The sequence below is a fragment of the Erpetoichthys calabaricus genome, chromosome 3 (assembly GCF_900747795.2).
Source record: "Erpetoichthys calabaricus chromosome 3, fErpCal1.3, whole genome shotgun sequence".
NCBI classification, from domain to species: domain Eukaryota; kingdom Metazoa; phylum Chordata; class Cladistia; order Polypteriformes; family Polypteridae; genus Erpetoichthys; species Erpetoichthys calabaricus.
The window spans coordinates 91,971,604-92,035,451 of NC_041396.2; the positions used below are offsets into that span (position 1 = coordinate 91,971,604).

The 63,848-nt window shown below is 37.9% G+C and overlaps 3 protein-coding genes across 3 annotated transcripts in view; all 3 read left to right on the plus strand.

Annotated features, from left to right (window-relative positions):
- Positions 1-248: 248 nt before the first annotated feature.
- LOC114649674 (pepsin A-like) lies at positions 249-11,274 on the plus strand. Its single transcript, XM_028799133.2, has 9 exons — positions 249-304; positions 3,898-4,051; positions 4,146-4,263; positions 6,091-6,209; positions 7,133-7,332; positions 8,521-8,637; positions 9,306-9,450; positions 10,586-10,684; positions 10,994-11,274. Exons 1-9 carry the CDS (start codon positions 249-251, stop codon positions 11,126-11,128), a joined length of 1,143 nt encoding a protein of 380 aa, XP_028654966.1. The 3' UTR covers positions 11,129-11,274.
- A 7,052-nt stretch (positions 11,275-18,326) lies between these two features.
- LOC114648228 (pepsin A-like) lies at positions 18,327-28,446 on the plus strand. Its single transcript, XM_028797126.2, has 9 exons — positions 18,327-18,422; positions 20,829-20,982; positions 21,079-21,196; positions 22,541-22,659; positions 23,097-23,296; positions 24,544-24,660; positions 25,201-25,345; positions 27,323-27,421; positions 27,863-28,446. Exons 1-9 carry the CDS (start codon positions 18,367-18,369, stop codon positions 27,995-27,997), a joined length of 1,143 nt encoding a protein of 380 aa, XP_028652959.1. The 5' UTR covers positions 18,327-18,366; the 3' UTR covers positions 27,998-28,446.
- A 33,758-nt stretch (positions 28,447-62,204) lies between these two features.
- Positions 62,205-63,848, plus strand: part of LOC114648227 (pepsin A-like) — a 14,307-nt gene continuing 12,663 nt past the window's right edge. Inside the window, exons 1-2 of the mRNA XM_028797125.2 lie at positions 62,205-62,343; positions 63,160-63,310. Of these exons, the coding sequence (XP_028652958.1) occupies positions 62,291-62,343; positions 63,160-63,310 (204 nt within the window). The 5' untranslated portion in view covers positions 62,205-62,290. The remainder of the gene's footprint in view (positions 62,344-63,159; positions 63,311-63,848) is intronic.

A 63,848-nucleotide genomic window follows, 5' to 3' on the forward strand; every position in this document is an offset into this window, starting at 1 on the left:
ACAATACTTATCTCAAATGTTCAATAAAATCTGCATCAATAAAGAAAAGGTTTTCCATTGAATAGAGTAAAACATACAGCCACAGTGGAAGTTATCTTATTTTTTTACATTCTGCAGAATCTTTGATATCATAAGGGAAACGTGTACAAGATATCTTTGTGGAGGATATAAAAAAAAATCATAAAATCTACTGGTCACTAACCAGCTTTGAGCTCATTGGAAAAAGATTGCCAAGCTCTGGGACCAAAATGAAGTGGACTATTGTTCTGTTGGCCATCTTTGGGCTTTCAGAATGCTTGCACAAGTAAGTTAAATCATCAACAATATTTTCATTTTACTGCTCTTTTGTTTTTAGGTACAGTGGTGTGAAAAACTATTTGCCCCCTTCCTGATTTCTTATTCTTTTGCATGTTTGTCACACAAAATGTTTCTGATCATCAAACACATTTAACCATTAGTCAAATATAACACAAGTAAACACAAAATGCAGTTTGTAAATGGTGGTTTTTATTATTTAGGGAGAAAAAAAAATCCAAACCTACATGGCCCTGTGTGAAAAGTAATTGCCCCCTGAACCTAATAACTGGTTGGGCCACCCTTAGCAGCAATAACTGCAATCAAGCGTTTGCGATAACTTGCAATGAGTCTTTTACAGCGCTCTGGAGGAATTTTGGCCCACTCATCTTTGCAAAATTGTTGTAATTCAGCTTTATTTGAGGGTTTTCTAGCATGAACCGCCTTTTTAAGGTCATGCCATAGCATCTCAATTGGATTCAGGTCAGGACTTTGACTAGGCCACTCCAAAGTCTTCATTTTGTTTTTCTTCAGCCATTCAGAGGTGGATTTGCTGGTGTGTTTTGGGTCATTGTCCTGTTGCAGCGCCCAAGATCGCTTCAGCTTGAGTTGACGAACAGATGGCCGGACATTCTCCTTCAGGATTTTTTGGTAGACAGTAGAATTCATGGTTCCATCTATCATAGCAAGCCTTCCAGGTCCTGAAGCAGCAAAACAACCCCAGACCATCACACTACCACCACCATATTTTACTGTTGGTATGATGTTCTTTTTCTGAAATGCTGTGTTCCTTTTACGCCAGATGTAACGGGACATTTGCCTTCCAAAAAGTTCAACTTTTGACTCATCAGTCCACAAGGTATTTTCCCAAAAGTCTTGGCAATCATTGAGATGTTTCTTAGCAAAATAGAGATGAGCCCTAATGTTCTTTTTGCTTAACAGTGGTTTGCGTCTTGGAAATCTGCCATGCAGGCCGTTTTTGTCCAGTCTCTTTCTTATGGTGGAGTCGTGAACACTGACCTTAATTGAGGCAAGTGAGGCCTGCAGTTCTTTAGACGTTGTCCTGGGGTCTTTTGTGACCTCTTGGATGAGTCGTCTCTGCGCTCTTGGGGTAATTTTGGTCGGCCGGCCACTCCTGGGAAGGTTCACCACTGTTCCATGTTTTTGCCATTTGTGGATAATGGCTCTCACTGTGGTTCGCTGGAGTCCCAAAGCTTTAGAAATGGCTTTATAACCTTTACCAGACTGATAGATCTCAATTACTTCTGTTCTCATTTGTTCCTGAATTTCTTTGGATCTTGGCATGATGTCTAGCTTTTGAGGTGCTTTTGGTCTACTTCTCTGTGTTAGGCAGCTCCTATTTAAGTGATTTCTTGATTGAAACAGGTGTGGCAGTAATCAGGCCTGGGGGTGGCTACGGAAATTGAACTCAGGTGTGATACACCACAGTTAGGTTATTTTTTAACAAGGGGGCAATTACTTTTTCACACAGGGCCATGTAGGTTTGGATTTTTTTTCTCCCTAAATAATAAACACCATCATTTAAAAACTGCATTTTGTGTTTACTTGTGTTATATTTGACTAATGGTTAAATGTGTTTGATGATCAGAAACATTTTGTGTGACAAACATGCAAAAGAATAAGAAATTAGGAAGGGGGCAAATAGTTTTTCACACCACTGTATGTATGGTTATACTATAAGAAGTACATTCTCTGCCTATAAATATGTAAATCATGTCTTCACTAACCTTCATGTTATACTGTCTCTGTAAGGTGTTTGCCCACATGTAAATTTACTGCTAAGTTTTGAATAAATTGGGAATCATGTGGATTGTCTAGCAAGACAACCTCCAGTATTCAGGTAAGGATGTCATGTAGAAGAGGTGACAAGGTGACAAAGAGATCAGCTGAAAGATGAAAAGGAGAACTCATTGAGTCAAAACATAGAAGATGAAGTGAATCCTTTTTTGCTTAAGCATGATTACAGCTTAGTTATAGACAGTAAGAGAGCAGGAGATTTTCAGTGACATAGTATAAGGCTGGCCTCATTCTAATGTGTTTCCTACTTTCAGTTTGGCACTGCTTGACCATACTCCCTTGTGCAAACATGAAACATATAACCGTGAGAACATGACCAAAAAAAATAGAAACTAGATTGGGTTTTGCAGATGTCTGAAGGCCTCAAGCCATTGTCCTTGTACTTACCCTGCCTACTTGTTAGGTTATGGAATATCAGGTTCTTTAAAAAGTTTATTAATAAAGGTTTATAGGCTCATTATTGTCACACGTAGAGCATACAGTGAAATTCTTATTTATATATGGTAATCAACATTCAAGTTATCACCACCAATACAAATGTCTTCCCTACTAGAAAATTTTCATAACACAGTTCTTAATTCTACAGATAGACCTGCAGTATATTTGGAATAACTGCATGACAACTAAAAACCAAACTGGCATAACAAAAAACAAAAATCGTATAAAAGAAGAATGTAGTGAAAAGAAAAAGAAAGACAATAAACCTGTTTGAATTTCTTGACCTCAGCATCAGCAATTGCCTACTCTCTGATGAAGCTTTGCCCAAAAGAGTCGCTCCACTGCCCACAACTAACTGATACGACAGCTTGGTCTGGACTTAAGCAGTATTTTGGAGAGGCAATCTGTAGTAGTTTTTAATATTATTGTTTTAAAACTTATTAATATTAACTGACTTATTAATAGATAGAGAAATATTTAGAAGATAGACAAACTTTAGGTTACACAACAATTCTTCCTTTTATTTAAAACAAAATGAAAAAACAAAATTCCAGGTCAAAATGCAGAATAACAGAGAATAAGCCCTAAAGAGTAAAACCCAAATTACAAATTTCTTTTTCCACTATTCCTTAGGGTTCACCAATATAAAAAGATGATATGGTGGCTCACTATTTAGTACCCTGGCCCCAATAACTTCAAGGTTCGAACCTTGACTCAGTCATTGCTTCATTGTTTTTACAGTACAGAACCAATTTCACAGATATGTTAAAGTACACCATACTGACTTGGTTATGGTGGGATATCTTATGGGGCGGCATGGTGACGCAGTGGTAGCGATGCTGCCTCACAGTAAGGAGACCTGGGTTCGCTTCCCGGGTCCTCCCTGTGTGGAGTTTGCATGCTCCGGTTTCCTCCCATAGTCCAAAGATGTGCATTGGTGATCCTAAATTATCCCTAATGTGTGCTTGGTGTGTGGGTCTGTGTGTGTGTGTGCCCTGCGGTGGGCTGGTGCCCTGCCCAGGATTTGTTTCTGCCCTGAGCCCTGTGTTGGTTGGGATTGGCTCCAGCAGACCCCTGTGACCCTGTGCTAGGATATAGCAGGTTGGATAATGGGTGGATGGGATTTCTTATAGTTTAATATGCTATTAACTTCTTTATGTCTCCTAATGTGTCAGTATCTTCTGTAGGAATCAACAACAATCCAAACATACATAAAACATTATCAGCACTTACCATAGACTTTGACAAATACCTACATGATTTCTTAATTGTCATTTTCCTTAAAAAGCCTTAATTACAAGAAGGAGGAACATCTGTCAAAAATGGAATCTTACCTTTGTTTTTTAGGATCCACTTGTACAAGGGCAAATCTGCCCGAGAGGCTCTCATGGAGAAAGGCATACTTGAAGAGTTCACGAAGATGAATCCCTACAACCCATCCATCAAGTTCAACTCTGATTTGGCCCAAATTGCTAAAAGGCCTCTCACCAATGACTATGATGTCAGTCTATGTTTTATAATTTAGAAAGCATATGTTTTCCTCCAGATAACATCGCTATTCAGGATTCATTAAAAACTAATTTCTTTCTCCATAGCTCACTTACTATGGGATCATCTCCATTGGAACTCCACCCCAGTTCTTCAAGGTCGTCTTTGACACTGGCTCCTCCAACCTCTGGGTACCTTCTATCTACTGCAAAAGCTTTGCCTGCTGTAAGTCACAGTTCAGTATACCAACACCAAGTATTACATTTACAACAAAGATATTGAAGCATAAAGATGCAGTTGTTTTAATACATTTAAACTTAGGAGTTCTTAGATGGAATGTAAAATCTCAGCTTCTGATACAGTTAAAGTACAGCTGTAAATGACAACATAAGAGAAAACTGCTTTTTTTCTTTTCTTAATATTTATTTAATTATTAATATACAGTTAAGCCAAGCAAAAAGAGTAATATGTGTTGTAGTAAAGACATAGAGATCCAGGTCAGCAGACCTTTGCAGTCATTTCAACTCAACTTACATTTTTTGGGTTTAAACAGAAATCAGTTCACTCAGTACATATCACTAGGTGACTATAATGATCAAACAGCTGTATTAGTTTTCTATGATTTGGCAGTCAGGATAGGCTCCTGCTTCCTATGACATTGTAAAACATCAGTGAGGATCAGAAACTTGATAGACTGATTGGTAAATGCAGTTGCCATTTGTTGGATAATTGATTGTGCTTTTACTAATTTTAACTATCAATTTAACTGACAACGTGAACAAAAATTTACACACACAAATTTTCTTGATTTGTTAATTCCAACATTATCACTCTCTGTTTGATTTTTATACTGTACATTCTCTTCATAACCATGTAAGTTGCGTATAGGTATTGTGATATTCTTTCACATTCTAAAGAGCTGATAGGTGAATTAGTATAGTATATGAATTGGCATAGAGCTGGACGGTTTGACATCTGTAGCAGAGCAACGGGCACTCAGCAGGCTCCTATCAATTATGGAGAATCCACTACATCCATTAAACAGTGTCATCTCCAGACAGAGGAGCAGTTTCAGCGACAGACTGCTCTCACTGTCCTGCTCCACTGACAGACTGAGAAGATCATTCCTCCCCCAAACTATGCGACTCTTCAATTCCACCAGAGGGGGTAAACGTTGAACATTATTCAAGTTATTGTCTGTTTTTTACCTGCATTTTTTATTACTCTTTAATTTAATATTTTTTTGCTGCTGGAGTATGTGAATTTCCCCCTGGGATTAATAAAGTATCTATCTATCTATCTATCTATCTATCTATCTATCTATCTATCTATCTATCTATCTATCTATCTATCTATCTATCTATCTATCTATCTATCTATCTATCTATCTCTAGTGATTCTTAATTGGCCTTGTACAACCATGAACATGCACTATGGCATTTTAATCCTAAACACACCCTATTGCTCACAAAGTAAACACCTCAGCACTGTTTTGGATTAAGACCTTAGATGGAAAGATGGGTTATCCTGTCATTTATATTCCTAAATTTTAAAATATTAAATGATATGTGTTATATGTGAATAAAATATGAGACACACACAGTATGGTTGCTTTATTACACTATAATGATAAGGATGCTATAATGTAAACATTTCTCACTCCTTCCATGACTTTGTGGAATTTTCTATAAGTACAGTACAGCTGTTTTCCTACCACATCCTCAAAGATGCATGTGTTTGTTAGGTTAACTGGTGATCCTAAATTCTCTGAGTGTGCATGTTGGCATATGAGGGACCGAGTGACTTGCATTAAGTGGGTTGGCGGAAGTTTTGTTTTAATGGAAACATTGTTGTAGAGAAACATTGTGAACTTCCCAATGCTGTGCTTGGTTTGTTGACCTTAGAAATTAGAAGTTTTAACATTAATGAAAGATGAAATCTAAATAAATTTGATCTGAGCATTCACAATTTTGGTCCAAATAATGTCTTGATAACCTCTGCAGTAAACCCTTAAATCGTTACTTTTGTTTGATTTATATTTTCTCTCTGCAGCTAACCACAATACATTTAACCCGAATGCGTCATCCACCTACAGGGCCACCTCCCAGACCATCTCTGTTCAGTATGGCACGGGTGCAATGAGTGGAATCCTTGGATACGACACAGTCACTGTGAGTAATTAATCAATGAATTACACTTATATAGTGTGTTTATAACCTGCTCACACCTCTTTACATAGAAATTAGGGAACCACTTCAACTACCACTAATGCGGATGATGCAATGGCAGCCATTCTTATGCCAGTACACTCAAGTACTCTCTCAGTACACCATAGATAGTTAGCCAATAAGGAACAGGGGATTATTAGGGGGGACAGAATGACTAGTCTGTTGTAGGCAATTTAGTCAAGATTTGGAGACGCCCAACTCTTTTCAAACAATACTCAGTGATATAACCATACAGGGTCAGAACCTCAACTTTACATCTCATCTGAAGAAAGGTACCCATTTTTACAACACAGAGTCCCCATCTCTGAACTGGGGCATTGAGATTCACACACAGCCCACAGGGTAAATTCCCCCCGATGTCCTTACCATCATCTCTTTCAGCAACCTATCTTTTCCTAGATGTTCTCCCATCCAAGTACTTGCCGGGCTCAAACATGCTTAGCTACAGATGGATTATCTACTCTGGAGTATAAGACAGCCTTTTGAAAACTTCTGACTACTACCATGTTTTCCTGCTTGACCTCACTACAACTGTTGGAAAGATACACAGACTACTGGAGCCATTCCATGTCTTTGAAGTAATGATGTGATTGTGTGGGTTATGCCTTACACTCAGTACTATCATGATAGACTAAAGCTTCCTTGAACCTTGTAAAAGAGTAGAAAGGATCATACACTTGATGAAGAGATTGCTGAATGCAGCTGCCTCTAGATGCATAGGTGATCATGATTTTACTAATTTTAGATATCTGTCCATTTAAACTGACACTGTGAGCATGAATTAGCAGACATAGATTTTCAGATTTGGTAATGTCACTCCAAAGTATTTCATGTGAGCAAATCATGTCTATCTTGAATATTCACAGGTGGGTAGCATCGTGGACACCAACCAAATCTTTGGCCTTAGTAAGAATGAACCTGGAAACTTCTTTCACTATGTGGGATATGATGGAATCCTTGGACTTGCCTACCCTTCAATCTCTACTTCTGGGGCAACTCCATTCTTTGACAACCTGATGAGAAAGGGTCTTGTCAGTCAGAAGCTTTTCTCTTTCTACTTGAGCAGGTAAAGGATTAAATGAAAATGGGCATGAAAATAGTGGGTGAATCTTGAGGTGGTAGCCTTGAGTCCACATATATTTTGAAAATTATATGTGTAAATCATAACAATAATACAAATATCTACTATGACCATGTGAGTGATACAAACGAGTGTGAGGTCAGGTGAAATAATGCAAATTTTAAGTGTGCAGATTCAAATCTAACTCCTGCCTTTTAGGTGACCCAAGGAATTCTCAGAGCCTACTAGCATACCATTTTAACAAATACTGTACAGTGCAGAGCTTGTTTCTCACAAAATAAAAATCTTATAATTATAATAGAGTATTGTATAATTTCATATTATATGATTTGACTTACTACAATATAATTATAATGCATTTCGAATTATCAAACAATCAAAGAGTCCTGAGTAGTCTTGGCTTTGTAAGATTTATTACCTCCATGTCACAGGAAGGAGCCCTTTACTTACAGGAGCTACTTAATTAAAATTTAGTTAGATTATTTATTTTTCATACCTAACACAATCTATTAAAAATATAGCATACTATGCTGTAATTTTCTCAGATCCAGGAAATCAAAGTACAGGGATTACAAATATATTTAATTTTTAAAATTATTTTAATGAACCTCCCTGTACTACCTCAATTAGTGCTGATGGTTTCCTTTTCCAAAGATCTCATTACTGGGTGTGTGTGTTTGCTTGTTCTTCCCATTGGTTTTCTCCAAATCTGGCCTTCTGTGAAACAGTTTATGTCTGCACACAAGTGTATTCTGTAGTGGAAATCATCTACATATAGCCTAGTATTGGAATTATATTATTAAAAAACACATAGCCAGATTATTTGAATATACCACTTTACCACTGTGCCTGTAATAGATAGATGGATAGATACTTTATTAATCCCCAAGGGGAAATTCACAAATTCACATGTAATACCAGCTACTCTTTGAAAACTGAGAGTTCCTATGTGCTTTATATTGGATAAATGTTAGTGATATTTTTTAGGCAGCATGTTTATTAATATGAAAAGATTTTTTGAATGTGCAGATGTTTGCTCATCCTTTCATAGAGAGTTATGATCCATATTATTTGGTGCTAGTAGCAGAATCAAATGATGAATATATATTTTACCTTAAAGCTTGAAAAATGAATGATTGCAAATAAAAATTTTATGTGATCCCCACACCCTAGGCATGGCCGGGCAGGCAGTGTGTTGACCTTTGGTGGACTTGACCCGGCCTACTACAATGGCAGCATTCAGTGGATTCCTCTGAGTTCAAAGACCTACTGGCAAATCACTGTGGAGAAGTAAGTTCTTCATTTTATTTACTGAAATGTCTATGTAAATAATATCAAAACAGCTAATAATGAAATGTTGGTAATTCAGAAACATACAATTCCATCTGCATAGTTTCTCTCTAAGAAACTGAGTAAATATCTTGCATCATATCTTTTTATATTAAGTAAAAGTATTGTGTAGGCTATTATTGTTATAGCCAAGCCCTGACACCTTACTCGTAATTAATAATAATAATAATTCATTACATTTATACAGCGCTTTTTCTCAGTACTCAAAGCACTATCCACACAGGGAGGAACCGGAAAGCGAACTCACAATCTTCCACAGTCTCCTTACTGCAAAGCAGCAGCACTACCACTGCACCACCTGTGAGGATAATTCTTGATGTTGTTTGCGTAACCCTCAGTATTAGTGTGTTTAACTACTGCCAGCTCCATTCCGTTTATAAACATTTGTGGCACTAAATTGGAGCTGATGGTTTATCATCATTATTTAATTCTTGAGTATATAAAGATTGACACTAGATTTCTGAAGAAGTCGTAAAGAAAAAGTGGTTCAGGGTAATTGACAGATGGCAGCAATAACACTATTTAAATTATAAAAATGTGTCAAATAGACATTCCATTGTTTAAGGAGGTTCTGGCTGCTATATTTCTATATTTTTATTTTTATCTAGTGTCAAGGTTCAAGGACAGGTTGTTGCCTGTGTGCACGGCTGTGAGGCTATTGTGGATACAGGTACCTCGATGATTATTGGAGATTCCAACAATATTAACAACATTCTGGCTTGGGTTGGATTGCACAAGGATCAGAATGGGAAGGTAACAACAATTCTGGTTCTATCAATTGCTTTTTTTAAAACATAAAGTCATTCTTATACTTCTGTTCTCAAACTGAATGCAAGAAATGTAGGTAATTGGAGATTAAGCGGATTAAATAATCTTTAAGTTAAAGTCAGTTAGCCTCAAATGAACAGTCTCCCATAATGTGTTAACTGAGTAATTTCTGTCCTGCTAATAGGGTGTAAAAACAGCTTAATTTATTATATTATATTATATTATATTATATTATATTATATTATATTATATTATATTATATTATATTATATTATATTATATTATATTATATTAGCTGTATAAGGCTGTGCTGTAAAAAGCCCAGGGTCCTAGAAACTATTGAAATCGTCAGAAAAAAAATTGAAATTTAGAGATGTCAGGTAATTGAAAGTAACTACTCTGGCCATCTCTCTCCTAGGAGGTTTCGATTTGTTGACATGCTCACCTCACTTGTGTATTAGTGGCAGGAGGAAAAGTAAAAGGGATACGGTTTTGCCGATGTGCTCGCCTTGTTTATGTATCAGTGGCTAAGCGAGTTTCTGTTTCCTCGGAGGTGGAGCCCTTACCCCGACTCCACCTCTTACTTCCAGGCTGGACAGACAGACACACACACTGCCACACATAGATGTTTATATATTATATTATCGATCCATCCATTTTCCAACCCGCTGAATCAAACACAGGGCCACGGGGGTCTGCTGGAGCCAATCCCAGCCAACACAGGGTACAAGGCAGGAACCAATCCCGGGCAGGGTGCCAACCCACCGTAGGACACACACAAACACACCCACACACCAAGCACAAACTAGGGCCAATTTAGAATCGCCAATCCATCTAACCTGCATGTCTTTGGACTGTGGGAGGAAACCGGAGCACCCGGAGGAAACCCACGCAGACACGTGGAGAACATGCAAACACCACGCATGGAGGACCCGGGAAGCGAACCCAGGTCCCCAGGTCTCCCAACTGTGAGGCAGCAGCGCTATCCACTGCACCACCGTGCCGCCCATATTATATTATATTATATTATATTATATTATATTATATTATATTATATTATATTATATTATATTATATTATATTATATTATATTTGTTTTCTCATGTCTGTGTTTTTTCAGTACTCTGTGAACTGCAAAAACATTGGCTCAATGCCTGATGTCACCTTCGTCATCAATAGAGTTGAATTTGCTCTTCCTGCTTCTGCCTATGTATTGCAGGTAAGGAAAGGTTTCATTAAAATAATAAATTACAATCCCAGTTTTCTAGAAACTTTCTCAGCACGCCTTGCATAGGTACTTTTTAAATATTTGAATGCTGGAATAATATTTAGACTGTACATTTTTGAGCAATATAAATGAATGTATTAGGAGACAGAATAAGCACTTTCATTTAGTTTACCTCATTTCATATAACACATTATCATCCATGTTGTGAATATATTGTGTATACATTTATGCAGTTAGGCACTATGATTTAAAATAATAAATATTCAAAAATAAATTTGTTCTTTATTATTATTTTTTCAGACCAGCTCTGGTTGCTCATCTGGCTTCAGCCCCAGCAATTACCAGCTCTGGATCCTGGGTGATGTCTTCCTCCAGGAATGGTACTCCATCTATGATAGAGCCAACAACATGGTTGGTCTGGTCAAGGCTATTTAAGCCAATCATCTTAATAGCATGCCATCAAAAATATGTGACCATTGACGGCTTCACAAATAGAAACAAATATTTTATCTTTGGATAATTCTTTCAGAATATCAGTGAACATCAAAGGGACTGCATCCTATACCCAACTAAAACAGTGTTAACATTGCTTTCCTCATGAGACCAGTCATGAGCTACTGCAGGTATTCTTTTAGTCAGTAATTGGCTTTCTAGTTTTTACTTTGTTAATAAAATGATTATCTACACGTTTAAGACAAAAGAAGTTTGCAAATTAGTAATACACACATTAGAGTAGAGTAGGTTATCTGTTGATTTGAAGGCTGATTGGTAATGATATACAACTTATTGTAAATAAAGGTGTTCACTACATCACAATGAAAAAAGACAATGTCACTCATTAATAAATTTGTATTTTTGGAAAAAAAATAATAAATTATTTCAAAAGCTGTTTCCTGTTCCTTTCATTCTAATGTTAATACATACCAGTATTGTCACATTTTAAAACATGTTTATATAAGAGATAAATTACATATATGCATATCCTTCCATCCATTGTTGATTGTATTTAATCCAGGCCAGGATAATGGAGCCCATCCCTGTATAATAACAGGAGGAAAAGCAGGACTTACTGCTGGACACACTCTCATACACACACACTCACACACACACATGCACACCCACACACACATGCACACACACACACACACACACACGTACACACACACACACACACTTCAGGCTAATTTAACGACACCAGTCTTTGATCTTTGTTCAGAAATCAGTTGCAGTTTTCATTTTGGCCGCCATACCTTTCTGTCTGTTTCTGTTGTACTGTGGAATTTTTCCCTCTGATTACCAGTAGGTGAATTCATAATAAAGTCAACCTCATCGCGTGTATCTGTGTCACTGGTTATAATAAGTTTTGATATTTAGTTTAAATTGAGAATGATTCACATTTGTCAATCATTGTTTAAATTGTTAATTTTGTTATAAAATTTCTCATGTTTGTTTTATTTGTTTTAAATTACATTTTTTTATTTTATATGCAATGAGTTAATTGAGTATTGCATAAGTTTTTTTCTTTAAGTGTTTTTTTCATTTAAGTGGTTAATTAATGGGTTGATTCTTGATTTCTCCCAGAGGAAGTTAGCTTAATAAATAACAGCTGAGCAGGAGGATGGGAGATGAAAACCAGAAGATAAGACTGTATGAGTGGGAAGCATGCAGAAAGGGAAGTGCTGCTGGGGCGTTTAAGATCTTATTGTGCTACTGGTTATAGTTTTCAATGTAATTTTTAAATTGTTAAGATTTTATGTTTTTGTTCAATTTGAAACCTAGACCATCTTGGGGACCTAAATTGACTTTTTAAACTAAGAAAAGGTCCCTGGCTGGCAAAGTGAACTGCAAGGGGTGGCTTCTTGTGTTTCAGAAATTCATGAGGCTTGGAGCCTTTGTGCTACACCAAGGAGAAAGGTGGTGGGGCGAACTGAAGTGAAACTGATCTTAGAGGGCTGAGGTGGCTGCAGGTTTTCATTTTAACTAGTGATACTGATACATGATATTGACATATTGACATTGTGTCGTGTTTATGAAGCACAGATGTTTGAAGCACTACTTCTTATCGTAATTGCTATAGCTTCTAGTCTTCTTTCAAACACATCCGTGATGTGATCCTGAGTCTCGCTAGCATCATGACCTCATTAACAGCTTGGTCAGCGAGTCTACTGCTGATCTTATTTGGCTCATAAAGTAAAAGCAGTGGCTCTTGCACCATCTGGCATCTGCATGGTGTTCTGACATGAGTTTGAATCCTGCAGTTCCTGTAGGTGGGACTCTAGTATGGTTAAAGCAAAAATGAAAACATTTTAAAAAGTTATGTACTACTTATCTGATGTACCGTGTTAGCCATTATGTATGCATTGAGAAGTGAAGTAAATTGACACTTTTAAGTGACTAACTGAATAGATTACTATATGCAAGCTTCAATTCAAAGCAGTTCTTATCCCCTCAACAAAAAGTATTAAGATATCAACCCGTGGGGCCAGTGCTGGGACTAACTTTAACACTAATGCATGACACTTTTTAGTGGCTGATTGAATAGATTGCAATATGCAAGCCTTCAAGGCACCTTCTTCAGGCAACTTCAGGCCTTAGCTGCCTCGAAGGCTTGCATATTGTAATAATAATAATAATAATAATTCATTACATGTAATCTGTTTAATCGGCCACTAAAAGTGTCATTTTGCTTCACTTCTCATAGTACTTATAAGATAAGAAATACTTTAAAAAGAGGTTATGAAAGATTTACACAGGATACCACATTTCTTGATGTGGAGTTCATGAGCATATATGGCATATGACAGCACAAGTAGTCCAGCTTCTATACTACCCTAAGCCGATCAGGTCAAAGAGGCTAAGAGACGTATCATGTTAAAGTTTATGAAGCCTATTTAGCCGGTGTAAAATTTTGCCAAATCAATATGCGGACAACAATACAAATTTTCAAACCGGAACGGTTGAGCCCCGGGTTAACAATGACCGCCACCAGTACTGTTAGCCAACAGGGTGCTGGCAGAAATTGGGCTACTGTTGGCCAAAGAAGAAGAATAAGAAGGAGAAGAAGAGGGGGGAGACATGTCCGGAGGCAGGAGGAGAGGAGGCAGGAAAAGAGAGGGTAGGAACTTTGAATGTTGGCAGTATGACTGGTAAGAGGAGAGAGTTAGCAGATATGATGGAGAGAAGGGAGGTTGATATATTTTGCGTGCAGGAGACTAAATGAAATAAGGCCAGGTGGATCGGAGGTGGATTCAAATTGTTCTGTCATGGTATGGATAGGAGGAGAAATGGAGTAGGGGTTATTCTGAAGGAGCAGTATGTCAAGAGTGTTTTGGAGGTGAAAAAAGTGTCAGACAGAGTAATTATTATGAAGCTGGAAATTGGAGGTGTGATGATGAATGTTGTTAGTGCATATGCCCCACAAGTTGGGTGTGCAAAGGATGAGAAACAAGATTTTTGGAGTGAGTTGGATGAAGTGATGAACAGTGTACCCAAGGGACAGAAAGTAGTGATTGGAGAGGATTTCAATGGACATGTTGGGTAAGGGAACAGAGGAGACGAGGAGGTGATGGGTAGGTATGGTGTCAAGGAGAGGACTGAAGAAGGTCAGAGGATAGTGGATTTTGTCAAAAGGATGGACATGGCTGTGGTGAATACGTATTTTAAGAAGGGGGAGGAACATTGGGTTATGTACAAGAGTGGAGGAAGATGCACACAGGTAGATTACATCCTATTCAGAAGAGTCAATCTGAAGGAGATTGAAGATTGCAAAGTGGTGGCAGGGGAAAGTGTAGTTAAGCAGCCTACGATGGTGGTCTGTAGGATGACATTAAAAATCAAGAAGAGGAAGAGAGTGAGGGCAGAGCCAAGGATTAAATGGTGGAAGATGAAAAAGGAAGACTGCAAGGTTGAGTTTAGGGAGAAGGTGAGACAGACACTGGGTGGTAGTGAAGAATTACCAGACAGTTGGGAAACTACAGCAGATGTAGTAAGGGTGATAGCAAGAAGGGTGCTTGGCGTGACATCTAGACAGAGGAAGGAGGAAAAAGAAACCTGGTGGTGGAATGGGGAAGTACAGAAGAGTATACAGCGGAAGAGGATGGCAAAGAAGTGGGATAGTCCGAGAGATGCAGAAAGTGGACAAGAGTACAAGGAGCTAAGGCGCAAGGTGAAGAGAGAGGTGGTAAAGGCTAAAGAAAATGCATATCATGAGTTGTATGAGAGGCTGGACACTAAGGAGGGAGAAAAGGACCTGTACCAATTGACTAGACAGAGGGACCGAGCTAGGAAAGATGTGTAGCAGGTTAGGGTGATAAAGGATAAAGATGGAAACGTACTCACAAGCGAGGAGAATGTGTTGAGCAGATGGAAAGAGTACTTTGAGTGGCTGATAAATAAGAAGAATGAGAGAGAGAAGAGGTTGGATGATGTGCAGATAGTGAATTAGGAAGTGCAACGGATTAGCAAGGAGGAAGTGAGGACAGCTATGAAGAGAATGAAGGAGGGAAAAGCCGTTGATCCAGATGACATACCTGTGGAAGCATGGAGGTGTTTAGGAGAGATGGCAGTGGAGTTTTTAACCAGATTATTTAATGGAATCTTGGAAAGTGAGAGGATGCCTGAGGAGTGGAGAAGAAGTGTACTGGTGCCGATATTTAAGAATAAGGGGGCTGTGCAGGACTGTTGTAACTACAGGGGGAAAAAAATTGATGAGCCACAGCATGAAGTTATGGGAAAGAGTAGTGGAAGCTAGGTTAAGAAGTGAGGTGATGATTAGTGAGCAGCAGTATGGTTTCATGCCAAGAAAGAACACCACAGATGCAATGTTTGCTCTTGGGGTGTTAATGGAGAAGTACAGAGAAGGCCAGAAGAAGTTGCATTGTGTCATTGTGGACCTGGAGAAAGCATATGACAGGGTGCCTCGAGAGGAGTTGTGGTATTGTATGAGGAAGTCAGGAGTGGCAGAGAAGTATGTTAGAGTTATACAGGATATGAATACGGGAGTTATGACCTTGGTGAGGTCTGCAGTAGGAGTGACGGATGCATTCAATGTGGAGGTGGGATTACATCATGGATCGGCTCTGAGCCCTTTCTTATTTGCGGTGATGGACAGGTTGACAGACGAGATTAGACAGGAGTCCCCATGGACTATGATGTTTGCTGATGACATTGTGATCTGTAGCGACAGTATGGAACAGGTTGAGGAGACCCTAGAGAGGGGATATATGCTCTAGAGAGGAGAGGAATGAAGGTCAGTATGAACAAGACAGAATACATGTGTGTAAATGAGAGGGAGGTCAGTGGAATGGTGAGGATACAAGGAGTAGAGTTGGCAAAGGTGGATGAGTTTAAAAACTTGGGATCAACAGTATATTGTAATGGGGATTGTGGAAGAGAGGTGAAAAAGAGAGTGCACGCTGGGTGGAATGGGTGGAGAAGAGTATCAACAGTAATTTGTGACAGACAGATATCAGCAAGAGTGAAACGGAAGGTCTATAGGATGGTAGTGAGACCAGCTATGTTATATGGGTTGGAGACAGTGGCACTGACCAGAAAGCCAGAGCTGGAGGTAGAAGAGTTAAAGATGCTATGATTTGCATTGGGTGTGACAAGGATGGATAGGATTAGAAATGAGTACATTAGAGGGTCAGCTAAAGTTGGACGGTTGGGAGACAAAATCAGAGAGGTGAAAATGGTTTGGACGTGTGCAGAGGAGAGGTGCTGAGTATATTGGGAGAAGAATGCTAAGGATAGAGCTGCCAGGTAAGAAAAAAAGAGGAAGGCCTAAGAGAAGGTTTATGGATGTGGTGAGAGAAGACATGCAGGTGATGGGTGTAACAGAACAAGATGCAGAGGACAGAAAGATATGGAAGAAGATGCTCCTAAAGGGAGCAGCCAAAAGAATAAGAAGAAGATAGCCATCACAACAGACAAGATCCTCCTCATTAAATGTTTTTAGTGTTCAGTGATTTTCATATCTGTAGATGATACAGTATGTATCATTGATTTCCAAAATGCAATGTGAATAAAAGTGTTTGCTGCATAACTAATTACTTCTGTCTTCAAAACAGAATCGGCTCCGTAGACAGCGTCTTCTTTAATTTGTGGAAGCCTCAGGACTTCTGTGTTAATGAGACAAAAAAAGTTGTATAGAAACTTTGTGAATTCATCCAGAAGTGGACATAGACATCACTGAAGTACTGACAAGAAGAAGCAGTTGGATAAGCACTTCTGGACCCAAACTGTCAAAAAAGCACCTGACTTTGTCGGCAACATCCGTCCTTCGTGAATGCATCTTGTCTTAAGCTGGCGAAGGATCAGTCAATAAGAAGTCGATAAAACTGCAGCACACCAGAATAAATCATTTATATAAATAGAATTATTAAAAGACTGAGCTTTTGTCATTTTTATATTCTTAAATCACTTTCCAATTATGTAATCCCAGTCACTGACAAGTTTCATGTTTCCCTGCTCCTTACCTGTCATGTTACCCAAAGCAGGTACCTGTTATCACTTGTCTCCAATCATCAACACCGAGTTTCATACAAGACTTTACCGGCCGTCCTGTCAGGACACATAAAATAAGGTACTCCTTTTCTCTGCATATGATATCAATATTAATAAAAGCAATATGGCAATAATGAGAAAAAGCACAAGATGTGAATACAGTATTTATGAGAAGAGTCTGGGTGTTAGGATGAGGAGGTGTCTTGTCTCCCATTACTTGAGCTCTCATTTGACGCCTCTCAGTATATCAGCCACACTGACATGCATTACACTGAAACCAAATGAAAAATACTGACAATGTACAAACATAAAAATATAAAGCTTAACATTTCAGACAAATGATGAGATTTGTTAATTATAAAAAATGCACCATAACTACTCAATGTGTTGTTTCTTTTTTGTTTATTCTCAATAAATGTTGCATATCTACATGGACAATGAATATGGGTAATATAAAATAATTCAGATTAAATTAAAATTAAACACTGTAAAAATATATTAATAAAGAAAATGAGAAGCATTGGCATATAAGAAATTTAAAAAACATTCATGAGCTGTGTTTTTAAAAAAAATATTTAAGTTATTAATATGGTAAAATTAGTTCTTCAAACGAAAACAGAAAGATTTTGGTTGAGGTCAAAAAATGTTATAAATTAATTCAGAGCAACAGACATACGGATTGAGCTACCAAGCAAGGTATTGAGGAATTTTGATGTATTAACTCAGGAGTATTTTGAAAGGTAAAAGAAATTGAAATTGACAAGTTGAGTTCTGGTGAATGTTCTTATGTTATCTTTACCTTCAACGACTGTGTCCTTAATTGTAAAAAGACTTATCACAGAAGTTCAATATAATCTCTCTTAAAAAATAAATGTTGCAACAAACTGTACGGTACATGCATTAGTGTTAAAGTTTGTCCCAACACTGGCCCCACATGTTGATATCTTAATACTTTTGGTTGAGGGGATAAGAACTGCTTTGATCTGAACAAACATACTCCCACAATGTCAATCTTATTTTTTTACAATTTCAAAGAATCTGTGAAATCATCATCATAAAGTGACGTGTACAAGATATGTTGGGGTGTATATAAAGGTGGACACAGCTGCTTCTTTACTCTGATCAGTTTAGAGTTCAGTGGCAAAGGTTTGTCAAGCTTACATACCAAAATGAAGTGGTCTGTTGTTCTGCTGGCCATCTTTGGGTTTTCAGAATGTTTACACAGGTAAGTCAAACCATATCATTTCTTTCACATTTTTATATGCAGTTTTTGTTATCTGAAGCACTTTTATTAACCTTCATGCTTTAATGTGTCTGGCAGTTAAATCGATTCTGGGTTAAGACTTTTGTCACCTCTAAATTCAGTGATTAATGTAGAATGCTTTAAAATGGAATGGGTGAAGTGGTCAGCATGAAGGATTTTTTGGAATAAAATGTCTCTATTACTATATTGTACTGCCTTTGACCAAACTCGGTTTTACTGTGTGTATTTTATTGTCATATGCTATTTTATTTATTTACTGTGTGTTTATTTTAAAAAATAACAGCTTGAATTGATCTGTTGAGTTGTCCACCTTAAAGTTTGACCAAAAGTGTCATATTAAAAGGGCAAACACAGCATGTGACAGAGAGATTAGTCAGTATGGTGGTGCCTTCTTATAAAACTTTCCTTGTGGGATGTATATATACAGGGTGAGTCAAAATCATGTTAACATTTGAATGGTGGAAACAATTTATTTACAAAACCTCAACCTGTTCGCCATCATGTTCAACACACAAAACCAACGATCAACACTACCATTTAAAGCTCGGAGACACATTTCACGGGGAATAGATGATACCACAGTCCATATTCTGTCCTTCAGGTCATTGATATCACAAACTTTCCTGCTATACACAGGCTCCTTCACCATACCCCATAACCAGAAATCACAGGGTGTCAAATCAGGGGAATGTGGAGGCCATGGCAATGGTCCATCACAACCTATCCATCGACCTGGAAAGGTGTGGTCGAGATAAAAATAATCCATTAGTGTTAACATAATTTTGACTCACCCTGTAGTATAAAGTGTGCACAAGGTGACATGCTGCATTTTTTATTAAACACTAACATGGCTGGAAATGCAAATATATTTTCTATCTATATAATACAGTTGAGTCAACAGAAAAGACAAAAAAAATATGTGTATGGCGGTGACAGAAGTCAAATAATTGGTGGAAGGATAGCCAACCCTGACACTGACAAGTTTTAAAAATAAGCTCAGTGCTCTTAACAGTGTGGGTGAAGGTGACCTACCATGTCCTTCATTAGACTATTACATCATTGGCATCATGTTACATCACTAAAGTTCTTTTTGGAAGTGTGGAAGTTTTTGTTGAGTCATTATGTTTCCATTTTGAAAGTTTCCATTTTCAAGGCAATTTCAAATTTCTTCAATTTCAATTTCAAGGCAATCAAGGCAGTTTCCATTCTGAGTACAGGTTAGTGGTTTCGGTGTGCTGTGCTTTACAGATAAATGCAAGCTGAAACTGCAGACACATTATAATACTAACTGGCTAAATCATATATGGATACTATGTATACATAGGGCCGGATTAAGGTGGGTGCTATTGATGCTGCAGCATTAGGCCCATTTTCTGAAATAGGCCCAGATGTACGGTGAGTGTCGAATGCACATGCACCAATGCCGAGAAAAAATAGGTCTTTTATGCGCTGCAGCATCAGGCCCAATTTCGTCTTAATCCAGCCCTGTGTATACATGAAACACAACCTAAAGGTTGTCTTTGACAAAACTGCCAGTCATCATGAATTGTAACAGATTTTGAATATCAATAAAGTGGGACACTTTAAAAGGTCCAAGAACCAGATCCAGCCCATGAGCCTTGAGTCTAATGTGCTTCTTGCTTTCTGTCATTTGATAAGTATTAATAGTAAGATATCATAATTTGAATAAGCCATACAATATGGTGAGCAATAAAAATAGAAAGTAGGTTGTGTTTAGCACATGTCCTAATGCTATCAAGCACTGCTCTTGAGCAGCCCTTGCAAACTCTTCAGAAAATGGCATATAAGGTTCTGTAACGGTTTATTAATCTAAAATTGCCTGACTATCTTCTCCAATTGCTATGTCATCTAAGGAAGTTTTATCTCTATTATGTGTCATGTTAAGACAAAACACTATAGCTCCTTTGACTTCTCTGACTGACTGATTTATACTTTAGATGTGTCTTGGAAAGACAATTATTTGAACTTTTTGATAGTGACTTCTCTTGAAAATACTTAATTATTTTGGGTAATAGAAATAAATGTCATGATATTCTGATTTCAAATGTTTTACATGTGTCTCATTCTTTGGTTATATCAGGAATTCCAGTTTTTGTAACTTCCCCTCCTCCTTGTTATACAGTATATAACTAGCCCTGCCATGCTTTCCTATACTATACTTACCTATCAACTTACCTTTCACATCAGCATCTCATGCAGGAGTTAACACTACAGACCTGGGCTTTGGTAATTACCCACTGTTTGTTCGAGATATCACATCTCAGCAACCTTAAAGAGTACAAGGAAAACTACCTTATACAGCAAAATATAATTAAAAAAAAACTGAAATATTTCTTTGTCTTGTAGGATCCCATTGTACAAGGGCAAATCTGCCAGAGAAGCTCTCAAAGAGAAAGGCCTACTGGAAGAGTTCATGAAGAATCATCCCTACAACCCATCCATCAAGTTCAACCCTGCTTTGGCCAAGATTACTAATGAGCCTCTCACCAATGACTATGATGTCAGTCTCTGTTTGACAATTTGAAAAGCACAAATTTGTATCCACAAAATTCCTCAGTTCAGGCTGTGTTAAAAAAACCTTTTTGTTTCTCCACAGCTTGACTACTATGGAATCATCTCCATTGGAACACCACCCCAGTTCTTCAAGGTCATCTTTGACACTGGCTCCTCCAACCTCTGGGTACCTTCTATCTACTGTAAAAGCATTGCCTGTGGTAAGTCTCAGTTCAGTACACCAACACCAAGTATTACATTTACAACAAAGATATTGAAGCATAAAGATGCAGTTTACAACAAACTCTCTGTGAGATTCAAGGTCAAGGTTAAGGTGAACTTAAAGTATAGAAGACTCTACACTATTTTGGGATAACATTTTAATAACATATTAACTATTTTGGAAGTTTTGGGATATTTCCCACTTGGAGACTGAAATTTGTTACACTGATAATAGTGAAATATAAAGCTGGTATTGACTTCTTTGTTGAGATGTAAAATCTCAGTTGATCCTATGTTAAACAAACAGTGTATTAATTTGATGGAATCTGGCAGCCACCTTTTCTTGCTATTTAATAAAATATAAACATATTAATCCTCATACACCACATCTTGATAGAGCTCAGTCAGACCTAATACAGCAGTTCTCGTCTTCTAAAATTGGGGAATATTCAAGCACTGCTGCCACTCAGCTCCAAGGACCAGGATTAGACTTCCAGGCAACTCACTGTTTGTTTGTGGTTTCTACATTCTGCTCATAATCATTTAGATTTTGTGATATTCTTCCATGTATTAAAGATACACTGGCTAGGTGATTATGATTATAATTCGGTATTAACATGCTGCTCTATGATAGATTGGCATCTTATCAACACTGTTTTGGATCCAGAATTTGAATGGAAGGGTGGATTGGAATTTTATAACTTAATTTTAAAATGTATACTATGTCTTGTTACTGCCATTAATATTGATCTCAACTGAGTGAAAAATGGAGTCATTCACCATAGCGTTGCCTTTTACACTAAAATTATAATTAAATATGTTGTAATGAAAACATGACATATTGTTCCCATGTCTGAGTGAGTTTTCTTTGGGTAGATTAGGTTTGTTTCTGTCCCTAATTTTGTACTTTTTTTTTCCCTAACCATGTCCCTAATGATTGTTGTTAAGTCAACTGCCAAATCTCAGTTGGCACTTGTTTAATGTCAATATGGGCAGAGGAGTAATGGTTGGTTAACATCTTCTTGTTGATGCATTCAAGATAGACATTGGCTCCTGGAATGCTGAATTAGACTAGACAGAAGAATGGTATGTTATCCATCCATCCATTCATTTTCTTATCCAGGGCAGGGAAGCTATATTATGTTATGTTATGTTGGCATATTATAAAACCACACCTTCCCCCAATACATACCTTAAGGCCTTAAGAAGTTAAAAGCCTTTCAAAAAGCAGCAGTTTGAAATTTAAAATCTAAATAAAAGTAAGCTAACAACTTTGATCCTAGTCTAAACAATGCTACACTAACTGTTGCATGACATTTTTAATATGTATTTTTTCTTTCCAGCAAACCACACTAAATTTAACCCTGCTCAGTCATCCACCTTCAGGTCCACCTCCCAGGACATCTCTATTGAGTATGGCACTGGCGCAATGAGTGGAATCCTTGGATATGACACAGTTACTGTGAGTATAAGCCAGCCTTCTGAAATCTCTGACTGCTTACATTTTTCCAGCATAGTGATCTCACTTAAACTGGTCACTAGTTATTAGAATGGAGCTCAAACTCTTTCAGCCATTCCAAATTTCTGAAGAAGAATGATGTTTGTGTGTGTGTGTGTGTGTGTGTGTGTCCAACACTGGGTCATTCAGTTTTGTCAAACAGGCTTCCTCAGACATTGTAAAGGAACAGCAGGAATTACACAATTGATGGATGATGCTCCTGCCTCTTGGTATATAATTGATTATGCTCCTTGTAATTTTAGTGATATATAATTGTTTACATGGACAGTGTCAACACTAATTTGCAGAGACTCATTTTCAGAGTTCAGTTATCATTACCATCTCAGTGTTGCTGTTGTGAATGCAAATTTCTAACATTTGTAATGTGAACTTTCATTTAGATCGGTAGCATTGTGGACACCAACCAAATGTTTGGACTTAGTGAGGATGAACCTGGAAGCACCTTCTACTATGCAGAATTTGATGGAATCCTTGGGCTTGCCTATCCTTCAATCTCTGCTTCAGATGCAACCCCAGTCTTTGACAACATGATGAATAAGGGTCTTATCACTCAGGACCTTTTCTCTTTCTATTTGAGCAGGTAAAGGATTCATTGAAAAAAGTGGATGAATTGGAATGTGATAATCCAGGAAAAAAAACTGTGATGAGGAAATAGTGTAGCCTTGAGTTCTTATATATTTTGAAAATTGTTATGAGTAAATAAGGGCAATAGTTGAACTATCTACCATGACAGTGTAAGTGATACACAATAGGATACCTATATGATTCAGGTGTAATACTGCAAACTGCAACTGCAAGTAGGTGACCCTTACACATTTTTAACAGTTCTTCTGCACACCATCTAAACAAATTCTGTAAAGTGTGGATGTTGTTTCTGCCAAAAAAAAGCTGAATTGTGTAATTATAGATTCTACAATAGTAAGGTCATTATTATCTTGTATACAAAGCATAGTGAGATTTTAACTTGCACATGCTAATCGAAATGCAACATGTCGCCACTCTCTGGCACAAAAGTTTGCGAATATATGACCTATTATCATTCTATTATGTCTTACTATATCATATCACTTACTATCATATACTTAAACATTTCAAAATATTTTTCAAATTTTAGCAAACACAAAAAATTGTAAAGAACAGTAATAAAATAGTAAAGCATTTTAGAAGGTGCTAAGAATTGACACTATTATATCATATGAAAATTACTTTTAGTACAGATTTTAGGAATTTAAATAAAGATCAGGTTAAGGAGTCATGAATTGTTTTGGTTTTGTGAGATTCGTTGCCTCTTTATCAGAAACTGGGAGTAATTTTTAACAGTCAGAACAGTATTTTTGGAAGAAATGGCAATTAAGGCAAAAGCAGAAGTTGAATTCTTTAATAATCAGTTTATAATTCAATGATTAATTATAAGTACCCCAACTGAAATTTAGTTAGTTAGAATACTTTATTTTTCAGACATACGCATGATATAGCATATTAAAAATGTGGTGTAACATAACTTTTTCAAACCTCTTTAATTTACTTTAGCACTTTTAAGAATTATTTAGTGCTGCTGCCTTACAGTTCCAAAGAGTTTGGTTCAAATTCTGATTACTGTCTGCATGGAATTTGTTTCTTTTCCCATGATTTTTCTCCAAAACTGTCTGCTGCAAATCATGGTGTATATGAGAAACTTTCTGCATTTGCTGATATTTACTAATCAGTCCCTAGAGAACTGTTATCCATGTTAATGTGGGTTTAGTATGAGCCTCAACCATTATAATGCATGTATATATTTTCGTATGTGAGTACAACCTAAAATATTATGTTATCTATACACACTAGGAACAGTGAGACAGGCAGTATAGTGACGTTTGGTGGAATCGATCCTGCCTACTACACTGGCAACATCCAATGGATCCCTGTGACTTCAGAGGACTACTGGCAAATCACTGTGCAGACGTAAGTTCTTAATTTTATTTACTGTGATTAGCACATACACAGGATTTCAGAAATATACAAAGACATCTGCATATTTTCTCTCAGAAAATGAATGAATGTCTTTCATTTTTATATTAAAAGAGAGAGATGTGTAGGCTACCATTGTAACAGCCAAGCCCTGGTGTCTTATCTTGGTTTCTGCAAATCACTTGTATAGTCTTCAGCATTATTATGGGTAATTACTGACAGCTCTGTGTTGTTTATTTTAATTGGTGATACTAAATTGGTCACACCTAAGACAAAAATTATTCAGTTCCTGGGTTTTCAGAAATGATCACAGGTTTACTGAAGATGAGATCTAGACAGATTTATTCAAGAAAAACAACAGACAAAAGCAATTGAACTATTTAAAATATAAAATATGTCAAATGAACAGGAACCATTTCATTACTTTAGGTCTTTTGGTTAGCTAATCTATTGTAAAGAATTTGTAGGTTAATTGTGAAAATCATACAGAAACTGAGAGATCTGGTTAATATTTTTCTGTATTTTCTTTTCCAGCATAAAGATCAACGGAAAGGTAGTTGCCTGTGAGTCTGGCTGTGCAGCTATTGTGGATACTGGCACTTCAGCGCTTGTGGGAGATCCCAGCAGTATTAACAACATTATGTCTTTGGTAGGGATCCACATGGATCAGAATGGGCAGGTAATGTTCAGAAAACTCCGCTCTAACCTCTCTTCTAAAAATTGCTGTTTTTCGAAACTTTAAAAATGTAGATAACCGCAGATCAATTGGATTATAAATATTCATCATCTAAGATAAAGTCAGTCAGCTCCAAATGAATAGTCACCCTCATTTTGTTAACTGAGAGATATTTGTTTCATGAATAGGTAGCAAAGATTACCTTCATTTTATTTATTAAATTATGCTAGCTGTGTTACCCAGCGTCACCTGAGAAACTTTCTCTAATTTTCAGTTATAGTGCCATTCTTTAATTAGATGTATCACAAGTACTATGTAACAAACTAAGTACTTTACTCTATACAATATTTGGATTTTTTCTTTATCAGGGGCTAATATTATTAGTTCACTTAAGCTGCTTACTGTTGAACATGCTGTATACAGTCGTTGGTGGTGCTGGAATGAAAGAAATAGCAGTAAATCTCCAATTTAAAAGAGATAACTAATAACAGTATTCAGGAATGTCACATAGGTGATTTAAACTTGATTTGATAATAAACTCACCATTAGCATCAAAGTATAAAATTAGTATTGCCTCAGTGGCTTTGAATAAATGTCTACCAACAAAAAAAAAAAGTTACTAATTGATTTTACTCACTGAAACACCCACCATCCTATTCTCTTTTTGTCACATTCTGAAAAACAGCATCTCCTTCAGCTAAGAAAATAATTGTGCTTCATTTTGTTCAAACGTGGCTTGGCTCCATTAGTAAATTTAAGGCTTTTTTTTACATTTATCTTTTTTTTAGTTTCCTCTTTTTTATTTCAAAAAGTGCTTAAGGTTGATCATTGATTGGTATTGCAAACTTAATGATAATATGCAGATGCTCAACAGTGTTAGGTTTTTCAAAAATGCAAGGCTATACACTGATAAGAAAATGTAGTGTAATCAATTTCAAATTTATTGTTACATGCGCCACATCCCTTCATTAGTGCTATACACTATTTTCCCCATTTCTAATTTTGTTCGTTTCAACAAGAGAACCCTCCTCCCTCTCGCTGCTCTTCAAATCATGCTATGTTCATGAAGTTGGAAACTCTCCACTCTTCAAATTCTGTCTATGAGTTATCAAAGAACTTTAAAAAGGTAAAGTTGGATCCCAAGGCCATAAACCTTGAGAAACTTTTTCTGTAAGATAAACACTGTAATCTAACAAGACAATGAAATTGTTATCCAAAAGTAGTTGTAGAAAAAGAAACGCAGCAGTTGGTACCTTTGATGACATGCCACTTTTATCAAGGCTCTTGTTTACAGTAAACTTTGTGAGTACTGATGAAGTTGTCCACACATCGGCATTTGCACTAGGTTACAAATAAGTTGGGGTGGAGGTTAATGAATATTAAACAAATTTCTTATTGGATCTGTAGTGTGGAATTGACTAAGCTCACAGTCACAGCATCTAGCAAGCACTTACTAAACATGTCTTCTTTGAACTTCATCAAACCTTCCTTCTGCAGAAGGCTTTCTTATATGTCCTTTGTATAATCCAGCATACCACATTTCCATGAGTGATCACTGTCAGTGCAGTGATGAAATGTTGGACTTGGTGTGTTAGCTTTATTAGCAACAATTATCAACAAATAAAATCAAGGGTCAGCTAAATTTATTTTTTCTACAACATCAACAAATTTCAATCAAAATTCGTCATAACATTTTTGAGATTTTGTGGTATTTACTTTTTCTATTGTGCAGGGGTTTTAGCAATAAATGTTTATATATAGAAATGCTCTTTCTTATTGGATTCTACTGCCTTTGATGAACCATCCTGCCGAAATTCAGCTAAATGGGAAAGTGTTTTTGTTGATGAGCTAGTGAATCAGTCATGCAAATTATATTATATTATATTATATTATATTATATTATATTATATTATATTATATTATATTATATTATATTATATTATATTATATTTATTTTCTCATATTGTTTTTTTTTTTTAGTACTCTGTGAACTGCAACAACATTGGCTCAATGCCTGATGTCACCTTCGTCATCAATGGAGCTGAATTTCCCCTCCCCGCTTCTGCTTATATAACGCAGGTAAGGACAAATTGGATTAACATAATAAATCTTAAAATGTAATCCCAGTTTTCGGAAACTTTCTGTGGTGTAGAGTACTGTCAGTTGTTTAGTGTGTCTTTCAGGTTAACCTTTTAAATCCATGAATCTTGGAATAATATTAAAACTGAAAATGTATTTTCTTTGCTTCATTTTATATAATACATTTTCATCTGTGAAGTAAATTTCCAGTGCATACGTTTATCCTATAAGGTGCCCTTACACCTATTTTGTAGCCCATGGATGACACTTTAAATTTCACAAATTTAAAGTTCATGTGTAAGTGCTGTGCAGCCATCCAATGTTACAGGCTTCTTTCCACAGACAGCAGGGTGTGCTGATATGGCTAGTGTAATGTTAGACATGGTGGTTTAAAATAATACATATTCTAAAATTAATTTGTTATGTATTATCCTTTTGCAGACCAGCTTTGATTGCACTTCAGGCTTCGACCCCACTGGTGACGATGGCTGGATCCTGGGTGATGTCTTCATCCGGGAATGGTACACCATCTTTGATAGAGCTAACAACATGGTCGGTCTGGCCAAAGCTGTTTAGGCCAATCAGCCTCCTATAATAACATCAAAAATGCATGATCATGAATGGATTCCAAATTTAAAAAATTAACATTGGATAAATGTGTCTGTAATTCAATAAGCATTATGTTAAACTCAACTGTAACAATGTTAACATTGCTTTCTTCATGAAATCAGTCCTTGAGTAAATAGTCAGATATGTAGTCCTGTCAAGATTTTACTTAATAAAATAAGTATCTACATGTTAAAGACCAAAAGAGTGTGTGGATTCTGAGAACAACATATATTAGAGTGGAAAAGAGTAGCTTGTGTGCTGAAGACTGGCTGATAAAGAAGTATAACTTACTTTGACTGAAAGTGATCACTACATCAAAATGTATATACTACGAACAAGACAAAAGATAACATTCGAATTGATCATTGAACAATTTGTGTATCTGAAAAGAACTTAAATAAAGCATTTAAAAAGGACTTTCTTGCTCTTTTCATTGGTGTGATAAAATGTAATCTTAATCTATGCTATTATTAGCATATTTTAACACATTTATATCAGATAGAAATTACACATATACATATCCATTCACTGGGTGTTGATCTCACTTAATCCTGGATGGCGGCACCGGTCCTTCACAGTGTCCACTCACACACAGACCCACCATCAGTCCTTACAGGCTAATTTAAAGTCACACATCAACCCAACTCATACAAATCTGGAAGAGGAAATGTCACATCTGGAATGCACTGCCTTTCGCTCTGTTTCTGTTCTTTACACTCTCAACTAATAAGGATTCCTCAGGAAGCATGTCTCCTGTAAAAACGCATCTCCGTCTATAACATATGTCTCTCGTGTTTATGCTTTAAATGGTTATGCATTAATACAATGTGATGAAAACGTTTCGAGACTGACCTAATCGGACAAAATCAAGCAAGTTTTATTTTTCAAGAAAATCCTTGGGAACATTAATACACTTGTTATAACATTCACAGGTTTTTTTATGCCACTCAGATAAAATGTTTTTTTTATTATGCATCCACACTTCTCTAGATGATTTGACATATTCACAAGGAGCATCCCATGGAGGTAATCCTTCAGGTTGGTACAGGTGGTAGATACACCAGGACAGGTCTGGACAACAGGGTAAGTGCAGCCCCTTTTTGAGCCCTCAGTTTTGTTGAGTATTCTTGCATCCCACATAGTGTTAGCAGGTGAGTTATTATGAACCACAAGAGGAATGGTCAACAGCTTTCCTCCCCACTTCTCCATAACTGACTGTTGCAAATGAGTGCAATATTGACTAATATTCATTCTTGACATAATAAAAAATGTGAACTTATGTCTCACATCATGAAGTCCTTTGAGAGCCTGGTCTTGGACTATATGAGTCCTCTTGTGGTAGACCTCCTGGACCCATTTCATTTTGCCTATCGGACAAAGATTGGAGTGGAGGGCGCAATTATGGTGTGCTCATCATCACACCAATGAAAGGCTTACTCTCATCTGGACAAAGCTGGCAGCACTTTGAGGATTATGTTTCCTGATTTCTCCAGTGCCTTCAGTACCATCCAGTCATTCCTTTTAAGGGGTAAACTAAGAGATATGCAGGTGGATGAACCTATGGTTTACGTTTGTGAGACTCAAGGATTGTGTCTTTGATTTGAATGTGAGCAATAATCAAGTACCACAAGGAACAGTCATGTGTCCTTTTCTGTTCACTCTGTACACCTCAGACTATAAATATAACACCAGGTGATGTCACTTGCAGAAATTCTCAGATGATTCTGCACTTATGGGGTGTATCGATAAGAGGGATCAGACAGAGTATAGGAGTCAGGTGGAGAACTTTGTTTCTTGGTGCAGAAAGAATTGTCTGCAGCTTAACATCAGCAAAACAAAGGAACCTATAGGCTGAGTTACTATTTGGGCAGTGAATGTAGAGGTGGTGCACTCCTTACAAGTACTTGAAGGTCTATATCAATGATAGGTTGGACTGTTTTCTTTGGAGGCTGTGTTCCTCTAATGTGGGTAGTGACATCCTTCACATCTTGTACAACTCTGTGATGGCCAGTGTGATTTTCTACAATGTGGTGTGCTGGGCCATTAGCATCACTTCAAGAGAAGCCCAACGAATCAACAACCTAATTAAAAGCACAGGCTCAGTTATAGGACTGGACCCCCTGTAGGTAAAAGCAAAGAAGAGAATTAAAACTAAACTGAGTGCCATTATGAAAAAGCTGCACATCCTCTCCATGATACACTAACTCTAAGGACTTTCAGCAAACAAATTATTCAGCAGATGTGTGACAGGAAATACTACTGGTGCTCTTTTATGCCAACAGTAACATGCCTGCATAATGCCTCACTGTGATGGTGACAATCAAATCAGAAGTTTTTTCTTTCTTTTTCATTTTCTTCCTTTTTAGACTTTCTGGCTTTTGTTCAGAACAAAGTGGGTTTGTGTGTATTTATATATCTACACTATCTGTTTTTTTTAATTTATTTATTGAGCTTCTGTAAATTTCTAAATTTCCACCTGGGGACAAATAAAATTCTATTGGATGCTATGAATATCATGCCTTTCCTATGGTTTAGCTAATGCCCCGACAATATTCCAATACATATAATTTTCAGAGATCTGTTAAGGTGTTATGTTTTGGTATACATAGATGACATTCATATCTTCTCAGAGAATCTGGAAATACATAAGGAAATTTTGATATGTCTTAGAGCCAACCATCTATTTGCAAAGTTAGAAAAATGTGAATTTCACAAAGATAAAGTAATCTTCTTGGGTTATGAAATAATACTTAAAGAGCTGGCCATGTGCTAATCCAAGATAGACGCTATCCTGAATTGGAAAGTACCAGAAAATGTGAAACAAGTTCAGAGATTTTTGGCTTTGCAAACTACTATCAACAATTCATAAAGAATTTAATTTCATGATATCACCCATCACTTCTTAAGGAAGAAAATACATAAGAAATTTGTATGAACTATACAGGCTCAAGCAGTTTTTGAAAAATTAAAACAACTATTCACAAGTGCTTCAATACTTAGACACCCTGATCCATCCAGGATGTTGATGCCTCCACTGTCAGGGTTGGGGCAAAAATTTTTTCTAATGAAATAGAATTATGATGTGGCCTGTGTGTAACTGAGATGATCCCTATGAAATTGGCAATAGAAGAATGGAGACATTGGCTTAAGGGCACAAAATATCATATCCCTTTTTGATCTATACAGTTCACAAAAATCTTTTGTATTTTCATTCTGCCAAGTGTTGTGTCAAACATATTGGGGCTTATTTTTCAGCTGGTTTCATTTTTCTGTTTTCTATCAAGCAGGAAGCAAAAATAGCAAAGTTAATGTTTATCACAGATTTTTGAATGAAGCTGTTCTTCATCCCCCACCTATTATACCCCTAGAGAAATTTCTGGCTGCAATGGCTGTTAATTCCTTTATTCAAACAGGGAACATTCCACACATATCACAGATGCACAGTATTCCTACCCAGTCTATTGAAGAGAATGTGTTAGTACTTCCTGAAACATTGTGGCAGAGTCCTCAATTGGGCCCAAGCTTCTGCAATGTTGGCCATCTTGGAATCACACAAATCTTACATTTCATTAAAAGATATTTCCATTGCTAAAACATGACTTTAGACACCAAAGAGTAAATTAAATCATGTCAAGTTTGTAATTGAGCTAAATCTACTCACGGTTTCCTGTTAGGGCTGCTTTAACCTGTTTCTATTCCTTTTCGACTTTGGGGTCCTATATCAATGGATTTCAAAACTGATCTTCTTCCCTCCAACAATTTCACCACTATATTTGTCGTAGTTGATCGTTTTTCTAAATATGCACATTTTACACCACTCAAAAACTTACCACCTGCCAAAGAATTACCTTTCTTAAAAATATATCTCTGCATGGTTTACTCACATCCATTATCTCCAACAGAAGCTCTTGATTCTCTAGATTTTAGAGAAACTTTTGTTTAGCTATCACCCGAATGCTAACAGTCAAAATGAACAGTTTAATAGAGACTTGGAACAGTTCCTTCTCTGTTTGATCAACTCAAACCAATATTCTGGGAGTGAATTCCTTGCATAAACAGTTTGCTCAAAATGTTTTAACACATTCAACCTTTGGAATGTCTTTACGGATTTTAACATCACCTCCTGAATGTACTTTCCTGTTCTTCTTCCATTTTCCAGTATGCCAGATTACCTGTAAGGACTGCAGTCAGCATGGCTGCTGGTGCATCAGAACTTATTGAAGTTTGGAGCCCAGGCCAAATGGTTTGCAGACCATAAACATAGAAAGGCATCTGTTTGATTGGTCAGAAGGTGTGTCTTACCACACAAGACATTTAGCTGAGAGCTCCTTGTTGCAACTTGGCACAATGTTATAGTGCATCCTATAAGGTCTGTAGGAGGGTTGGTCTGATATCCTACAGTCTGGCATTACCAGCTCAGTTTTAAATCCACTCAATCTTTCATGTTTCTAGGCTGGAGTATTATGTGTGTAAATCACCACCTGTCCCTGTGCGATCGGAAGGTTCTGATGAATTTGAAGAGCAGATGATTCTTAATTTGTATCATCAGAGGAAGACTATTGAATATCTTGTTCATCAGAGGGGTTATGGTCTGAATGGATCATTCCTGGGTCCATTTTTGCTGTCAGGTTTCCATACTCATTTTCCCAGCAAGTCTGTTGTGATCTCTGATTTTCAATAATTTATTTTGCAAATTCTAGCAGAGTTTATTGATTATTTTGACACACAGAAATTCCAAATTTAAAGATTTCTGTTTTTTGCACCTTTACAAAGTTTTCGAATCTTCACCCATTGCTGAGAAGAACAACAGCTTAATTTGAAAAAGCTACCATGGAAGCCAATCAATGTTCCTCCCACTTCCTAGTAACGAAGCCAGCAGTATGAGGCTCCTTTTTTTCAGAGAAGGGCAGAGACTTGGTGTGGAAAGGGCAGGTATGTATACTATGTACGGAGAAAATTATTGTTTTCAATTGTTAGCTGGTCTCTTAATGACCAGAAAATAGTTGTTGGCATGGTGGTTAGTGTTGCTACTGAGCATACAGTGTGCAGTTCAAGTTGTTCTGTGTGTGTTGTCTACATATTCTTGTTATTGCAGCTTGTCCTTTTTAATCTAAAAAGTGTTCTGATTCTGAACTTGAGGTGTTGCTACTTCAGTTTAGGCTCTTCATAGACAATATATTTTCCTGAGCAGTGTAAATGACTACAGAGTAAATGGTATTTGTGAGTGACCAGGAGAGCAATGCATAAAAACAGATATGAGGTCAAAACTGGAAAAATAAAGTGGACTATCGTTCAATACAATATTAGCTTACTTCATCTAATGCCAAACTCAGTTTTATTGTGGGATAAAAATAATACTTTAGATTCTCAATGCAGGCAAAAATACAACAACAAACAACTTCCACTGTATTTTCTTTAAAAACACAACACAGACCTCACTGCTGATCATAATTGTATATTCTACCTGGCGCCTCTCTTAAAACTATCTTTCCTTTTCATCAGCTTTTCTTTCCTTGGACTTTTCAGTGAGTGAGGAAGGCTACCAGCATCTATTAGACTGAAATCCACATTCAGTTGAAAAAATACATCAGCGCATGAAGTCAAGTGAAAGCAGCAGTTCGGACACATGAAGAAAATTTGTAGCTAAAGAAAAATACATTTGTTTATGCCTGCATTAACATGGGCCATGACTGGGTGGCACTTAACTACATTAAAATTCTGTGAATTTCCCCCTGGGATTAATAAAGTATCTATCTATCTATCTATCTATCTATCTATCTATCTATCTATCTATCTATCTATCTATCTATCTATCTATCTATCTATCTATCTATCTATCTATCTATCTATCTATCTATCTATCTATCTATCTATCTATCTATCTAAAAAACAGGGTGTAAATGTGCTGGTGATGGAGCACACAGGCCATACTTCAACTAGGTCAAAAATGGATAGTGACATTTAACACAAGTGGAAATGCAAGTATAATACAACTGAGTCAGCGGAACAGACAAAAAAAAAAATTGTGTAGGGTGGCACCAGCAGTCAAGTAAGCTGTGAAACGATGGCCAGCCCTGAACTTTAAAAATCAAGCACAGATTTGTTAATGGCATTGTGAAGTTGACCTATTATTTCCTTCATGAGACATGTTTGACGTAATGCTAAAACACTAAAGTTGAGTTTATAGAACTGTGGAATGTCATATTCTTTTCACTTTTTCTTATTGGATCAATACAAGCTGTCAGATTTCTTTCTGACTCCTTGTTAGTAGCTTCAGTGTGCAGAAAAACGCCAGCAGACCCAGGAGACGCATTATAATGCCATTCGACTAAACTATACAGTATATGGGTATATACATTCTGGTGTGTACGTAACAGGTTTTCAGAATTGATGGAGCAGAGGCCCAATAGCTGAATCAAGCCCACAAGACTTAAGTTTGACACCCCCGATCTAATGTGTTTCTTTTTGTTTGTCACTTGGACACAAAATATTAATTCTCATTGATCATAATTAGAATAAGCCATACGATATGTTGTTCAATATAAATACAAAGTGGATTATGTCTTGCACATGCTACTGTACCAAGCACTGTTCTTGCAAATTGTTCTGAAAATGGCATATGAGGTTCTATGAAGGTTTTGTTATTCTAAAATTCCATGACTATTTTCCCCATTTGTTATGTTATCTAAAGAAGCATTATCTTAGTTGTCATGTTAACAAAAAAGACCAGAGCTCCACTGACTTCACTAACTGCCTGATTTATACCTTAGATGTGTTTAGGAAAGACAATAGTTCCACTTTTCAATAGTGATCTTTATTCAAGGTATTTGATTTTAGGTGAAGTAGACTGAGGTCTTATTCTGCTATCACACAAACGTTTTGCAAGTGTCTCATTCTTTGGTTACATCAGCATTTCCAGTTTTTAATATCCCCTCATCCTTGTCATCTATAATTAGTCTTGTCATGATTTCCTATACTATACTTACCAATCACCTTACCTTTCATGTCAGCAACTCATGTGGAAGTTAACACTACAGACCTGGGCTTTGGTAATTACCCATTGTTTGTTCCAGATTCATATCTAATCAAACTTAGAGAATACAACTTATAGGAAAGAATATCGTTTCAAATAAAATGAATCATTTCTTTGTCTTTTAGGATCCCATTGTACAAGGGCAAATCAGTCAGAGAAGTTCTCAAAGAGGAAGGCCTACTGGAAGAGTTCATGAAGAATCATCCCTACAACCCATTCATCAAGTTCAGCTCTGCTTTGGGAAAGATTGCTAATGATCCTTTCACCAATGACTATGATGTGAGCCTACGTTTTATAAATTGGAAAGCATATGTTTTTTACATGCATTTTCCCTACTTGTTTTCATTAACTGTTTCTTTCTAGTCACACAGCTTGATTACTATGGGATTATCTCTATTGGAACTCCACCCCAGTCCTTCAAGGTCATCCTCCAACCTCTGGGTACTTTCTGTATACTGCAAAAGCCATGTCTGCAGTACATAGTACATTACAACAACACCAAACATTACATTTAACACAAAGTAAATATTTGATCATCATAGTTGTTAGGATCTGTTACAGTTTATGTAATTAACCATACAGCTACTGAGGGAAGAAAAATCCCAATCAGGTACACAGAATATGTTTTCTTTAAACAGTTTATAGTCTTAGATTCCCTGAGTAACTTTTCCAATTGCTATGCTCTCTATTGACTCTTTTTTTTATTTTAATACATTCATGCCTAAAGTTCCTTAGAATGTCTGTAAAGGTTCAGTTTTCAATATTGACTTAAAACATCAAAATAAGACATGAAGCTGTCCAGCCACCTTAAAAAAACTTCTCACAGTTCTGAAACGACAGACAGGACTCCTTCCTACTCTCTTGTGAGAGTAGCTCTGCTGTAGCTGCCCTTAGGAAGGCTGCTCACATTATGAAGGGGACGGGGAAAAAACTTTGGGAGCCTCATCCCTGTAAGAGACAAAACTGCCTGAGAACCAATGGGGTCAGGCCTACTTGGGATTAGAACTGGTGTGGTGCTGAGCCATCACCCGCTGCCAGGCAGCACTCGGGTCCCAATTTGAGGCAGCCCATCTAGGTAAGTGCGTGGAATGTTTTGCCTCTGCAGCATGATGATCGTCTTCCTCTGCTGTTGCAGGAGCCTTGTAAACTCTGTATTTCAGTGGAGAAACTCTCTGAGGTGTGTAGACCTGAGAATGGCCAGATCTCTGTAAGTGGGTACACATTTTATTGGTCTGGTCGCTCTGATGCTGTCATACTCAGGGAGTAACTGTTGCCGTGGAGGATTGGCTCCTTCTGATGGTGTCCAATTTCACTCCTTTCAACGAGTGTATCGTGAGACTCAGATTAAGGCACTCTCTGGGTGCTTTGTCTGTTGTCTCACTGTATGATCTGACTGGAGTGAATGATGTCTGGGTGAGGGAAACATTTTATTTGCAGCTTCACTCAGTGGTTAATGGGTGCCTGCAAGGTGACACTCCTCTAGTCATGGGTGATTTCAGTGTGACCACTGTGGCACTGACAGGGATGACTATGAGGATTTTGTCGCTCCCCATGGGTTTGGTGACCGTGGTGAAAGTGGCCCCATGTTCCTTAACTCTGCAAAAGGTCAAGGGCTGCAGATTGCTGAGTCCTGGTTCCAGCTCCCTAAGCCACATCTTTGGACTTGGTACTCCAATACTGGTGGTGTGGTGAAGGAGATTGATCACATCCTCATGGGAAGACACCGGAAGCTCTTACAAAATTAATGGGTCTACAGAAATGCCCGGTTTGTGAATTCTGAACACAGACTTGTTGTTGCTACTCTGAAAATCCATCTTAGGTCCAGTAGCCTACCATCTGCTATGAGAATGAGTCTGGACCTGGCCAGATTCCAAGATCAGGCTGTTTGTAATGAGTTTGCAGACAGTTTGTGTGAGGAACTTATAAACTTGAATGTGACTGCTGATCCTTATATGATGTGGGAGACCTTCCATGTCAAGACCCTGAAGGTTGCTGAGGGTTGTGTTGTTGTTACCAGTGTTCCTAGTAGGAGGTATTTCATCTCACAGGGCACCCTGGATATCATTAAGAGGAGTCACAGCGCACGGCTTGATGGCAACTCCAGTCTGTACTAGGAACTGAGAAGGACAGCTGCGAGGCTATGAGGGCAGATAAAGAGACGTTTGTTAAAGGAATCTGTGAGCAAGTGACACATCATCTATGGTTTAGCATTCCATGTCTTGCTTACAGAGGAATCCAAGCATTGTGCACATCTGATTCTGTTTTTCGGAGAGTTGCAGTCAGGGCGAGTGATGGAATGATCCTTACGGATGACACTGCAGTTGTGACCCACTAGGCTGGCTACTTTAGGCAACTTTATAAAGCTGATCCTCTGGCTAGGACATTGGACATCTCTGGGTCCACGGTTCTTGATGCTGATCCTCCAATTACCTGTGAACCACCCACTCACTGAGATTGCACAGGTTGTGAACCAGCTGAGAGTAGGGAAGACTGCAGGGATCTGTGGTGTCTGGGATTAACTCCTCCAGACTGGTGGCAAGGCTGCCCTCCTTGCTTTACAAGCAATCTTTGCTTCCATTTGGAAGACGGGCATCTTCCCAACTGACTGGAAAACAGGACTTACCATCCCTATGTGGACAGGGAAGGGTGATTGTGACAACCACAGGGGGATAACGCTGCTCTCAGCGCCTGGTAATGTCCTTGCTATGGTCATCATCAATAGGATCTGAGATCACTTTCTCACTTACCAGTGACCGGAGCAGTCTGGTTTTACGCCTGAGAAGTTTACTATCTATCGCATCCTGGGTGCAAACACAGCCTTTGTCAATTTTCATAAAGCGTTTAACTCAGTTAATCGAGCTGCCCTGTGGGATATCCTGAGACCCCCCAAATTTCTGGATATCATGGGTGGCCTGTACACTGGTTATGTGAAAGCTGTGCAGAGTGGAGGCAGTACCGCGAGGTTTTTCCGAGTTGATTCAGGGGTTCATCAGGGGTATGATCTTGCTCCTTCTTTGTTCCAATGCTTGCATGGACCTAGTGATGGGCAGGGTCACTACTGTGGGACAGTTTTTGGTGAAGGAAGATTAACTGCTCTTGACTTTGGCGACAATACTGTGATCTTTGCAGAGTCAATGGAGGCTCTGATCAGGGCTCTTGAGAGACTCAATGAGGAGTCTGAGTGTCTGGGCTTGCAAGTGTCCTGGATAAAAACTAAGATCCAGGCCTTTAATGACCTCTTGGGCACAGCCATCAGCAGTGCGTCTGTCTGCGGAGAGAGTGTCAAACTTGTCAAGAGGTTTAATTACCTTGGCAGTGACATTCATGTGTCTGATGACTCTTCCTATGAAGTCAGCAGATGGATTAGAAGAGCCTAGTGGGTCATGAGGTCACTGGAAATGGGTGTGTGGTGCTCCCATTATATTTTCAAAAGGATGAGGGTTCCAAGTCTTTAAAGTCCAGCTGCTTCCAGTTTTGCTGTATGGTTGCAAGACATCGGTACTGTGTCTCTTCGGAAAATCCTTGGGTAATGTTGGTTGGTTTGACTTTGTGTACGTGAACAGTTGCTCATGGAGTCCCAAATGAGGCACATTACTTGCATTGTGAGGGAGCATCAGTTAAGGCACTACGGTCATGTGGTGGGATTCCCTGAGAGTGATCCGGCTCGCCGAATTCTCATTGCTAACATAACACCTGGCTGTGGCAGATACATTGTCATTTCCAAGGGGTGGGACTGGACCTTGTGTCTGCCTGGGGCATCTACCAACCAGGATCCTCAGCTGTTTCGTTGTGTGGTGGGTGCAGCAGCGCATTGTACCTGTGCATGCTCCCCAACCTGACCTGACCTATTTAACCTCAGAGGAACAGAAATATCTATTGCAAGGGTTTATGAAGAAGCACATCTGCAACCCATCCATCAATTTCAGCTTTGCATTGGTCCAAAATGTCAATGAGACTCTCGGCAAATACTTTGCTACCGGAGGCAAATGTGAAGAGGGCTGAGTGTTAAATCTTGTACAAAGTTGTCCAACTAATTCAATGCTTAATGATTGTAAAATTATCTTGCTATATACCACCAAAGGAATTCTGGTCCTTTCCAGTATAAAACTATCATGAACCTGATTACATTTTGGCCATTACCTTCTATAGATATTTAGCCGTCCTTGTTTTCATGTGAGTAGTTATTCATTGATAAAACCTGAATGATTTCTTCAAATTAGGTGAGGCACAGCAGAGCAGTGATAAGCACTGCTGACAGCACAAATTTTTGGTTCAAGGTGAAATGCATTTTCTCTCTATTTTTACCATATCTCTTTGTTGTTTGAGAAAGTGTGACTGTGGACATCCTCTTCAATAGACTGCCATACTGTCCAGAGTTAATTTGTGCTTTATACGTGGTGCCACTGGAAATACCTTCTGGAACTTTTTCACTAATTCACATATCAAAATGGAAGATTAATAAATAATCTTCAGCTCTGATGGCTAAAATGGAAACTAAGATATCTGTTAGTAACGCCTATTATAGCCATGCTGTCATCATTGTGTGCAAAACTGAGGTGCATGTGGAACAGTTGCATTTCAAAAATAATATATAAGTATTCTAAAAAGTAAAAATTGAAACAGTACAATGCAGAATTATAGGCTCTGTAGAAACAACTCTCTCTCCCACTGTTTGGCTAAATGGATTTACAAAATAAATGTCTTGATGGCACGAAATGCATATTTTAAGTGAAAGTGAGCAGTCTATTTAGAGTCCTAAACCAAACAAAATGAGGCAAACTTTACTGCAGGATGCCTTTTAATGATTGATTGTATTTGTTTTCTCCTTTTCCTTCAGCTAACCAAAATAAATTTAACCTTGTCAAATCATCCACCTATAGGCCGACCTCCCAGGCTGTTTCTGTTGAGTATGGCACCGGCTCAATGAGCGGGATCTTTGGATACGACTGTAAGTCTAAACAAATATTTAATTGCTGTAACTACATAAATATTTCCACTATAGTAACCTCACTACAATCTGTCATCAGCTCTTCCAAAACTACTGACAGAGTACACCAATAACTGCAGCCATTCTCTGTGTCTTAAATGGTGTAATATGAGTGAGGAGGAGGTTGTCTGTGAATTGATCTGCAAATGACCTGTTTATTGTCGAGATCTGGGTATTACATCATAGCTTGTATTAAACTCTGCCAGGTTAGGCTCAAGCTCCTTGTGACTCTGTAATGGAATGGCATGGATACGAAAATGGATGGATGGATGAATAAATGTATTTGCTTCTTTATTTATAATTCAGATTATTTTTAGGGACTCTAGAGATCTTTCCTTTGAATGTGTGTTTGCATCCATGAATTGTCAGAGATGGTAATATAAACTTAATACATTTTTAGGGTAAGTAAATCTCTAAGGTGTGCACTGTTTATCTTGGCATAGGTGGTAAGCATTGTGGACACCAACCGAATTTTTGGCCTAAGTGAAAATGAACCTGGAGACTTCCTCTACTATGTGGAATATGATGGACTATGATTAGACATTGGAGCCCTCTTGTGGACTACAAATGACATTACGCTCAGACAGATTCCAGAATTTTGTCATTTCATAGGCATTACCGGTCAAAAGTATTAGAACATCTCAGTTTTTGCAGTTTTTCTTCAAATTTAATCAGTTGAAATGCAATGAATGACCTACTTCTTCTTTTTTCTGCTACTCCCATTAAGGGTCGCCTCAGCAGATCACCTTTTTCCATATCCTCCTGTCCTCTGCATCTTGCTCCGTTACACCCATCAGCTGCATGTCTTTTTTCACCACATCCATAAACCTCCTCTTAGGCCTTCCTCTTTTCCTCTTACCTCGAAGCTCCATCCTTAGAATCCTTTTCCCAATATATCCAGCATCTCTCCTTTGCACTTGTCCAAACCAACGCAATCTCGCCTCTCTGACTTTGTCTCCAACAACCTAAGCTGATCCTCTAATGTACTCATTCCTAATCCTGTCCATCCTCGTCACACACAATGCCAATTGTAACATCTTTCACTTTGCCATCTCCAGCTCTGTCTCCTGTTTTTTGGTCAGTGCCAAACCCATATAACATAGCGGGTCTCACTACCATCCTGTAGACCTTTGTGACAATGTGGGTTATGCTTCAAGCTCCCTTCTGGCTTCCAGAAGCTCTTGAACCCGACACCGCCAGTAATGTAACCGGATGAGCTGGACAGTGAAGACATCACAAAGCAAGGGGATAGTGCAAAAAGGTGCAAGAATGCTTTTATTTAAAAACAACAAAACCAGTGTCTGAACCAAACAGTGTTCAACTAAATCAGATGTGTTCTCCAGATCTCCAAAGTCAGATCTCCAAAGTCAATAAATAATCCATAAAAACAGGTAAAAATCCCAGATGTTTAAAACAAGCCTAAAACACGATCATAAAAACCTGCAACAGTCATTGGGGTTACACCAGCCAAGCTCTGTTACTTCTCTCCAGCTCACCTGCGGTATGCTCAGCAGGACAGACTTCAGCTGCCGTGGTCCTCATACTACCGATCCCTGTCTTGGCTGCCTCCGCCAGAGTCTGCATGACTGCTCGGGGTCGGTTGTCCTCCTTCTTCCTTCTCACACTTGAAGTCGTCCCTTAGATCCCTAAGGCGGATCTTTCCCCGATCATACCCACTCTTTTAAAAACGTCAGTGGGAACGATCCTGTCCTATGAGCACCGATCACTCACTCAATACGGGACCCCTGACTGCGCTGACCTTTCACTTTCACAGGTGGCCTGCTCGTCCACTCTCTTTTTTTCCCCCAATGTTGCTCTCTCACTCTCCAAGCCTATTTTTCTTTTGTCTTCCATCTTCCTCCTTCCCTTCGCCTTGTGCTTCTCCTATTTATTCTGGGAACGTGACTCAGGTGTGGCAATTAGCAGTTCCTGGCTTCAATTACGGATGCGGACAATTCCTCACCTGTGCACATAACTGAGGAAACGTCTGCCTCACGTAGCGTCCGGGACCCGCTCCGGCAACACTTCTATGCCCCCTTTTTAAACTGTGAGTGCAGCGATTACTTATTTAAAAACTGGGCTTTTATTCTGAGCCGTGCACCCACTATATCACATTCCTCCCTCCTTGAGCCCAAGTTGCACGGGAAGCATCCATGCCACAACCAACCCTGTGCAACTGGCGGCCAAGGTCCACGACTTGGCCACACTACCACTGCACTAAAACCAATAAATAATAAAAGCACTAAAAACAATCCCACATTAAAACCAACCCAAGCCCCCTTTTGTTAAACAGCGCATTAAAAGAATAAGAACTCTTACAAAGTCAATAAAAACAATCAATAAATAAATGTACATTAAAAAGTTCAATCCTTTAAAATGTCTTCCTCCGGCTTGGGTCCGTAGGTTTTTTTCAACAGTCTGGCACCTATCCCGCTTGCCTCCTGCTCTTCGTTCCCCACTGCAAGCTCATCCCACCGCTGCCACCAATTGTGACTATGTGTATTCTGCTTCAAGCTCCCTTCTGGCTTCAGGGAGCCCGTGCACATAAGCAAGGAAACATCCGCCTTACGTAGCATCCAGGACACACTCCGGCCACAATACCATGCCCCCTCTTTAAGCCGCAACTGCAACGTTTATTTATTTAAAAACTGGGCTTTTATTCTGAGCCGTGGACCCACTATATCACAAACTTCCCTTTCACTATTGCTGATATCTGTCTGTTACAAATCACTCCTGACACTCTTCTCCACCCTGCCTGCACTCCCTTCTTTATCTCTCTTCCGCACTCCCGTTACTCTGTACTGTTGATCCTATCTATTTAAACTCATCCATCTTCACCAACTGTACTCCCTGCATCCTCACCATTTCTCTAACCTCCTTCTCATTTACACACATGTTTTCTGTCTTGTTCCTACTGACCTTCATTTCTTTCCTCTCTAGAGCATATCTCCACCTCTTCAGGGTCTCCTTAACCTGCTCTCTACTCTCTCTACAGATCACAATCAGCACACATCATAGTCCACAGGGTCTCCTGTCTAAACTCATCTGTCAACCTGTCCATCACCATTGTAAATAAGAAAGGACTCAGAGCTGATCCCTGATGTAATCCCACCTTGATCTTGAATATATTTGTCAGTTCTACAGCAGACCTCACCACTGTCGCACTTCCCTCATACATATCCTGTACAACTCTTACAAACTTCTCTGCCACTCCCGACTTCCTCATACAGTACAATACCACAACTCCTCTCGAGGCACCCTGTCATATGCTTTCTCCAGGTCCACAAAGATGCAGTGCAACTCATTCTGGCCTACTTTGTACTTCTCCATCGACATCCTCAGAGCAAACATCACATCTGTGGTGCTCTTTCCTGGCATGAAACTATACTGCTGCTCACTAATCATCACCTCCCTTCTTAACCTAGCTTCCAATACTCTTTCCCATAACTTCATGCTGTGGCTCATCAGTTTTATCCCTCTGTAGGTACTACAGTTCTGCAGTAGTATTAATAGCTTCTTGTAAAGTTATAAGAGGTTTCAACTTTTGCTGTATTCCTCAAGTGAACAAAATGGAGTCCTTGTAATCTGGTTAATATGTGATTTAAAGTATAGGTCAGAGTCAGTGATTACCCCTAAATTCTTTACCTACTCCTTGATTTTTAAACCTAAGGGATCAAGTTTATTTCTAATGTCTTCTCTAAATACACGTTTTCCAATCACTAAGATTTCTGTTTTTTCCTTATTTAGTTTGAAAATTTACTAATCATCCAATCAGAAATACTGCTAAGACATTGGATGAGAATGAAGAATGCCAAGATCATTCTTTGTTATATTATATTATATTTTATTTTCTCATTGTTTAGCCTGCAATTAACTGCAACAAAATTACTCAATTGCTGATATCACCTTTGTCATCAATGGAGTTGAACTGATCCTCCCTGCTTCTGCCTATGTAATACAGGTAAAGACAGAATGGATTAGATAGATAGATAGATAGATAGATAGATAGATAGATAGATAGATAGATAGATAGATAGATAGATAGATAGATAGATAGATAGATAGATAGATAGATAGATAGATAGATAGATAGATAGATAGATAGATAGATAGATAGATAGATAGATAGATACTTTATTAATCCCAAGAGGAAATTCACAACCATTATTAAGACCATTGTTCTTAGAATGTAATCTCCATTTTCAGAAACCTTCCATGTTATAGAGCACCTTCAATTATTCAAGTAATTTAGTTAACCTCTTTTATATTACATATTACATATTCTGTGTTGTGAATATAATGTACGCTACGTTATCCTTCTCGTGGCAGCCTTAATTAAGGTCAGGACATGGAAGTTTAAATATGCTAATTTTAAAACACATTTGTTCTTTATTTTGCTTTTGCAGATGAAATTTGGTTGTGAATCAGGCTTCAATCCCACTGGTGACCAGCCTTGGATCCTGGGTGATGTCTTCATCCAGGAATTTTACTCCATCTTTGATAGAGCCAATAATATGATTGGCTTGGCCAAGGCTGTTTAAGCCAATCACCCTCTTTGTATGCTGACTGAAACACTGAATGTAAAATGGGATGACTTCAGAAAAAGCAAAACAGTTTATTATAATATTCTCTTCACAAGTAACTGAATATCAAAGGATATGCTCCTTATAATGTTCAGTTGTTAAACTAATAGCTGAGCAGGTATTTCCTCAAAGTAGCCAGCAAACAGCATTCTAGTTTCCATTAGGCAAGGCACTTAACCTGAAAATCACTGCACGCACTGTACAATGGCTGACCGTGCACTCTAACCCCAAAAGGTCATATAAAAAGACAGTTTCCCCTTGGGGATTAGTAAAGTAAAATTATTAATCAGAAAGAAAATTCTTAATAAAATGAGCATTTTAATGTTAAAGGTGCAAGGATCTTGTGGATTCTGAGAGTAACATACATTAAAGCAGAATAGTGTAGCTCTTGTTTTGAAGGCTGGTTGTTAAAAATATAGCATGTAATATAAATAAAGGTGTTTACTACATCAAATAAATATTTAAGGGGCAAAAAATATAAAAAAAATATTCTAATCAATTGTTAATAAAGATTTCTTTCTGTAAAAACTGAATACATCATTTAAAAACCAGCATATTGTTCCTTTTGATGATGAAGTGATATTGCTCTGGACAAAGCTGAAGCTGGTTATTGATGGAACTGAAATTAACTACTATAAATCTGTCCAATTGCACCCAGTTTGTCCTTCTGCCCATTTCTGCTCTATTTCAATATGTCCTCTCAATATGTGAGGAAGATTTCTGGAAGTGATGTATTCCTTGGGCCGGTATAGGAAGTGACATCCTCAGAGCCTAGGCAGAAGTGATGTCTTCGTATTCAGATAGGTTTTCCTGTGTATGGTCTACAGGGACAAAATAAGAGGGTTGAATGCACCCCCTCACCCCCTGGATGGGCATGGAATTCCCTTCTTTTGGTCCCTGTGGCTGACTCCCATGCGCATGTGTGTGACAACGTGTACTGTATTTTTTTACGACTGAAGGACAGAAATGTTAAGTTACTTTCTTGAGGTCACACACTGAGTCAGACATAATCCAGCAAAGACTCCTAGCCTTCCTGCCAAGTGTGGCCCTAAAATTTCAAACGTGTAAAACTTTTCTTATAATGTCCCAATGATGGAAACCTAATAAAATCTGTCACTGAAAAAAGTAAAACAAAATATACACTTGCATAGATTTGTCTCCGGCAAATGCAATTTTCCTCCCACATCCCAAAAATTTGACTCTAAATTGGCCCATCGTAAATGTAGGTGCCACTCTCACCTTGGACCTTGTGTTGCAGGGATAAGCTCCTTTTTCCTGCATTTTGATTTGGATTAATTAGCTTTGAAATTCATTAAATATCATTCTAAAAGCAAAAAAATCTAAAGCCATAACAGCCATTCTCCCTTAAAAAATTTAAATATGGTATATTTGTTTGAGTTAATGACACACAGACAAAATTCTGTGTTAAATCTGGGATGCATATTCATGAGGCACCAGCACTAAGCACTATGATGCCCCTAATCAAAAGAATTATTAACATAATTTATCAAAATGATAAAATGCTTTTCAATATAACCATCAATTTTTTACAGTAATGTGTGTGTGTGTGTGCTCAGTAATGGACTGGAGCTCTGTCCAGGGATGAAATGTCCTTCTATTCTTCAGTTAATAAAATTAGAGGAACTGTTTTTGGTAAATCCACATCTAGACTATGGAATGACAGTTGGGGATTGCCATAGAGTGATGGTAAAAAATGTTTTAAGTGTAAGAGTCATTTAGGAGCCAGTCTGAAACATAAGAAAATAAACTTTGGAAACACATTTCTTCCTCAAGTTCTTTGGACATACTGGTAAACAGCTGGCTTTTACATTAACTTCTGTTTACCTAATGACGTGGTGCATTGATGGTAAAAAAAAAAGTCCTTTCACTGTTTAGCCAGTTGACATTTTGAGGTGAATGACAGTTTGCAAAAAATACACTTTCTGAAGATGTTAATGTAGGAAATAGAGGAATCCTCCATTTCTTTCATGTGGGTCTGGCTGATTTGGTGACTACTGATGAGTGAAGCAGGAGAGTTTTGTTTCACCTGCCGTTTCTACCTTTAAAATTTATTTTGATTTCTCAATTGCTAATCGTGGAGCTCATTAAAATTAAGCTTTGTGGAGTTTTGAAAGTGTTCTTGGCATGGAAAACAACGATTGTTTCTCTCAAATGTTCTGATTCCTGGTACCACTTGCTCATAAGTACAGGGCAGATCTTAAAAGCCAGGCCAGCCATTGAACAGTTTCCACCCTAGGCAGCCTAGCCACAACTCAAATTGCAGGCATCTGGCCTGTACAGTGTTCTGCCACCTGAAAATAAAGGCTGATATGCTCCATTTGGAGATGAAAATAGTCTAAACGTCAGGCCAAGGTTGACCTTGTCTAACCACGGCATAGCAATCAACAATGAAAATTTCACAAAATGGTGATGAACAAAGGAGAACCCTGGTATGTGTGTGTCTTTGCCCTGCAATGGCCTGACATTCTGTACAGGGACTGTTCTTGACTTGTGCTTCATGCCTGCTGGGATAGGGTCCAGCAGCCCACGAGCCAGCTGAGGATAAAGATGGTTTAGAAAATTGATGGATGGATGGGTGGACAGAAAATTAACCTAAAACAAAGAAAAAGGGCAGGACAAGATTCCTTGGGCTTCAAACTCCTATTCTACAAATAAATAAACAAACATGAAAAACAAAGACAAAAAATAAATGATGCAGTTAATCGAAATGCTCAAGTTCAAAAATGGGGCTAAGGTCTTTAAATATCAAAAGGTTAAAAAATGTCTACAGTAAGGATGAAAGGAAAACCATTAACAAGACAAACTTCATTTAATATTTAAGTATCTCTTTTAAGGAATTTAATAAAATGTTAATGATGAAAAAAGAGCAAAAAAAATAATAATTTTGCCGAAAAGGCAAAAACTAAAGCAGAGAAATCCAAAACCAGAACCTATAAAGAGTACCTTATCTCTTAACCAGGAAAACCAATGAACAAAATCAACAAATGAGACTCCAGTATCCAAACAGAGTAATGAACAACTGCTGCTTCACTTTAAATACTAGCTAAGGTCAAAGCTGCATGGTTGCCTCCTTAGGTTTCATATAAAGGGCAAAAATAAACATTCATTTAATTTACTAATTTGGATGACACCTTTATCCAAGACAACTTACAATTTTTGAGATGCATTTCTTTTGTTTTTTCCAGATGAATTGACTTGCTCATGGTCACAACACTCTTCTACACTGAAAACAATTAATACACAATACAAAATTTAATAAACAAAGCAAGGAAAAAATGAAAACAAAAAAAAAAATCAATAATACAAAATAATATCTAAAGAACATCAAAAATGATAAAAAAAAAGAAACCCCGGCCATAACATAACACCTAATAGTTATTTCACAAGCAAAACTACTGTCACTTTCCTGAGCCACCCTTTGCCTCGGCCGTGATCTTCTACAGATCCTTTCGTGTCTGTCGCAAGCTGGGGAGTTTGTGTAGCTACAGTAGTATCTATCTATCTATCTATCTATCTATCTATCTATCTATCTATCTATCTATCTATCTATCTATCTATCTATCTATCTATCTATCTATCTATCTATCTATCTATCTATCTATCTATCTATCTATCTATCTATCTATCTAGTGATTATGGCCAGATTTATTGGATAACGTACCCAACAATTTCCATGCCCGGAATAATGAAAGCAGTGTAGTGCAGTCTTGACTGAACAAGTAGAAATGTCTACGCTTTGCACACCCAGACTTAACAGCACACTGAGTATAAAAGTGTGTAAAAATAAAGAGAATGCAGCACAGAAAGGTTTGGAGTTTTCCGGCCCCGTATACTGTACAGTTTTGCAAAATATCTTTACAACAGTCCAGAGTATTACTAACAGAGTATCACTGAACCACATGCTGGTGTGATGGGGGAACCTTTATAGGGCGGGCCGGAATAAACAGAGGGAGTGTGGGTAATGAGTTGCAGGTGCATCCTGTAATCATGACGTCATCAGAGAGGAGGAGGATGAGGAAGTGGATGAACGGGAGCTTGCTCAGGGTGTCGGCATTTCCTTCTTTCTGGGGAAAATAAGGAGAGAATGGTTAGTTGCCCGCCAATCCCTTATGGCTTTTGAGTTTCCGCTAATCCCTGAGTCGTTCTGCGGCTCCCCAAGCACGCGTGCGTGACAAGTGGTACTCCCAATACTATCTCTATAGATGTTTAAGCAAGGAATTAAAGTCACATAAAAAGGGTGCCTCACAAGGAAGGATGAACACAAAGGATAAAATATATTCAAAGAAGAACATTGAACCCTGATGATTCTCTTGGCCCTCCTATCCAAGTTTTTCCTACTCCACCACAAGCACTCCTTTTTTAACCCCCCCTGTCCTTATTGTGAATTTTCTTGCTTCTACTCTTTCTGCCAATCAAGACTTTACCCTGACTCACTTCCCATTACAAAGATCAATAAGCCACTTGTAAAAGTGGCATTTAAAATCCACTCCATGGTTATTTCTGGTGACATCCATGGTTGGGAACACCTTACCAACCTTTTGTCTTGCCCCCAGGGGTTCGTTGCAACACTAAGCTTTAGCTTTCTTTTAAAACACCAGGAAACTCTGGGTAGCCTGTCTTCTGCAGCATACAGCAGGGGCCCAGGTAGAATATAAAGAGCTTCCTTGCTGGGTGTAGTACATGACTTTCTGTCGGAGAGCATGTCTGACTTAACAACTGCATTTGCTGGATCGCGTCACATCGAGGCTGTTGGGTTACATGATTAGGAATCACTGGGAATGATGTGAAATTAACCCCCAAACACCAACACAGGATTTCAAAATGAAAAAGTGCCTTATCAATAAAAGACTAAATAAACAATATAGGGGAACATTAAAGTACAACAGAACAGACAATAATAAGTGGTTCTTCCCTCATGGCCTTGCTAAACAGTAGTAACCCCTGGCTACTGTTTCACTTGTTCTTCTTTCTGACCTTCCTGTATTTTGATTCTCCTTCCTCCCTATGATCAGTTGAGCCCTTGTAACAACAATATTTCCAACATGTATTTCTATAGCACATTTTCATAGAAACGATATAGTTCAAAATGCAAAGCTAGTAAATAGCTGCCTCCACAATCTAAACTCTCTGGACCAAAGGAATCAAGAGCTTTTTATTGTACCCCAAACTTCTTCCTGATATCCCACCATAAGCACTTCTGGGGTCCCAGCTGGCATCATGAATCTCTTGTTCCACATGGGAAGAACTCCCTCTAGTGGTACCAGATGTTTCTGCATATTAACTAAACTGCAGTGAAGTACTGCTGGTTGCCCATCCCACTGCCCTTGGAAAACTGTAGCGCACTGCCCTCTAGAGGCCTCAGGAACATCACACCCAGCAATAGGGCTTATGTTATAACCAACAGAATCCTCAGTGGCATTAAGCTGTGATGGTTGCATCCCCTGGTGGTCCGTAAAGGTGCCACTACCCAGGTTAAATTTAAACAGATTATACAACTACTCCATGACTTTTCAGCAGTTTCAAATTTCTAAAGTGCAGTGAGGTCACCAAGTTTTTCAAGTGTGGTTAGTTCATCCCACAGGCTGTGTCCTTTTTCCATTCTATTTGTGGTGAGACAAACACAAGGCATCAGACAGAGAAGCATCTCCTCTGTGTTCTCGGACCAAACGCCTTTTCTCTTTCCTTCCTTTTGGCTGCATTAAAGGTATTGTACTTTCTGGCTGAGTGCTAACTATTGTAGCTCAAACACACACATACACACACACACACACACACAAGCCCACCCCTATGACAAATTCAAGCCTGTTTGATATGATTTGTTACAGACCGGTCTTACTAAGTTACTGGGGATACCAAACTACATGACTGTTAGTCACAGGTGTGTTTCACAGGATCAGATGATTTAAATGAAGGTACACCTGAAAATCAGTAGAAAAATCATGTGATGTGATGGGACCTTAAGTAGTCCTTCAGTCCTCCCACCATTCAACTGCATCTGTTCCTCTAGAGTTGGTACCCCCAGGTCACTCACTTTGAATATGAAAGTTACCTTCCCCTGATGATAAATATCAGAGGGTATGCTGCACAAAGTAATGGCCATCAGAGGCCACAGCATTCATTCCTTTTGAAGGTCTTCCTTACTACCTGGTGTTCCTTTCTTGTGAGATAACATATGTACCGTAAGTAATGGGCTGCATTTAAAAATTAAACTCAGACTTAAGTTTGCATTGATAAGAATGTATAAAGGAAAATCGTGTAGTTTATAAAAGAAGTAAGATAAGCAGTTGCTTTCTGCCAACACGGAATAAATGCGATTAGATTTTTGATCAACCTTGTTCCATGGTTTTGTGTACTAATTCAACTAATCCTTGAATGCTAAATAATCAAGATAAAATGAATAGAGCTAAAAAACTTCCTGAAGTGCATTGAATTTAGATTTATCATGGAGACATTACAGAATTCCTGTAAAGAACTCTGTGGTTAGTTCTGCCTTGTACCCAATGTTGCTTAGATACTGTAGGTTCTAGTCCCCCAACCTTGAGAAGGATTACTGTAATTGTGTTTTGAGAATGTTACAAAAATGTTATAAAATTTAGGGATTGAATAAGTGGACAATTAAGAATACACAAAATATTTGTTTTATCCTTTGTGGCAGGCGGCCGGGTCTCATGCCCTGCCAGGACGCCCCTTCTATTTATGTTCCGGGGGAGCAGCCATGGGCTCCTCAGTACCTCCCCCAGGATGCTTGGTGGCAGCCTCCATGGTTGATGATGGTGCCTCAGTTTCCTGCAGGGTTCCATGGGAGATGGAGTTCTCCACAACCCTGTGGGGATCTATGGTGGCCGCCAGGGGGTGCTGCATGGATCCCGGAGCCAACCTGGACACCTCTGCAGCCCCACCTGGAAGTGCAATTAGCAACAGGTGATCAAGCACCTGGAGCACTTCCAGGTGGGCTATAAAAAGGGCCAGCATCCACCACTCAAGAGCCAGAATCGGGAGGAAGAGGACGAGGTTGCCTGGGAGGAGTGGTGGTGCCAAGGTGAAGAGTTGTCTGGTTTATATTAAGTGCTTTTGGGACTGTGTTGTGGCTGGGGAGTTCACGGAGATGACGTGCCCCCCAGCTGAAGAAAATAAAAGTCTTGTTTGTTTTTACACGTGCCTCTGAGTGAGTCTGTGCTGGGTCAGGCGCTATATATCACACCTTCTGTGTTTCCAGTGTTGATGGGATATGCTCTGGCCATCATTTCTCTGAATTTTATTAAGTAGGCTTCAGAATCTATGTATTGTAAGACAAACCACAAACAATTATACAAACTTGGGGCTCTCACAAGCAAAAACTCATGCAACTAAAAACAAAACGTGAATTATAAATGCATTAAAAAGAAAAGAAAATGTCTTCACAGATGCAAGTCTAGAGAGTGACTAACTCAAGATGGCGGATCTACAGATAATAATAATAATAATAATAATAATTCATTACATTTATATAGCGCTTTTCTCAGTACTCAAAGTACTATCCAAACAGGGAGAAACCGGGAAGCGAACCCAGATGAATAATGACTTAAGGCTGGAAGAGTCAGCTCCAGGTGGACAGATACCGGAAGTAACATTGAGTTTGGTAAAGCCGACAATGTTTCAGGTTGCGGATGGGGGGACGGGGTTTGGTGGGGGGGGGGGGTATGGGGGTGGGAAGATAAGGTGTTAGTAAATAGTGCCATCCTGTGTCCTGGCTGGAAATTACCATCACTTGAGCCCTAAAGCTGTTTCCAAAGGACATTTGTGTGTGACAGTATGCATATAATTTCAGCAATTACAGTAAATGACTATGACTAAGAACTATAAACATAACCTGTTCAAGTCAAATTCTCTCACTTGTAACAAGTTTAATATAAGTTTCACAAAAGGTCTGAACTTCTATTCTTTTCTGTTTTACATCCTGCAACAATGTGAGCTGTACTTTTGTTTTGCCATAGAAGAGTCCGATGGTGATCCCATCCTCTAAACCTTAGGACTTACTACTGTACTATCATGTAGATCTCAGTATCCCAAACCTTTCACTCTTGCTTTATTAAGTCACACTTACAAGCCTGCCACAGTCCACAGCTCCATTTGCGGTCACTCTCAGGATGAACTAGGGTTGACTGCATCTATAGTTAAAATAAATAAGACAACTCATATTATTACTACCTGGATGGATATTAAGTCTTCTTGCTAGAAGTCTAGGTACCCAGTGTGCCTAGAGGTCAGGGGTTTCTTTCAATCTTGAGTTGAGTTTCTGAGTTGAGTGACCTTTGATGTGACATGGTTTCTGGATGAAGACACAGAGAACTGCTGACATGCAATATTTTCATGCTAGTCATTTGTTTCCTAACTGTTCGCATTGTAAATCATACCTTTGGGGCCAAATACCTTTCAATGTGCAGCCCTTTTTCCCTTGAACCAATTCAGGCATAGAACAACCTGTGTTCTCCAACCTTTAAGTAACTGACCATAGATAGAGTAAAACATTTTATTTTGTCTTACTGACCCCAACCTGTAGTTTATGTGTCTATACAGATAAGACCCCATGTTCCTGTTTTAACTGGTTGCGACTTTTACGCAGTAAGCAGAGAAAGCAAATGATTTCTTATTATAGACAAGTTAAAAAATTGCAGTGATAGGTTTTCTTCTAAATGTTATTTTTTTTCCTAATATTTGCTTTACCACTATAAGAATGCCAGTAAAAAAAGCTTATTACAACATAAAAGCCAAACAATTGTTCAAACTCCAAAAGTTCATCTCATTACAACTTGCATGCACATTACAGAGTCATAACCCAGATTCTTCTCAGGTATGAAATACCACTGCAGGCAGATAAGGGACACTGCCACTAACTGTGTCATCTTCCTTTTCCTCTACAGTGCCGAGAAGCCACCCAGTGTCCCTTCTGATCCCAAGACCATAAAAGCCCAGCTGCCCAGAAGGAGGCATTACTTGTTCACTCGAGAAGCAGAAGAGATGGAGTTCCTTCAAACCGAAAACAGCAGTTGTAAAGAAGCATTGATAGGGAACTCTTTATTTGTTAGAATGCTAGAGGGTGACATTTACCTTTGTATTCACGCCATTGACGAATATAAGTAAATGGGGAAAGCCAGGTTGGCACTCAAACATTTATTGTGGTTTTACCTTGGACAACCACAAACTATTATTCATATTTTTAAAACTACTTGCAACTTTTTTGGTTGCTGCTTCTTTCTTTTTTAGCAGTAACCATAGCATAACACTGCATTCTGAAACCTCATTTGTCCAGTTTATGCTGTGAAGGGCACAGTGTTTACATATCTTCTGCTCCATTTATAACTGTACTTTCTTAATTCAGCATAATGTCAGCATACTTATCAAAGTAAGCCCTGGATGTGTTTCCTTCAGAACACACACATACACATATATTTGAAAAATGATTTATGCTCTGCATGTATAACATTAAATATGGCAAAAAATATAACACATTTTACCAAATGTGGTGTCAAATTGTGTTATTTGACTGTTGAGATTGCTAAAACAAGAACATATTTACCATTTATAACCTTTTACACACATATTTATATTCAGTGTATATAACACACTTATTATATAAAAAATGCCATTAATAAAAATTCAGCTTTGCTTGTGATAAATTTCAGCTCTATACAACGTGTTAGTAGAATAAGCTAGTTCAGAAAATGGTCAGATCGATAGTAATTATAAATGATAAAATACTTTTCCAATTTATATTTACATTTTTTCAACATATTTTAAATATATTAATGTTTTATTGTGGTAGTCAAACTGGAATGTCTCTATTACATCCATTTTCATTTAAGTTGTTTTGTCATTCTCCTTTTAAGCTTAACAAAATACATTTCAAACAAAAAACATATTATTAAAACATGACCTTCCTTTTATAAACACACTCTTGCTATCAGTTAACATACTGGAGCTGAACAGATACTTTTTGCGTTAAGAAGTTTTTATTAGATTACTTGAGTTACATTAAATAATGTAAAATCACCTACTTGATAATGTATTCCTATTATTTCTTGTTTCACTAAGCATTAGGACATAGAAAGCCCTTTTGCTTATATAATATTTGAATCAGGCTATAGCCAATGCAAGAAAATCTCAATTTTTAACTGAAAAACAACTTTGCATTACCCATCCATCTATTTTTGAAATAACTAAATTAAATTCAGCAATGATTTATCTAAGCTGTGGTTTGCAGGTAGGTAAAAGAGAATGGATTCTGGAAACAATTGGACACAAAATACAATTGTGAATACAGTAGGAAGTTATTGAAGATCTTCTTTAATGGAATTCTCTTTAAATAGGTGGAAATTAATGTAGCACACCTGTTTAAGTTTAAAGCATGTCCAAAACAACGATCCAAGGACCTCTGAGCTAATCTAATCAAGCCTCGATTAAACTCTCTAATATTCCTGTTATCAACTCATTAAACACATTTAAAAGTTATTAAGCCTGTGATAAATGCTTCAGTGCTTTTCATTCATTCTATTTTTTCATTTCTGGCAAACTGTATGAAACAAGTGAACAGAGCTCAAATATTGGCAGCACATTATCTTCTTAGTCTGTATGCAAACTTGTCGGAATGTGACTATGCAGCCTAAGTTTAGCTGCTGCTCTTATTTGCTCACCAGTCCAGTACATTAATCATGTAACAGTCTGTACTTTCAAATAATACATAAAAAAGAAATATTTTTCCATGTGACATTTCATAGTGAGCACTTATATTGTAAGCATCTATTTAAAATATGTTCACTTAGATGGATAGGTATCAAAGGCACTATATGATATTTACCCAAACAGAAATATGGGTGTTCATTCAAATTTAATTCAAAGATGACTGACATTGTATTGTTTAGCAGTACTAAAATTTCTGGCATCAAATCTCAGCCTTATCACTACCTATATGGGGCTTGCATAATCTTTCAGTGTTTGAGTTATTTCAGGTCACTTTCTAAACTGGCCCTGTATATGCAGTACATTAGGTGTAGGTATTTGTGTGCTCTCTCCTAGTAACACATGGATTCTGCCTTGGCTATAATAGTATGAGAAATGGGCTGAGTTACCCAAAATCCTATAGTGAAAAGGCTGTTTGAGTAAATGGATTACTCAGAATCACAAATTTTCCCTAAAATCATTAAATAATTAATGCATGAGCAATATAATAAATAAATACACCATTTAGAACTAAAAACATACCACTGTATTACTATATATTACCCTTGGATTAATTAACAATTACAGGTTGATTTTTAACTCTCTATTTTCTACCACATAAAACTCCAGGCTCTCCCTAAACTCCTTCAAAAATTGCATTGTGACAAGCCAATTCAAGAATTTCAAGAGTCATTTTAAAAATGTAACCACATCATATACTGTATATAACTGCCAATTTAAGTTGACACACTAAATAACTGTGTAACTGAAACTTTTCATTTGGTATTTATATTTCGGAATGAACAACTGAAAATAATTTATAAATATAGCATATATGTATGCAATTCTATCAAAAAAAATGAAAATGCTTCCCAGTCTAAAAAAGCAGATGATCAGTATGAAATTATTTCTAACCAACCATACAAAAACACACGCACTTTCCACTTCTACCAAAGCTCCACAGAAATCTGTGGTTAAACCAGTCTGAAAGTCATTCTTCTGCACGTTTCAGGAAAGGAGCCTTGCACAAGGAGCTACAGACTGGTCTGTAATTATCTGACATTGTGGTCTCTCCCCTCAGTTGATGTGTCTTTTATGTCATTTGGGCATGTGAAATTATTTTAAAACTAGGTAGAAACTGATAAAAATTACCCTTCTTCATATAAAGGTTTAATTTAAATTGTGAAAAACCGCCAATTCAAACAAACTTTTTTGTGACATATTGAAATCCTCCTATTCTGTGACTCCTTTCTCCTATTGGATGTAACAGATGTTTTTTTAAAAGTTGTCAATGACTATACACCCATATGATGAGGATGGACTGGCAGTCTGACCAAGGGCTGGTCCTGCCTTCTTCCCATTGCTTCTAGGATAAGATCTAGCATCTCCCACAACCCTGAACTGGATTAATTGGATCTAAGAATGTTCTATAATTTGTAAAGTCAATCTGACATTCCAGCTGTCAATGGACTGACAATGGCTTGAATCACATAAGTGAGAGCTTTTCTCAAAGGCATGGCAATAAACCTCCCAATGGAGACAGATATACTGTAAATAATAAATAAAGAACAAATCTAGAAAGGAACATATGTCCTAAAAAAGATGGATGAAAACAAAAATATCTGCAAAAATGGTTAAATGATTATATAATCATGCCATCTGCTCAGTGCTTACCAGAACTCTTGACATACCCACAACAGACCAAACCAAGATAGATAGATAGATAGATAGATAGATAGATAGATAGATAGATAGATAGATAGATAGATAGATAGATAGATAGATAGATAGATAGATAGATAGATAGATAGATAGATAGATAGATAGATAGATAGATAGATAGATAGATAGATAGAATGGCAAAAATACATTATAAGACATACAATGCAATCTTTATATATAATCTACATTTGGATCTTGATCTTTGTTTGTCCGCGAATTCGCTGCCTTGTGTGGTGTTCCTGCTGTGTTCAGTAGAGGGCAGTAGTGATGGAGGAGGAGAGGAAGTGAGGGGGAGGATCGTTGGATGAGGTTGGAGTGTGGTGATTAAAGAGGATTGAACTAAAGGAGACTACGTGCTGTTTGTACTGGGTGAATACACAACACCTTGGTTGTTACTTTTGTTTACAAACACTGTCAATAGCACTCTTTGTGTTTAGATCTGGCGTAGACACTGTGCTTTGTGTTTAGATCTGGCGTCGACACCTGCTTCTTTGTCAAGACTGTGGTTTTTTGTGTTTCTATCGACCGTTGTTGGCAGCACTTCGTCCAAATTGAATGTTCACCCACTTCTTGGAGTCGGCAGTCAGAGTATATAAGTCGGGCACACTTCTGTGATTTGCCATCAGTCGGTGTTTGGAGTTCAAGAAAGAAGCATTGGTTCTTCCTTACTCTTTGGATTGCCACAAAGCAACCTGCGAGATTGGAGAAAGGTTGAGAAGAGATCGTGACAGGAAACGACAGCGTCATGAAAACGAGACGGACTGTGAACGGAGAGAAGCAGAAATGCTCCTCCACCACCACATAATTACTATTCGGACAGTGATTTCGAGTATGCCGTTCCTATTGAATCAATGTCCAAGGGTTTTGTTTTCTAATTTTGTTTCCCTTATAAAAAATCATAATGCTGTGCGACGAAGGGCCCAGTTCACGACTGGCAGCCATGTTTAAACAGGGAGCCCTTCATAGACAACTTTAACACGTGCAACGTAGTTGGGCGCACATGGCTAGTATAGGAATAAAAAGCATAACATGCATAAAAATGCAAATGAAATTATTTTCATTCCTTGTATAATCACCATTGATAACCACCCATCTTTCAATCTTTTAATTTTCGGGACTTGATTTTTATAATCAATGCGTTCATACAGAGTCAGAGCCTATCACAACATGATAGGAGCCTAAACAGAAAGCAGGCCCACTGCAAGACACACTCACAAATTCAAAACCACAATTACTAATTTAGATTCACCAATCAACATAACATGCATGTCAAGACCAGGAGAAAAACCTATGCAAATGTGCATAATATGCAAATTCCACACAACAGAATTATAACATTATAAATTAGTCAGTCATTTTCTAACCTGCTTAGTCCTGAACAGGGTCGTGAGGGTCTGGTGGAGCCTATCCCAGCAAGCTTAGGGTAAAATGCAGGAACAAACCCTGGACAGGGAGCCAGTTACAGGGCAAACACACACACATACACCCACAAACCACACACGAGGGCCAGTTTTAGGATTCATCTAACCTGCATGTGTTTGGACTGTGGGAGGAAAGCAGAGCACCCGAAGAAAGCCCACACAGACTCAGGGAGAACATGCAAACTTCATGCAGGGAGGACCTGAGACATGAACCCTGGTCTCCTTACTGTGAGGCAGCAGCATTACCAATGTGCCACCCATTATAAAACAGAATCTTTAATTTCTGGAGTGAATAGTGTTTTTTTCTTCTGTATTTCCGAAAAAACTGTTTTGTTTTAAAGGTTTTAAATTTTGCTTCTTTGTTTGGATATAAGTGCCTCAAAAACTTATTTTTGTCCGTTTTCCTATTTTACATGCTGTATTAGTTTCTGTGATGAATAATTTTGTAAAGAACCATTTCTAGATGGAGTGTTAAATGTGACTTTTCACACATTTAAATATTTGTACAATTCAGATAATGGCAGGTTAAAAGGCTGTTGAGGAATGGAAAGTGAGTTGGGAATACAATTAAAACCATACCTTTATGTCTTATTCTATCCCTCTAATCACAATGCCATATATCACTAAGTAGATTGAAAAGATTTCCGATCCATCCATCCATTTTCCAAACACACATTACCCTGTGAGGAATATCAAAATCTTAAATATAAAGGACTGCAACATTTTTTGAAGGGGGAGAAATTAGATTATCATGTGTGGCCGTCATGAGGGTTGTCCATTTCCTTTTATGTTACAGATGAGCTCCTTCTCTCTGGTCACTGAAGTTGGGAAGGGGCTGGAAGGGGTAGAGTCAATTGCCCTCACTGGGTGGTTTTTTCATTCTTTGGAGGAAAAGGAAGAGAAGACAGTTAGCAGCCGCACCCCTTCATGGTCTGGGGTGGAATCACATACCTGGGAGAAAATTGAAAGGTGACTCTTGGACACACATGCATGACACATGTTACATGTACAATTCAAGTTAAAACTATTTCTTTGACTAGTTGAAAGTCTGATAAAAATTGTTATAAAAATTCCATGTTTCATGAGATTTCTAACAAATCATAATTAATTATAATTTTGAAATCACTACACAATCCTGAGAACATTCAGATCTAAATCAGTCAGTCAGTCATTTTTTGACGTGCTCATTCCTGTACAGGGTCACAGGGGGTGCTGGAACCTATCCTACCTAGCATAGGGTGCAAGGCAGGAACAATTCCCTGGATGCTAGTTCATTGCTAGGCGAACACACACATTAACTACACCCTAGGGCTAATTTAGTATCGCCAATGCACCTAACCTGCATGTCTTTGGACTGTGGGAGGGAACTGGAGCATACAGAGGAAACCCATAAAGACACTGGGAGAACATGCATGCTCCATGCAGGGAGGACCCAGGATGCAAACCAAGGACTCCTTATTGTGAGGCAGCAACGCTACCACTGTGCCACCATGCCGCCCCAGATCTAAATCAGATTTGTTTTAAAAGTGTCTATATTCAAGAATGAACATAAGTCAATAAATATACACTACTTATATTTAATTTATTGCATGCAGCAGCCTGAGATGACTTTTTTGTACATAAAGATAGAAATGGTGATAAGTTTTATGTTGTGAATCATTTTCTGTATACTTTAATCCATCATTCTCCTGTTCAGTCAATATTTTAAATGTAGTACTATTACAGACAAATGGCTACATGATATGAGCTAGGAGTCTAAACTCTAAAAGCCATTTGATCAGTAAACAATCTTATGCCAAATAGGCATTTTATTATTTAAAAAAAATTACCCTTCTTATTAGATTCAGTTGCTTAGTTTTCAGGATAATTACAGCATATAACTCTTTACATCTCATACTATATATCCTGAATGGGACCGGGATCAAGTGCTTATCATCTCACATCATTTTCTGACTCACTTAATCCAGACTAGTATTTCTTGGGGCAGCTGGAGTCTTTCCCAGCTAGCACAGGACAGGAACAAACCCAGAACAAGGCACCAGGCCATTAACTTGCTAAACACTCAAACACATTCCAATGTAGCCTTGCCAATTCACCTAACCTGCATGTCTTTGGACATTGGGAGGAAACCAGAGCACCTGGCACAAGGAGAACATGCAACCTCCACAAAGGGAGAACCCGAGACATGAACTTGCTGCAAGTCAGCAGAGCTACCACTGTGCCACTGCACTGCCCTCAAGTGGTTGTAGAAGACACAATTTTAAAATTAATTCATGTTCATCTTCAAGGAACTTAGCCATGAAGCATCACCCCACTTTTGATGTTGAAAAGGCCAAAGAATGCTATGATAATATTGTGACATCAAATTTTCTGGACTTTTGATCATCATATCATAGATTGAATTACTTGGGCAATGGGGTTTGGGTGGTCTTTCAGCCATGAAAATCCTAGAGATTTACTTTCACCAACATCTTGCTTTCTTCTCCTCTTGCCCAGCCATCTGATCACACCATATGTTATCAAATTGGACATTAAAGTTTACCATTTACAGCTGGTGTTTCTGTATTTTTCTCCTCCATTGTCAACTGGCCTTAGTTCCACAATTATGTTGATGGATAGACTATTTATTTTACTTAGTTTGAATGTTTTTTTGTGTTTAACCAGATTTGTGTTTTATTTGTATTCATTAAGTAATTGGTATTTTGTAAAGTTTGTAATTGCATTTACATGTGAACTTGTTACAGCACTCCGCGTCTGCACTAAGTGAAGAATGCAGTACAAACAGTAAACTGAACTGAAACTGAATTTGATTGGTTAGTGATATACAAATTAAGAATCCTTCAGTTTTACCTGTTATGCTCTTAATTTTTCTTTTACTACTTGTAATACACCTTTGAGCTACACTTATGTAAGAAAACAAGGGGACGGAAATAAGTATTGTGGTTGTTACTTTAAAAGTTCACTCATAGATGGATACACTACTGGAACAAAGAAACACACCTGACTGACAGTAATATTCAAGTATCCCATAGCATTCAACTATTGATCTTCTCACACAAAGACACATCCCACCATATTATGCTGCCATCTTTAACTTACATTGTTGACTTCAGTAAGATGGAGCAATGGATTTGTGGTTTTTGCCATATCATGCATCAACAAGCAAAGGTTTATCAGATCACTAATTTCATACTTGATATCTTTAAGTCCAGTGCATCTGCACCACCTTGTATTTTGTTGTCAAAAGTCCTTTGGGGTCAATAGCAGCCATAACCTTGTCAGTAGCAAGGACTGATGAGTTGAACACCCAATATCTCTCCCTCTATAGTCATGAACTGTTTTCTAATCTTAATTTTTACTGTATTTCTTTAATTTTGTGTACAGTTAAGAGGATGAGGAAATCCCTTCACTGTGCTTTCTAAAGGAATAGATTCATTTTGATTTTCACTGTTGTTACCTCAAGGGAGGTCACCAGAACCGTACCAATCTTGCCATGGACGTTCTTACCATGGAGATAGCAGACGTTTACATTGATAAAGCATTTTCCAAAGACACATTTGTACAACATATTCTGATAACAAAGTGTGATAATGAGTAGTCTAATCAAAAACCTTGTCATGACATTGAGGACTATGCCACATAAAACAAGAATTATCAGTATACTTTATGTTCCTCTTGAGTTCATTGGTCTACTAAAGTAAATGTGCATTTTTTTTTTAATTAAAACATAGTATATAAGAGCTCCCAGAATTTGCTTTATTAGAAAGTGTTGGTGTTCTTTTGGCTGAAACAACCAAAATGAAGCTGCTGGTATTCCTCGCCTTGATTGGGCTCTCTGAGTGCCTCGTCAAGTAAGTCAAAATACTTTCAATTTTTTGATGGCAATGTTATAAAATATTGTAAGTTGAATTATATCCAAAGTAGAGTTTCTAGTGAGTCGTACCATTACCCCACTGTGCTTGGCCTCCAGATTTTTGTGCATTCTCCTTCTCATGTTTGCTCAGGAATCCTTTTTGCCTGTTTCTTTGCTAATTTAAATTTTCTGCAGTTTTAATATTACTGTCGTGGTAGGTGTTCCCTTTCTCTTCTTGTCACTTTAACTGCGTGGTTTTTTTTTTTTTAAACCAGATCAATTCAACATGTCAAACTTTGCTGGAAGTAGGAAATGTTGAGTGAGCACTTTGTAGCTTATGAATGTAAAATGAGGGAGCTGAGTGAGAGTTTCAAACTAGACTGACTTTTATTGATTGCCAAGAGATTGTTTGCTCATTCTGAATGCATGTAATACAAGCAAGTGTACAATGACAGTAGCTTCCCATGATCAGGCAGCTTTTCAAGAGCTAAAATACAATGATGATGAACTGTTACAAATGAATTAACAATGTGCTTTGAGATAGTTTTAATTTTGTGAAACAAATTAAATTCAGCTTTAGTGTGGGCATTGAGTGTTTCCTAGAGTGAGACAACATTACTCCAACTCATCAAAGAAAATCCAAAGGCTGGGAAATACAAGCAGTGTGAATGGCTTACATTTTTTGTTTGGACAATTTTTGCTTTTTTATTCTAGATGGGCTTGAATTTGATCATTTGAGGGCTGGTAAGAATTAGATATCAACTGAAATCTGTAACACGATGTTCACTTACTAAACATTTGAATCTCTTTCTAGACTCCATTTGCAGAAAGGCAAGACAGTGAGAGAAATCCTTAAGGAAAAGGGTCTTCTGGATGATTTCCTGAGGGAACATCCCTATAACCCACTGTCCAAATTTCAGGGCTATGGCGTGGTTTCAAATGAGCCTATGACCAACTATTTGGATGTAAGTACGGTTTGTTAAGATATGTGGATTTGAATGAGTAAATAAATGAATTTCTGTCATCCTAGAATAATACTATAAGTAATCATGCTCAATAATGCCAATCTGAAGGAAATACAGAAGCTATTAGACTTGCACCAAGAATAAGAGAAAAAATATTATGTGTAATAGGCCTTGTAGTGAAGTCAACATAAATGTTACTTACACATTTTAAAAAAAGACAGATAAAAGCACAAAAAGGTTAAATATTACTTTCTTAATATGACTCAGGAAGCAAGTTGCAAGCTTTGCTTTTAGTGAAAACGAGAGAATTAAAGGCATGGCATACCACAGTGTTGAAAATGCTTCAGTGAGAGGAGATTGCAGACTTTAGCCACTATAGTCATCATAAAGTATAGTACCCACTACCTACATTAAATAAACACAGTCTCCTAAAAGAAAAGAACCTGCTCTGCCCTTTTATATATATTACAAGACTAGTCCAACCTGTGACTGGTATGGAACCCCACGTACTTGTAGCAGAGCACCACCTCTATAAATC

What these genes read in the sequence shown, in the direction of transcription:
- LOC114648228 (XM_028797126.2), top strand. Translation starts at nt 18,367, where the DNA reads ATGAAGTGGTCTGTTGTTCTGCTGGCCATCTTTGGGTTTTCAGAATGT. An exon ending in CTCTCACCAATGACTATGAT is followed by an intron (nt 20,983 to 21,078) that starts GTCAGTCTCTGT and finishes GTTTCTCCACAG; the next exon opens with CTTGACTACTATGGAATCAT. An exon ending in CTGTAAAAGCATTGCCTGTG is followed by an intron (nt 21,197 to 22,540) that starts GTAAGTCTCAGT and finishes TTTTCTTTCCAG; the next exon opens with CAAACCACACTAAATTTAAC.
- LOC114649674 (XM_028799133.2), top strand. Translation starts at nt 249, where the DNA reads ATGAAGTGGACTATTGTTCTGTTGGCCATCTTTGGGCTTTCAGAATGC. An exon ending in CTGCAAAAGCTTTGCCTGCT is followed by an intron (nt 4,264 to 6,090) that starts GTAAGTCACAGT and finishes TTCTCTCTGCAG; the next exon opens with CTAACCACAATACATTTAAC. An exon ending in TTGGATACGACACAGTCACT is followed by an intron (nt 6,210 to 7,132) that starts GTGAGTAATTAA and finishes GAATATTCACAG; the next exon opens with GTGGGTAGCATCGTGGACAC.